The sequence below is a fragment of the Phyllostomus hastatus genome, unplaced genomic scaffold (assembly GCF_019186645.2).
Source record: "Phyllostomus hastatus isolate PE091 unplaced genomic scaffold, TTU_PhHast_1.1 phas_contig_147, whole genome shotgun sequence".
In the NCBI taxonomy this organism is placed as follows: Eukaryota; Metazoa; Chordata; class Mammalia; order Chiroptera; family Phyllostomidae; genus Phyllostomus; species Phyllostomus hastatus.
Genome location: NW_025333603.1, coordinates 1229408 through 1301496, shown reverse-complemented (window position 1 = coordinate 1301496; position 72089 = coordinate 1229408). Strand labels below are relative to the sequence as shown.

At 39.9% G+C, this 72089-nt stretch overlaps 1 protein-coding gene across 3 annotated transcripts; it reads right to left on the bottom strand.

The window, feature by feature from the left end:
* Positions 1–34897: 34897 nt before the first annotated feature.
* Positions 34898–71368, bottom strand: MYSM1 (Myb like, SWIRM and MPN domains 1). 3 transcript variants are annotated; one of them, XM_045857049.1, is made up of 21 exons: positions 71270–71347; positions 65710–65785; positions 63877–63947; positions 61903–61980; positions 61790–61813; positions 60091–60169; positions 56827–56925; positions 55402–56174; positions 51404–51534; positions 50169–50272; positions 48684–48761; positions 47743–47831; positions 47535–47552; positions 46126–46180; positions 45730–45780; positions 44975–45049; positions 44173–44361; positions 43091–43223; positions 41120–41225; positions 40884–40941; positions 34898–39883 (listed from the first exon to the last, which is right to left on the bottom strand). In XM_045857049.1, the coding sequence occupies exons 1-21, from the start codon at positions 71332–71334 to the stop codon at positions 39716–39718; spliced, it is 2520 nt and encodes an 839-aa protein (XP_045713005.1). In that variant the 5' UTR covers positions 71335–71347; the 3' UTR covers positions 34898–39715. The 3 variants fall into 3 exon arrangements, with proteins under 3 accessions (XP_045713005.1, XP_045713014.1, XP_045713024.1); XM_045857058.1 differs by having other exon boundaries at positions 44173–44286; XM_045857068.1 differs by lacking the exon at positions 47535–47552 and having other exon boundaries at positions 71270–71368.
* Between the last annotated feature and the right edge of the window lie 721 nt (positions 71369–72089).

Below are 72089 nucleotides of genomic sequence, written 5' to 3'. Positions count from 1 at the left end.
CTTTTGGACTGAAAATCCAGTTCTCTAATTCCCCAACTTTCCCAAATGCCATTCACCCTGGAAAACTTTCTCAAAGGATAATTAAGTGCCTTGGAACTCTGAGTTGTTCAGATGTGAGGATACACTTTCCAAGGTGCACAGAGCAGTAATTTGTCCTGTGGGTTTCCCAGTGCCCAGTAGTCTGTAGAGCAAGTTAATTAAAAGCCATATTGCAGTTATGGAAAATGACAAGGCAACAGCTTGATCAGATTTTCACTGTGGAGTTCTATTTTGTTTTGTTCCCTACATTCTGCCCAAAAGGTCTGTTTTTGTACTTAAGTCAAATTCCTCTTCTCTGAAATCTTGATGCCTGAATCCAAATGCTTAATCAAAATTGGATGTCTACTCGGCATTTCAAACTTAACATGTCCAAAATGAACTCCTGATTTCCAACCCCACCCCAGGCTATGTCTAGCAGCACATTGTTCCTAGTTCAGGAATCATCCATGACTTTACTCATTTTCTCGTGCCTCCTTTTCACTCCATCAGCAACCTGAGCTTCTCATCACCTCCAAAGCTACTACCTTTTCCCAAACAGCCATAATCTTTTTTTGCTGGACTATTTCAAACATTTCTGGTCTCTCTGTTTCCACCCACACCCACTGTGTGTGTGCATGAGTGTGTGTGTGTGTAGTGTAAGTTACTCTAACAGAGACCCAAATAAGCAGAGGCTTAAACAACCCAGGGTTTGTTTCTACGCATGTAGCAGCCTGGTGGAAGTGGTTCAGGACGGTAGAGCAGCCCAGCAGCCGCTAGTGTCAGGCCCCTTGCTTTTGCGGCCCCACCCTCAGAAGGCTCTTTCCTTTGCTCTCTTGACCCAGCAAGTGCTCACCACCATGTCTGTGTTCAGTCCATTTGGGAGGAAGAATTGAAGCGGGGGATGACACACCCTTCCCCTTTTTCTATAAACTGCATGGCCCACAAATTGTACCCACCATTTCATTTGAATGCATTAGTCAGAATTTAGTCAAACAGCCACACCTAGCTACCTGGGAGGCTGGGAAAGTAGGCTTTGTTCTGCACAGCTAAGTGTCCAGCAGAAGTTCAGGGCTCTGTTGCTATACAAAAAAGGATTGAGTGGATACTGGTGTTTCCGCACACACACCCTATGATCTGTTTCCCCTACAGCAGCCAGAGTGAGCACTGTAAAACAATGACCTGGGCATGTCACTCAGTAACTGATGTGATGGCACTCAATAAATATGTGTTAGGTGCCCCAGTTAATAAATCCCAAGTCACAAAAATCAGACCTGAAATCATCATCTGTTCTAGCTTGACAGGACCTAGGAGAGTATTCAGCACAATGGTTTTCAAATTATTTTAGACCAAAAAATAAACATACAGGGTGAGCAAAAGTAGGTTTATAGTTGTGAGTACATGAAATGGAGTTTATCCTTGTATTATTATTTATTAATTATTGTATTTTTTCCATACGAACAACTGTAAACCAACTTGTACCCCACCCTGGATTTAGAAAAATCTCATGAGGAAGCTTGTAGGTAAAATGCATAAAAAGTTGGCTAATCTGGTCAAAATCGGGGTGGTCTCAGGACTGGTTTGCTTTCTCTTCCTTACCTCAACCCAAACCCAGTACGAATCCACAAAACTCTTTTGACCACAGTTTGAAGACAACTGATTCCAGCAAAGCATCTTTATTTTCCATATGGGGAAATTGAGGCCCACAGAACAATAGAAACTCTTTCCTTTGTGCGTAGTGCTGAGGTATGTGCTTCACACATGAGCTAACTTTCTGGAAGTCACACTGCAAGTGAGTGACAGCTGAGACTGGAGGCCAAGCTTGCTGGTTTCCACTCCCAGCTCCCCAGCTGGAATGATGAGAGATCCCCGCCAGCAGAGGGAAGCCTGCCTTAGGACTGGCCACTCTCCCTGGAGCACTGGGCATGTGCAGGCCAGAGGCGATAACAGAGGACTGATTCTTGTAATACCTTCATGCCTTCTTTACAATTATATGTAGGCTATAACCATGTGTCAGCACCTCCAAACTTGCAGTGAGGTTTCCTTTTTGAGGGGAGAGCAGAAGAGAGGGGAACTGGGGAGGAACGCTTACCTTGCACTCAACTAGCTCTGAAAACTTGGGCATGTTTCTTATTTCCTTAGATAACAATATCAACTTTGAAGAGTTGCTGTGAAGATCAGAATGACATGGGGTCTGCAGGCAGCAGCAGAGAGTTGTAAGGACTGCTGTTGCTGTGTGGAGAGCACGCTGAGCCACAACCTTGTACCCTGAGGTGGGTACGAGACGAGAAAGAGAGCCAAGACTCCAGGGGCCTGGCAAGAACCAGAGGGGCAGGGCAAGCTGGCCATGCTGCAGGTGTTCCCAGGGCTCAGGCGAGGAAGAGAGGCCTCCTGCCTGGGGCGACAGCTGACGTATGTATCTTCCAGTGTTGGAAGGAAGACAACCTGGGGGTTAGAAGGAACTTAGGGGTAGCCTAGACATGGTGCAGGACAGGGCTTCTCCAACAAATGGACATTCATGTCAACTGGGGATCTTGCTAAAAGGCAGATGCTGGCCTGGAGGTCTGGGAAGAACCCTGACGTTACTCGTTTCTAACAAACCTCCAGATGATGCTGAGTTTGCTGGCCCTGGTAACACTTTAAGTAACAAGGGTGTGGGTAAAAGAGACCCCATTAGTGCAGCAGTCAGACCAGCCTGAATTCCTGCCTCTCCTTCATGATCCCCCATTGTGGACCTCAGGCAGGGCCTTGGGCTTTTTACCTTATAAATGGGCATAATATTACTAAATTTGCACCCAGACTTCCAACATCCAGCATTCACCCTCTTCTCCCTGTGTGGACACATGTGGCGTCCAGTGGGACACTTGCACAGTGGGACACCTGCACAGCTAGGGAGACGACCCCTCCCTTTTCTCTCTGCTCCTGGGCCACCTGCCCTGGCCCACTCAGTTCCTCCTACTGACTGTCCTGTTTTGTTTCATTTTCCTCAGTTCAGTTCTCTGAGGCACTGAGATAATACTCACCTTTCAGGTTTGTTGAGAAGATTAAGGGAGATATCTGATGTCCTTAGAAGCCATTAGACCAACCCCAGTTGTCCCATTGTCCTGCCCCTCTCCCAGCCTAGGGTGTGTCCTTTATTCTCTATCACAGGACCCCAGTGCCACTTCCCTAGGAGGGGGACCACAGGCTTGGGCAAGGCACTGGAGAGTAGCCAAAACAAACTAACAAACACCCAGAGAGAAGCCAGCCCTCCAGAAAAGCAGGATAAACCATCAGCCCACTCTGGCCAGGTAGCTCAGTTGGTTAGAGCGTCATCCTGATACACCAAGGCTCTAGGTTTGATTTCCAGTCAGGACATGTAGAAGAATCAACCAATGAATGCACAAATGGGTAGAAAAACAAACTGATGTTTCTCTCTCTCTCTCTCTCTTTTCCTTTCTCCCCCTCTCTGGCTCTGTAAAATCAATCAATTAAATATATATATATCTTTAAACCCTCAGCTTGCTTCCTGCCTGAGGCATGACAGTTCACATCACCCAAACTGCTGACCTGTGCAGGGTTTGCCAGCTGGGAAGCACACTGGCTGTCTCCTGTCTGCCCCCTCTGTGATGGGGGTATAATTCTTTCCCATTGGGAGGTCAGTAAACCAAGGCCATGGCTCAGAATCATACCACTGACAAGTAGCTACATTCAAACCTAGACCCTGGAGATTTTCCTCCAGTTTCAGAAATAAGCTTTTTGCCCTACAGGATGCAATATGTCCTGTGGGTGATTGGTTGATTTGCTTACAGGTTTTACTTGACACGGGAATGATACGGGAGGCTGGAGGTCAACCAAGGCTAGGGGAGGACATATCCTGGTTTGAATCTTACCACTGAGCTGCCTTGTGGCCTAAGTCATCTACAAAATGGAATAAAACCAGTACCCCCCTCACAGGGCTGTAATAAGCACTTAAACACATCTCGGCCATAATTATCAATAGTACAGTTGAACCCAGGCTCTACCACTTCCTCGATTTTCAGTCTTAAATAGGTGACCTAGCTATTATGGCTCTTGGCCTCCTCTTCTATAAAATGGGAATGATACCTATCTCTTTGCTTTGGTAAGGATTGAATGACCTGACGCAGACTTGCACAGTACTTGACGCAACGTAGTTGATCCTGGAAACACTTCTTTTGCTGACATCTGGTGTTTTCTTCCTGAGAAGAAGCCAAGTTAGTGTAGCCTCTGTGCGAGGTGCCTTTCTTCCTTTTTTCTTCCCTCTCTGCCTCTAGGGAGGTGGGTGGTTTCTCTCATGGCAAATTTGGTAGAATAACTGAGCAGACTCAGTTCAGCAATGCCATCTTCGTGGGAACAGGCCTGCCCACGGGGACACACACTCTGCTGTGATTCTCCCTCCCCAACCTGCCCTGGCCCCTAACATCCCCTTACCTGGCCAGGCATCTGCCTAAAGCTATGGTTCCCTGGTAGACCCATTTGGCCCTCTAACTAAGCTATGTTCTCTAACAGAGCATCTATCAGTCCTAAAGGTGATATTTAGCTGTGTCCTTGATTTTGGCTTACTTTTCAAATTGTTCAAAAGTGTTATTTACTGGGACTCTCCTTGGAAGGACCCAACAAAGAAAAATGTTTATTCAGTCAGTCTTTTACCTAGCTTATTGGAAACTACTAGGTCCAGGGAACTGAGCTTGAGATGAAGAAATAAATGAGGTAATACCTGCCTCTCAGAAGCTCCCTGTTCCCTGTGGGGAAGACAGGCAGGTCCACAGTGACAACAGAGTGTATGGAATGCTGCGGTAGAGACATTGACAGGATGTCAATGGAATACATAGGAGGGTGCCTAGCCCAGCCTGGAGAAACTGGAGAGACTGCCTGGAGGAGGTGATGTATAAACTGAATCCATAAGGTAAGTATTCATGTGTGTAAAATGTGTAATACAGCATCAGCTTTTAGTATCATTTATGTACTCAATGTCTATTTTCCCTGTGGGAATCTGAGCTCCATAAAGGCAGAAGCCTGTCTGCATGTTCATTGCTTCCAGCCAAGTGCCAGACCCATAGTAGGCATTCAGTAACTATTTGTTGAATAAATAAAAGAGAAAAATCAATGAAGAGACCTGGTAATGGGAGGGGCTGTGATATGTTCAGAGCCAGGAAAGAGCAGAGCATGAAGGGAGTGCCAGGTGGGCATCAGAGGGATGGGCAGCATCACCAACCCAGGGAGGGGACAGGAGACACAATTAAATCTCCAGAGGGAGTACAGTTGTCCTGAAGGGGCGGCTCAGGGCTGAGCCCCTTGACAGCAAGGCACCTTAGGTCTCCCACCCATTCTCAGCCAGCCTCCAGAGTGGGAGAGGGTTTTTTTTTTTTTAGATTTTATAAAGAGCCCTGGCTAGTGTAGCTCTGTGGATTGAGCATCCACTCATGGGCTGTGAACCAAAAGGTCACTGGTTCAATTCCCAGTCAGGGCACATGCCTAGGTTGTGGGCCACGTCCCCAGTGGGAAGCGCATGAGAGACAACCACACATTGATGTTTCCCTCCCTCTCTTTCTCCTTCCCTTCCCCTCTCACTAAAAATAAATAAATAAAATCTTTCAAAACAATAGAAAAGGGAATAACAAGAAAACCTAGGTAAACTATATAAATTTTTTTTAAAAGATTTTATAAAGAGAGGGACAGAAACATCAATGTGTGGAAGATACATCGACTGGTTCCCTCTCACATGCCCCTAACTGGGAACCTTACATGTGCACTGACTGGGAATCCAACCAGAGATCTTTCAGTTCATAGGCTGGCACTCAATCCACTGAGCCACACCAGCCAGGGCTCCAGAGGAGGAGAGCTTTGACCCTGATATGAGACTGAGGTGTATAAGAAATAGAATTTCTCTGGTTTTGTACATGGTTGACAGTTATCATTAAAAAATATAAAAACAACAAGTATGCCATTCCAAAAAACTTTATTTAAAAAAAACATAACTAAGTTTTTAACAACAGAATTAAACTGTGCTATTGAAAATTAAGTAATCTGGCCACGATGCCATTAAGGGAGCCACTACCCAGTGGGCAAGCGAATCAACACGGTGCAGTTTGGAAGCAATGCTTAAAAAAAGTCAAACCATTTCACATCTCTACCCAACAATTTGAGACTCCCTATAAACCAGTTACAAGTTGAATTTCTCTCAGAAGACAAATAAAGAAGCAAAAAAAAAAAAAGGTCTGGTAAATAAAAACACTACAAAGATGTAAGAAAGATGTCTGAATACTTCAGTATTCAAAGAAATTTAAATTGATTTAAATGCTCTATGAAAAGAAGCAGCACTTGACACAGTGGCCATTCTCACTTTCTTAAAAGGCTCTCTTGTCTTGGATCCCACACCCACCCTCTGTCTCCTGGTGCTCCTCCCACCTCTCCAGCTGCTCCATCTCTGGGTGCTTGTCCTCCAGTTCTCAGATTACTGTAGTCCCCCAGGGTCAATCCTCCCTTCTCTTCCATCTCCCGTATGCCCTCTCTAGCCTCCGGGTGGCTTTCAGTAACACCTGATAACTCCCAATCCATGTCTCCAGCACACATCTCCCTGAACTTCAGGTGCATTTATCCAACATCTTAATTGATAATATGCACTTGGTTTTCTAATAAACCTATCAAAACTAATGGGAACAGCAGTTATCAAGTTTCACCCATCTACATTCTTCCCAAGTCTTCCTCGCCTAGTAGATAGCACCCTTACTTTCTCAGTTGCTTAGGCCAAAAGTCATGCCTTTATATCTCTTTCTTTCACATGATCTTGGCCCATACCAACTCCTTGAACCCATCTCTTGTGATTCCTCCCCTTATCCACTCCATTCCAGGAGCCCTTTGCTATTCCTACAGCACACCAACTTGTCTGTACCTCAGGACATTTGCTCGTACTTACCCACCTTTGCTTAGAAGAGCATTCTGCCTGATCTCAACATGGCCCACTCCCTCACTTTATCGAGTTCCTACTAAAATGCTTCCTACTCAGAGAGTTCCTCTAAGAGGGCCTACTTGGCTCCTCTAAACAAAATAGAATTCTTCCCCCCATGCCACTCTATTCCTTCACCTGACTTTATTTCACTTAATAACACTTGCCACTGCTTCAAAGAATATGTCACATGTACTTGTTAACTAGTTTGTCTGTCACCTCTCCCAAGCTTCATGAAGGTGGGACTGTGTTGTCCACAACCAAATCCTCAGTGACTGGGACAATGCCTGGTGCATAGAAGATACTTCAGATGTTTTTCAGATGAATGCATGCACGGATAAATACAATGAATAAAAGGAGGCAGACCTGTTAGGAGCTGAAGAAAGAATCCAGGTCAACAACTTAAACTAAAGAAACAAAAACAACCTAAACAAACAACTAGAACAGGAACAGAATCACAGAAGTGGAGATCACATGGAGGGTTATCAGCGGGGAGAAGGAGAATGGAGGAGAAGGCACAGAGAATAAGAAGCGTAAAGGGTAGGTACAAAATAGTCAGGGGGAGGTTAAGAATAGTACAGTAAATGGAGAAGACAAAGAACTTATATGTATAACCCATGGGCATGAACTAAGGAGGGGAATGATGATGGGAGGGGGGTGCAGGGTGAAGCCGTATAAAGGGGAGAAAAATAATGGGACCAACTGTAATAGCATAATCTTAAACAAAAGAGAGTCAACCAGAGAAACAGACTATTATACATATTTATATGAACTTTATATTTTTATGTATTTATGCACATAAAAATATACACACATAAATTTTTTTTGAAGAAAGAATGAGGGGCTGAATCAGATCTTACAACAGGGATGGAGAAATGAGAGAAGATAACAGAACTTAGGACAACCCAGGAGAAATCGTTGAACCAAGGTGTCTTGTGTTTGCTTGTGCCATATTCCAAAACAAAAAGGTGTCTTGCAGGCAGTTGTCTCATTCATTCATTCAGTCCATCCACCTGTTTCACATATAAGGGGTTTGAGGGCCAAGGAGATGAGAGTATTTTCCTAGATGCAAACAGCGAACTGCTTGTTTTTTCATTACATCTTTGCTAAGGAATCCAATTTTCTTGATTCTGCCGTTTCCCAAAATAGTTGAGTAAGTCTGCAGAGGATTCAGCATGTGAGCGTTAGTAAAGAGGGCTCGGAGTCAGCCCAGTTCCTGGTCTGCGGCCTTCCTTTGCTACTCCCCAGAGACTCAGCCCCTGCTACTGGCACGGAGCTGAGGCCGAGCTTTCTCCTCCTGCCTTTGCTGTGGCTGTCTGAGCTCAGTTTCTCCCCCGGCAGCAAGTGGGCTAGTGAGGCTGTGGGTGTGTTATGATTTGTATCTAAATAATCATGGCCCAGAACTTTGGAAAAGCAAGAGGCTCAGTGAATTACTGTTATTAGGCCTTCTTCAGAAGGATGAGAAAAGAGATGCTATCTCCCTGGCAAAGTGTGGGCTGCCCTAGGTAGATTGTCAGAGGTGATGAGGTAAGCGTGATGTAGAAGAGATCCTTAACATGTGGACAGTCTAACATTTCTTTACCATGTAGTTTACAAAGTGTTATAAAATATGGTGTACATTGGAGCTTCATGGTAACAGTTTGAAGCCACTGTTTTTATTACTCCAAATTTATAAAAAAACAAACTGAAGATTGGAGAAATGAAATGACTTCCCCAAATGTCATACCTAATACTTGACAGAGCAGAATCAAACCTCTGTCTTCTGATTTCTAATCTTGGGCACTTTTCTCTAGGTTATCAGGTTCCAAGCATCAAAACTGGGCTCTCTACAAAGGAGTTACTTGTAGAGTTTATTAAAAATACAGATTTCTGGACTCTACCCCTTAAAGGTTCTGATTCAATGGATTTTAGAAGTCTCCCAAAATGCCTATCTTAATTAGCTTGGATTGCTATAACAAAGTGCCATAGCCTGGGTGGCTTGAACGACAAATATTTATTTCTAACAGTTCTGGAGGCTGAAAAGTCCAAGATCAAGGGGTGGCAGATTTGGTTCCTGGTGAGGGCTTGCTCCTTGGCTGGCAGACATGGCATTTCCTCTGTGCACACGCTTTGAGAGAGAAAAATCTTTGTCTTTCTCTTCTTATAAGGGCTCTAATTCCCTTGGCTCCCACCCTCACGACCTTGTCTAAACCTAATCACCTCCCAAAGGCCCCACCTTCCCATACCATCAAATTGGGGGTTGGAACTTTGACATAGAAATTTTTAGGGGACACAAATATTCCACTCATGACAACATGCTATAAAATCTCCTCTGCAGCCAGGATGATAACTAAGCTCCTACTACACATAGCAAACTATACTGGATATAAGAGCTATACATAGCAAAGGACAAAATAGCAAGGAACAAATTTGACATCGTTTCTACACTTATGAAAATTTTAGTCTTGTAGGTGAGATAAACATACTCAATAACCATCAAAATAAATAGATATTTAAAAATTGTACACAGAGGGAAGGAATAAAAAAGGTGATTAGAAAGCTGAGATACTGGCACTGGATTTAGATAACAGGAAAACTTCCCATGAAAAAAACATTTAAGATGAGAGCTGAAATGATGAGATGGGTTCGCTAGGCCAAGGGGCGGGGCGGGGTTGTTCAGGGAAGAGAGAAGAGCCTGTGCCCATGGCCTGAGACAGAAACAGTGCCGAGTGTTGTAGAAACTGAATGAAGGCCAGTGTTGCTGAAGGCTGATGAGTCGCAAAGCAACTGCAGTGGATAGAGGCCAGGTCCCCCAGGGCCTTGTGGACCATGGTAAGAGATTAAGACTTTTAGGTACCATGGGAAGCCACTGGGGGATTTCATGTAGGGAAATGCCAACCAAATTTGCATTATCAAAAGATATGGATGAAGAACAAGGTAGAAAAGAAGGATAAGGGGATTCAGGGAGGCTTGGTAGGTAGTTATAGCAAAAGTTGTAGTAGGTAAGAGAAGAGACAGTGATGGTTTAAACCCTGTGGTTAAAGTACAGGTGGCAGGAAGTGAATGGATTTAAGAAGTATTTTGATAGGAGAAGGAACATGGTTTGGGCAATAAGTGAGGTGGAATTACCAAGAATGGCCCTGGCCCTGCCTGGTGTGGCTCAGTGGGGTGAGCACCAGCCTGAGAAACACAAGGTTGAAGGTTCGATTCCTGGTCAGGGTATAAGCCTGTGTTGCGGGTTGAGTCCTCTGTTGGGGGTGTGCGAGAGGCAACCAACTGATGTTTCTCTCACACATTCAAGCGGATGTGTCAGGTCTTGGCTAGAGATAAAATGGGTGGAGCTGTCTGCCAACAAACAACACGCATGGCCATAGACGTGGAGGAGATTATTTGGAAAGGAAGTGTACAGTGAGAACAGGAGAGCCTTGAGGGACTAAGGAGGCCAGCTGGTGGCCCCACCCAGGTGGGCTGCCATTGCTTTTTGATCTACAGGAGGCTAAAGTAAAGCAAACTGTGACAGTGCTCGCCACCCTATAGTTAAGTGTCTGTTTGTCTGTAAGTCCTTCAGGGGTGAGGGACAGGATTACAACTTATTCATCCTGAAAACCCCAACACTTAGTACACTGGGCACTGACAACGAACCATGCACTCTGCCAAGAGCTTTATCTTCATTGTATTATTTAATGCTCCACAATGATATTGTCCTTATTTTATAGGAGGGAAACTTGAACTCAGCAAAGTTAAATTATTTGATGAAGCTCACATAGCTAGTAAACGGCAAGGTTCATTTGGAATCAAAGTCTATCACACTGACAAACCTGACCTTCAAAGTTTATTGGGAGAGAATTTTTGCCAATACCCTGTGATAAGTGTCTTTTGGTGTCACTTGTTATACAGAATATTTGCACTTAGGAGTGTCCATTTTATTAATCTTTATGTTGTGATTTATGCATTGTACCCTATTTAAGGAATCTTCCCCTTCTCTGATGTCATAAAGATATTTTCCTGTATTGCCAGTTGGTGAAAGACAAATACCATATGATCTCACTTATAAGAGGAAACTAAAGAGCAAAATAGAACCAGAGACATCGAATCATGGAACAGAGTGACAGCTGTAAGCGGGGAGGACGGAGATGGGGACTGTTTGAAAGAAGGTGAAGGGGTTAGTCAAAGAACATACATGAAGGACCCATGGATATGGACCACAGTGTGGGGATTGACTATGGAGGCAGGGATCAGAGGGCTGGGTAGCGGGGGCAAAGAGGGGAAATTGGGACAATTATAATAGCAAAAACAATAAAACTTTTAAAAAGTATTAAAGATTTTTATCTTTAGTGCATCTGGAATTTATTTTTGTAAATAAGGTAAAGCAAAGAACTAATTTTATTATTTTTTATATGTGTTCATAGTAAAGCTATCCCAGATGCATCTAACAAAGGTTCTTTTTAAAGAACTTCCTCCACAGGTTTATAATGCCATATTCGACTTTCAACAATTCTATAGTAAGAGCCTACTATCTGGCAGATACTGTTCAAATCACTGGGGAAAATGTTGAAACCCAGAAGGCTAATTAAATCTAGACACAACTGGGGAACTTGGAGGAATTTTAGCACACTGGAAAAGTTATAAGCATTTTGCAAAATATCTTAGATTCATTTTTTAAAAATCACTTATTTAAAAAATCATTTATTTATTTGTATATAAATAAATGAATGTACATTCTCAATTTGGGGGGCTCAGTTTAGGCGCCCCAATCCTAGGAAGCCTTTTAAGAGCTCTCCAAGCTGGATTAAGTTCTGTATTTTTGTTTGTTTGTTTTTCTTTTTGGTGGTCTTTTAGTGCCATATAAAGTTTTTACTGTTTACTGTAGAATCACATTATTTCATGGCCTGTTTACATACTTTCCCCAGAAAGAAAAAAAAATCTCGAGAGCAGCATCGCTGCCCTATTGATTTCAGGTCCTTGGACAGGGGCATTGGCTCCAGCACATATTTGTTAAATAAATGGATTAGTGTGTGATACTTGGTTTTATACCTGTTTCACTTCAGGTGTGTGAAGTACTTCACTAGGGAGAAGGCATCTTGCTATTTGCCCATTGCAAACATGGAATCCAGAAGATGATACAAAGAGAAACTTACATCTCTCCCCACCAAGCTCTTTTCTGAAGAATGCACTTTAGTGAAACTAGGAGAGAGGAGACATGAAATCCAGACGAGAGGACTCTACCCAGGAGAATGACCAGGAGAATCCCCAGATGACAGCTGAGCAGTCAGCCCACAGAGAACCTGTCTGCCTGGAGCAGGAGGACAGAGGCCCAGAGAGGTCTCCCTGTTGAAACAGAAAGAGAAGGTAATGAAATAAATGAAGTATCCAATATGAGAAAGTCTGAGAGCAATACTCCAAGGAGAGGTAGACAGAAGAGCCAATGAAGAGTTTGAAAAAAAAACAGTTATTACAGTATAAACCCTGATGTTCAGTTTAATTAAAACTGTGAGGAAGATTGGGGATGAGAGGGTGGTGTAATAACACTAAATACCTGAATAATAATGGAAAGACAACAGATGATGTCTAAATTTGACATAACAGAAAATAGTAAAATAAACGTACTGTTTAGAAATCTGGAGGTAACTTTCTGGTAAGACAGCTTAAATAAGGTTGCCTTTGCATGTGAAACCAAGGGATGGAGAAGGGCTTGCTGTGTTTCATTCTCTCTGTCTTTTTTTTTTAATTATGTGTATGTATAGTTTGATGAAAAAACTTTAAAAGTCAGTGAACCTAATTTATATGGAGAAGAGTTTTTGGTGAATCAACTTCCCATTAGTCACCGGGAAGCAGACGGACAGAAAACGTGGTCATTTGGAGCGCTGGTCCACCTTGAAGTGTTACTGCGGCCCAGGGAAGCCATTCTTCTGACTCCTTCCTCCTCATTCAGAAGAAGGGGTGTCAAGTGACCACTTGGGGCTAATGACAGTGTCCCCTGTGTGTGAGTGTCTCAGGCAGTCACGTGCGATCTCCACAACAGCTCTTCAAAGTAGGCGTCATTATCTCCATTGCACAGGTGAAGAGGCTGGTTCAGAGACATTGCCTTGCCCAAGGTCAATCAGCTAGTTACTGGTGGCGCAGGGACTTGAACTCAGATTTGCTAGCTCCAGAACACAAGCAAAGCTGAAGAGCAAATGATCTCTAAAGTCCCATCCGAACTTGTTTTCTGCACTGCCATCCATCCCATCACATCTGCCTGCAACCCCTTCTATGCCAACCTCCTCACTTCTAAGCCAAGCCAGCTCCAGCCCTGCCTCTGGGCCAGCTCTGCCTGACCCCCATCCTCCCTGGCTGACCCTGCACTCCTGGTCAACTCTTTGACGTATCCTTCCATTTACCTTCCTTTAAGATACAAACAGATGTATTTTTAAAACAAATGATATCATATGATACATACTGTCATATTCTGTTATTGCTCTCATATGTCTTGTCCCCCGCATCAGCTCAGGTGGTTGCAGATCATTTATTGTTCCCGCATGACCTACACTATTCCACAGCATAGATGACCCTACTCTGTTTAATCTCATTTATGTTTTTATAAGGTCATTTATCACCATTTATCATTCTGATCTCTATAGCAACTCTTTCTTTCAGCAGGGATATTATCCTGGCTTGTAAAGATGAAGAACAAAGTCTGAGGCAGTTACTTCTTTGTCATCAGACAAGAGAGCCTTGACAGGAAACAGCCACTGTCGAGAAGCATCACCCAAGACTCCAAAACGTCCCCCTGACTGGGCATTGCCCTTCGCCATTGTGACGGCCAGTGGCTACAAAGGCCATGCTACTCTGCCTCAACTTGGACAACCCCGCAGAGCCCTCTCATTTGGAAGCTCACTTTCCAGTCAGTCTTCCGCATGCGATCTCAGGCTCAGAGTGTGTCTCCAGGGAACTTGGACTAAGATGCTACTCTCTTTATCCTTGTTCATAGCAGTTGCCAATACCTGTATGTAGTTATTTACTTCTTCCTCTGTCCACAGGCACGTGCTCTGTGCAAACAGAGACTCTGTGTTGTTCCCTGTTGTATCCCCCACACCTAAAGTAGTGTCTGGTGCTATTTACCAATAAAGAGTTTCTAAATTAATTGACTAAATGAGTCCTCTGAGAATTGTGAAGGTGGCATAGAGAAGTGGATAAGATCATGCTCTTTAGTAGTAGATAGATTATTCTAGTTCAACACCGTTACCAGGGCAACTTTGGGCATGATTCTTAACCATAATTTCCTCATCTATGAAATGAGTCAAATAGGACCTACCTCACAGGGTTTTTGAGATAACCAGTGAGGTAATGCATATGAAACCCTTACAATACTACCTAAACCAAATTTATCTCTAAACTCTGTTAGATGATAATTATAATTCTAAACAGACCTCCCAAAAAAGGTAATTATAAAAATCACAATTCTAAATTATTTTTCTAGGCCAATGGGTTAAAATACTAGAGGAAAATATAATGAGGCAGTAATTACTTCTCCAACCTGCTGCAGGAATATGTTCCCGAATTACAATGTACATTTCATAAGCTGGTTCTGCAACATTCAGTGTCGGACACAAAAAGCCCATTTGACAAATTAGCACCTTGCACACACTGGGCAGAGAGCCCTTCATCTGAGCAACTGGAGCTCTCAGGGATATCATCATTGCTTCTGGTGGCATGCAGTGGCAGGTGTAATTTGGGAAACCTGGAAGGTTGGAGAACTGGTTTTAAAGAGGTGATGATACAGCAGTAAAACTATGGAAAGAAGGTTTGGTTTTGAGTCCTTGTCACTCCATCTGCTGGCCATGCCATCCTGAGCAGAGGACTCATTTATCCATCCACCCACCCAGTCAGCCTTCACTAAGTTCTTACTATGTGGTAGCCACTGTGCTGGAATAGAGCTGGCACTAGAGATGAACAGTTTCAGCTCTCGGAGCACACCTTCTACTGGGAAAGAGAGAAAATAACAATTTCATATTCAAGCTCAGTGCAGTGTGCTATGGGACTCAGTCCTGTGCTGAGACCAGGGTAGTCAGGTGCAAGTTGCTGGAGAAGCTGGTCTAGAAAAGGGGAACTAGAGCCAGGTGGGGTAGAAGTGAGACTGGCAAGACAGGAGGTTGAAAAAGCATCCAGGCTAACACGTTAGCCCAAGGGAGGTGACCAGGGCCACAGCTAACACAGGAGGAGTAGCTCGGAGAAGAGGGCTGAGAGGTACGGCATTGGGAGGCAAACGGATGGCACAGGAGGAACGTGGCTTGTCTTGCAAGTTTCTGGCTGGGTGACCAGGTAGGTGGTGGTGCCAGGAACAGGTTCTGGTTTGGATCAATGAGGAATGGGAGCTCATTAAGTTCCTTTTTGGTGTTGGTGTGTTTGGGGGCCATCCAGGTGAGACATTCTACAGCTACCTGAAACACGGTCTGGAGTACAGAAGAGCCCATGGGCCTGCAAATATCTTCTCATTTATAAAGAGGAAAAGTAATCTTTGCCAGGTAACTGAGGGGATTAAAGAGCACAATGGATGTGAAGGCACATTGTAAAGTAAAAAGTGCTTTGTCATTGTATGAGATTGGATGGTTACTCATAGCAACTCAACTTTAAGATTCCCAGCTTTGGCCCTGGCTGGTGTGGCTCAGTGTGCCAGCCTGCTAACCAAGCGTCACCAGTTTGATTCCCAGTCAAAGCACATGCCTGGGTTGGGGACCAGGTCCCCAGTAGGGGGTGCACAACAGGCAACCACACACTGATATTTCCCTCCCTTTCTTTCTCCCTCCTTTCCCCTCTGTCTAAAAATAAATAAAATCTTTATTTAAAAAAAAAGCTTTCCAGCTTTATATTTACTGAAAAGACATTTGCTATGTGCCTGCCATGCACTAGGCACTGGGGTGTGGGTGGACACCAAAATAGAGGGTCTGGCAGAAGCAAGGCCTGCTTGAATGTGGTTGGTAGGGTAATAATATTGTGCAATAATTTATAGTTTTAATTTGAACATTTCACCTAAAATGTCATATGGTGTGCTTGAGTGTGATATTGTTATATTACAGAATTTCATGCTTATGATTTTGTATAAACAATTTTATAATAGAAAAGGGGCGTTATTTGTGCTGGACTCTGTATTTTATGAATAAATTTAACTATAATATGAAGTAGATGAAAATCTGGTTATCATTGAGGTATAAGAGAATAAATATGCTTACCAGCTCCTGAAGAAACTTCCAGAAGGTTCTTATCTTACACTGAAACCTGAGAGGAGAGCTTCCCCTGCTCTGCCTCCCCCTCCCCGATAGGTATGTAGGATCCCACCCTTGTTTTCTGGAGCTTGTATTTCTCCTCACAGGAAATTCTCCTGTGACCACAAAAGATATACAGTCAATCCTCATAATTTATGGATTATGCATTTGTGAATTTGTCTATTTGCTAAAATGTCTTTTAACACCAAAAGCAATACCAGAGGTGTTTCTGTGGTCATTTGTGGACATGTGCAGAGCGGCAAGAAGTTTAAGACCCTCAGCCTCATGTTCTCAGTTGATCTTGACCAAGGCAATGCTCTGCCTTGTAGTTTCAGCTCATACAATACACAAGTGTTCTTTTCGTGCCATGTTTCTCACATTTTTGTGCTTTTTGTTAGGGATTTTGCTGTTTTAAATGGCCCCAAGTGTAGTGCCCAAGTGCTGTCTAACCTAAATGCAAGACGGTTTTGTTCCTTGCAAAGAAAATACATGTGTAAGACAAACTTAAATCAGGCATGAGTCACAGCACTGGGGGCTATGAGTTCACTGTTAATGAAGCAATTAAATGAGGTGTCTTCAAACAGAAACGCACTTACAATGATGTTTTGCACTGTTTGGTGGATGGAGAATTTTGTGACCAGAGGCTCATAGACTAACCCTGGATTTCCCCTAGAGCAGTGGTCCCATGTCCACTAATTCAGGGTTCATGGCCACTTCATGGATCATGACCACTGAGAAAAATGAGACTCAACTGTACTGCCCACTTTCTACAAGGTGGAAACCAACTCACTGTTCCTAACTTCTTTCCCTAGGGGAGAAATGACTACATGTGAATCAATATATAACTGGGTGGTGACATGTTGTCAGGTTCTCTGAAGGTCTGAGTGAGCCCAGACACATGGGTATTTCCAGCTTCCTTTATGTGGTGTGGGTTTTCCCTTCCCCAGGCCTTGCACGGAGTTGCTCCCTTGTCTACTCCCTACCAGTCAAGGTTTACAGGGGTGCATATGGGTATTGAGACTCCATGACATTGGGGAGACTGCCATCTCCCACATCCCCACTCTCCCCCCGATCTACCTCCCCCTGTCCTCCAAGTAAGTAAGTTAGAATGACAGGTTCTCAACTTGGGCTTGGGGATGTTCCTGTTTTTAGCTTTGTCAGGCCCTTTCTGCATTCAGCTTTCTCCTGCACATTCCCCTGTGGGCACTGGCTCATTTCATGGATCAGTAGCTCCTTTTGTCCCACTGCCCTCTAAAAGCCTGAACAGCAGGGTGGTCACTATCCTCCCTTATGGGAAATGTGTTATTAAGCCCCTCCCTGATGGGCATCAGTTTCACACTATGTGTTTTCCTATCATGGAGGCAAGCCTTGGCTTCCTCCTCTTTTGATTTCTTAACAAGCTTTAGTAATGGAACTAAATTGGGCCTCTGATTAAGCTTAGATTAGAGGGTTTCACCAAGAGTAGCCACTGGCCACATCTGGTCCAAGAGGAACTCATTCTCATTTCCTGGGTCTTCCATCCTTGGCCAGTGCTCTCTGTACCAAAGGTGTCAATAATCTCAACATTTAATAACAGTTACCATTGGGAACTGGGAGGTACTGCTTATGGTGACCTTAGAGAAGAGGCTCTCTACCAGGCAGGTCAGAAAAACTTGACTCTGTATACTACATTCCCTACCACCCAATTTATCAGTCAGAGCTGGTCCAGATTTCTCCCTCGTTACCTATATCAACAAGGTGGTGATGGGTTCATAGACAACTTTCCTTTGTCCATCTCCAGCAACTCATGGGAAGCTGCATTTAGGGATGACATCCTAGCAAACCTCACATATCTTTGTGTTGCTCTGAAGATTAAGATAGGAAGCCTGGGGCCCTGGCTGGTATGGCTCAGTGGATTGAGTGCCAGCCTGAGGTCGCATGAGAGGCAACCACAAGTTGATGTTTTTCTCTTTCTTTTTCTCTCCCATCCCCTCTGTAAAAATAAATAAATAAAATAAAATTAAAAAAAGACAGGAGGACAGGGAAAATTTCTGTAGTTTCAGAAAACAAATACTTAATAAAATTTAAGCCATTCATGACAAAAAAATAAATAAGATAAAAAAATCTTGTAAAACAGGAATTAAACTATCTTAACTTTGTAAAAATATCTACAAACAAATCTCTATAATAAGTATAATATCTTACAGTGAGACATTAAGACCATTTAAAAAAAAAACTAAGGTCATCTATTATTACTTCTTTATTCCCCAACATTTTATTGCAGGTCCTAGCCAGCATGGTAAAATAAGAAGAAAAAAAGTATAAGGATTAGAAAGAAAAATGTCACTGTTTGAAGATATGATTTTCTAAAACCCAAGAAAATCTGTAAAGTATTAGAATCAATAAAAGAATTTATCAAGGTTTATATGTATGAAATCCATATATGAAAGTCAACTGTGTTTTTATACACCAGCATCAAAGAGTTGATTATAATTTTTCAAAAGCTACAATTTACAAAATGTGAAAATTTAAGGGACTAACGAATAAATATATTCTTTGCACATTTTAAAAAGAAAATGTGTGTCAGATCCTTATGGATGAAAGTATAAAGTTTAGTTGCAAGGCATTGACAAAGTGGATGTGGAAGTTGGTATCAGTTCTCTTGAACATTCTCTCTAAATTTCTCTAATTCCACTCAAATGCCAAAAAAGGACTTGTTGTTTTGATGAAACTTACCAAACTGATTCTGGAATTTACATGGTTTATTAGAGGATCAAGTTTACCACAGATGATTTTGGAGATGAAAAGGGACTAGTGTTTGCTGCACCAGCTATCAGGACTTACAAACTCTAGAAACTAAGGTGGTAAAGAATTGTCACAGGGATAGACAATCAAATGGGACAGAATAGTGAGCCCCAACCAGAGACAGGCATACATGGGAAATTGATACATGACAGAGTGACATTATAAACCCACGGGAAAAATGATGAACTTATTCAATAATTGGGGTGAGATAATTCGATATACATGTGAAAAAGAACTATACATAGAAGTGACTTTTTGTTAAAAACGTAAGAGTACATTTTTATGGCCTTAATGTAGAAAACCAGCTTTTCCCACCTAGCACCACTTAAATTATTAAGTAAATAATAAAAATTTTTTTACTATTTCAAAATATAAAAGTTCTATATACAAAGAGGTCTAAAAAAATTAAGAGAGAAACTAGGGAGGGAGATAATTTTGCCAGGCCTAAGACTAACAACTATTTGTGCCAAATACAAAGAACTCAATAATCCACAAGAAAAGCCAAACAACCTGATATAAGAAGGGGCAAAATACATGAACAAGTAATTCCCAGAGAGGAATATGTGACTGCCCTTCACAAAGACAAAAAGATCCTCCAGCTCACCAGTCACCAAGGACACGACTACTGAAGTACCAGTGAAGTGCCGCTTCTCTCCCATCTGACCGATGAGCACATAAGAGTCTGACAGCACCTCCGACTGCACCTGGTTAGGTGTGGAGAAGCAGAACACTCTGATGCAAGGCTGATGGGAATGTCAATGAAGAGAAATTTGGTACTATCTATAAACCTGGAGTTGCGAATACCTTTTGACACTGAAGTTCCACTTCTAGGTATACATCCCAGAGAAACCCTCACGTGTGCTCCTAGAGCTATGTAAAAAGATATTAATAGAAGCACTGTTGATAACACCAAAAAAAAAAAGGTAAATAACCTACATGTCCATGCAGAAAGAATAATTAAGTTGTGTTACATTTATACAATGGGATGCTATTAAGATGGATGAACTAAATAAACACATATCACTATGGAAAAATCTATAAACCAATGTAGAAGAGTGTCACAGTTCAGATTCCTAGGAAAACAGATGCTACTTGACTGAGATTTGCATGCAGGAGGCTTTTGGGGAAGCGCTCTCCAGGCTACTGCTTGTGAGGGATGGGTATTGGCTGCAACCAGAAATCTGGGTACTTAGCCAGTCCCACAAGCATCCCCTGGAGCTGGCATGGCCCTGCTGAGCTGTCCTAGCTGTCCAAGGGCTCTGGGCATCTGCACTGTGTCCACCAGTCTCAGAGGCCAAACAACCTAATGCAAGAACCTAATAATATTATAGGTTTTAATTGATTCTTATTGATTCTAGTAATTTATATAAGAACCTTTATTTCTTGCCACTTCTGGTCTTAGTGCTTTGCCCGAAAGGCAAGCACCATGAGATCAGTCCCCTGTGGTTTCTTTGGCAATGTATTTCTACCCATAACATAGACCTAACTTCATGGTGAAGGCCAAGACAGTGAGATCACCCTCCCTGCTCCTAAGTTCCTCTGTTCTTATCTGGTTTGATGTGCTGCAATTAGGAATGACTTCTCCCTTGAGCTGAGGCTTGTTCTCTAGAGAGGGTGTGCCTTCTTCGGAGGAGGGCCTTCCCAAACGGAAGGGTGAATGGCGGCCTGCTGGCATGGACTGTAGGGATTGCCTCCTCCATCTCCGTTCCAGTTCCTTCCTCTCGTTAGCACAGTGGGAAAGCTAACAACGTCATTTCCCAGACTCTCAGAGCTCCACATGCTAATTAGGCTCTGCCTTGTAGATGTTTTTTCAGGAGACCTGGCAGGCAGAAGTGAGGAGAAAGTCATCTTCCTGCCACTTTTAGGACATTTCTTGCCGCCTGTGGGACTGGGAAGATGAGGGTTTTCTGAGTATCTGCCTTCTAGTGTCCATCCACTGGCTTCCTGATTCCTGGGTGGTTACTGCCACAGCAGTGGGCAGTGGTGGGATCTTAATTCCAGCAGGCTCTAGTGGTGGCCTCAGAGGTACCTCACCTGGTCAATAAGAGGCACCTGGTGGTCATGTTCCAGAACAGACGAGGGCGGGGGGTGAACAATATATTATTACCAAAAAGACCCCCCTTTTTTTTTCTCCACCCCCCCCCACTAGGTTTGCTATGCTCACCACCAGAGGAAAGACATCTCTCAATGCCAGAGATCTGTGAAAAGGAAAGGAATTATTTATTTAAAAGCTATACAGACTTAGAGTAGTGAGTTAATGACTTCATTAAAATACTCAAGTCCTTTAGGATACCCACAGACACACATAGTCCTTGCTTCTCTCTCTGCCCTAATCTGGTGTACTGTATCTAAGGAAAAGAAGTAGGAGTCCATGATTCAGGCTCCCGGCATCATCAACTGTGTCATGGCCATGATCTCCAGTTAATCCAAAGCCATGTGGCACCTTCTCATGGCCCACCAGCAAGAATCCTTTCACCCCTTTTCTTCAGGCAAAGTGTCTCCTGCTTCCTAAGCCACATGGTAAAAGGGAGCACCCCAAAGCTGCAGGGTCTCCACTCTGCCAAAGACACGTAGTTCTCCCTCTGCTGCCATAGCCAAGTGATCCTCTCCTTGTATGGCTGCCGAACCTGGGTTTAAATCCCCTCGCCAGTCTTCCTCTGCAGCCCCATTTCTGACTCCTCCTACAATCAGTTACAGCTGCCAGCATTCCCACATTTATCTAGCTTTACTGGGCTGCCATAGTAAGTCTGGGCAAGTGTGGCCCCATGGCACGGAGCCAATCATCTCCAAGCTCTCACGCAGGCACTGTAACTAGAGCTGCTTTGTAGTTACATCTTGGGTGGAAGTCACTCCCATTCCCCTGGCTCAAAGCAGGGCCACAGCTATTTAACATAGCTATGAAACCAGTTAAAGGTTATAGATACATTAAACGACCACACCGGAGGTTAGCTGCACAGTTGTTGCTGTACAAAACAGCTCTAAATGGCCCTGCTCCTTGTGTCCCATTCTCCCAGCTCAGACTTGTGGGGGTGAGGATGTCCTATATATTTTTTTCTCTAATATTTCCTGGACACTTTGAGTTCTGGACCCCATTACAAACCCCTATATGGGGCCCAGCTCTTGGCTGTACCCTGTTACAGTCACTCTAGACTAAAGCCCACACCGTCACCCTTTCCATTGGTTTTGTAAGCATCTCCTGTCCTGTGCTACATTCCCTCCTGCATAAAACACCTCCAGTGCTTCCTGTTTCCCACAGTGAAACTTTTCTGATAGGATGGCTTCATTAACAATACATACAACAATACTAATAATGGTAATAAGAATGGTAAAGGCAATCAGGATGGCAACTAATATTTACTGAATGCCTGCCTTGTTCCAGGCATTGTTCTAAGTATTTTGCATGCATTAACCCATTTACTCCTTCAATACAATCTTATGAGTTAAGGACTCTTAGTAACCCCATTTGACATATGGAGAAACTGAGATGCAGAAAGATTACCCAAGGTCACACACCTAGTAAGTGGTAGCAGAGGATTTAAACCCGGGAAATCCCATCATTAAAGCTGCAAGAATAACAGCAACCAGGAAGGTTGTGTGTTTTCCTTAGATGTCTTTTCTATTTCTCCCAACTGACCCTAGGATTCCTTGTTTCCTCACTGTCTTTAACATTCTAAAAGCACTTTATGTGTTACTAGCAGAGAACCAGTAATATTTGCTTATAGGAGATGCAACCCCATTGTTATGGCTCATATGCAGTCTCTCCTCTGAGTTTGTATTGCAAAACCAGCTCAGGAAGTTCCAGATAGGGCCTTCCCAAGATCGAGTCTAAATTTTGCAACAGGAAAATTTGCTTATTGACATTGGGAAGAAACCACCAAGTTTTTAAGTGCCCCAGAAATCTCCAGAAAGGGCCAGGTCTGGGTTTAACCTCAGGGTTGAGATCCATTTAAGGGTAAATTGGTAGCAGGCATCTCAGGTGAAACATTTCTTTCTTAGTCCGGTATCATTGCCTTGGGCCTCCAGGGGTGGAGAGGACACTGGCCATTTTAACTGCCGTTGATCACCAGCATACCTGGGTACAGCAGCACTTAGGTTCTGAATTCGTGGGGGTGGGGAGTAGAGGACTGGCAGCAGGTAACAGGAATCTAGTTAAGTTAGGAATCTAGTTAATAATGGTAATAAGAATGGCTTAGATTTCAGGTCCTGGTAGAAGGCCCAACAATATCTGGATTGAAAAGTACAGGGTGGGGCAAAAGTAGGTTTACAGGTGTTTGTATGGAAAATCATACAATAATTAATAAATAATACAAGAATAGTGTGTTTTGTGTACCCACAACTACAAACCGACTGTTGCCCACTGCTCTATTTTAGGTAAGTAGGTGCTAGAATTGGGATTTAAGGTGGGGCTGTATCTACTGGATGATTATTATAAGGACTGTGAGTCAGAGAGGAATCTGTGGCTGGGTTTACTGGATGTTTAACACTCCAGAGCTTCAGATGTCCTATATACTGCCCCGCCCCCACTAAGGTCAGACCTGGTTGCAGAACAGAGGGAAGAGGTGGATCTGGGGAGGAGGAGCAGCAGGGTCTCCAGTGGCTCCAGTTGTCAAGGTCAGGGGCACCAGGGGCATTGGGTCAGTCCTTGGTCACTCTGGAAAGTCAGTCTTTCCCCAAGTGCCCAAGTGCTCAAAGACAAATCCGTTCCCAAGGAACAGAACCACTTCAGCTCTGGCTGATCACCCCTGGGCCTGCTTCTGGTCTCCGAGTCCGTGTCTCTGCCCTGTCCCGCATCTCTCTGAGTCAGGCCAGACCACTGCCTGGTTCTCACATCTGTTTGCAGTTTCCAACTTCTTTCAAATCAACCTCTGAAATTCTACATTTTTACTTCCCTTTTTTTTTGAATCACAAAAATTATGTATGCTAATTGCAGTTTAAGAAATAAGGAAAAGCTGGGTGGGCTGTGGGTTAAAGACTGACTATGCAGGGTTAACCCCCATCCCTTCCTGGAACATCAGTAAAGCCAGCAAGGTGGTGGTGGCTGATTTGTACCGACTCACGTGACCACAGCAGATAAATAGGAGAGGCCTGACTTAGCAGACCTGGGGAAGTGCGGGAGGAGAACCCCCCTAACCCCCCCGCCACCCCCACCCTCACCCCCGCCCTGGCAGTCAGTGGGGGGAAGGCGAGAAGTAACCTGATTTGCCTTGTAGAACCCCTCCCACGCCTCCAGTCTCAGGAATTTACAGCACCTGGAACATCTGGATGGGAAATGAAGATGGGCAAAAAAAAGATGAGGATTGGTCAAAGTAAGTTTAACAATCAGTTACCCCTCAGTGCCTGCCATCCACCACCCCATGAGGCCACTGCCTGGTTGGTCTCTGGAGAGGGAAAAGCAGATTTTTTAGGATTTGGGGTGGTAGGGACAGGAGAATTCAATGAAAGTTTATACACTCAGTTTTAAGACCCCCCCACCACATCCTACCCCCTCCATGTTTTCTCCTATGCAGCTGCCAGGGGCTCTGGAAGCCAGGCTGAACACCTCTGGGCAGGGGACTGCAGGCGATCCGGACGGTGGGAGGGCTGCGGTTCCTCCAGGGATCAGTTCTGCTTTATCTGTGGTTGTTCTTTTTGTTTGGAGATGAAAGTCACAGGCCATAAAAATTCAACATTTTAAAGTAAGGTTTTTGGTGAATTCAGTGGTTCTTAATATATTCCCAATGTGGTACAACCACCATCATCATTACTATCTAATTCCAGAATATTTTCATCACTTCAAAAAAAAAACCCTGCTCCCATTAGCAGTCACTCGCCATTCCTTGCTCCCCCCAACTCCTAGCAACTGTTAATCTCCTTTCTGTCTCTATCATTTGCCTATTCTGGATATTTCACATAAATGGAATCACACATTATGAGGCCCTTTGTGACTGGCTTCTTCCCCTTATGTGGCTGAACACGGGGCCACGTACTGAACCTGAGAAATTCAGGGGAAGCCTACTTGGTGGTCTTACAAGCTCGGAGACCTGAAGCAAACACATAGGATGGTCTGCAATTAAAACAGGAACTAAAAGCAGTTCATGCGGGTAGTCGCGTCCTAGGCTGATATTTTTCTCTAACAAAGGTCAGCCTTTACATTAACTGAGCCTGTTGTTCTTCTTTGCAATTAAGATGACATACCTTTGAAATATCAAAGTAATTTCCTCCCCCCCCCCACCCCTCAATGCACAGCCACTGCAGCAGAGGCGAGACCACATAATCCCTCATTGGTGTTACTGTGTTAATTGTTAATGCTAACAATTGTACACCCACAAATGTAAGAGTTATGTGTCTATTTGTTTTGTTTTTTTAATCCAATCCCAGAGATATCCCCACTTTTCTTTCTCCTGCCTTCCTAATCTATCGCCAGTGAACTTCATGTAAACCCTTTATGTCTTCCCCTTCGATTCGGATGTTTAAAGTGGAGCGGTAAAACTGCCATTCCCCAGAGCATTTTCTCAATCTGTTGAGGTTTTATTTTCTGGCCATTGTCGTTGGTTTGGCTAAAACGAACTAAAAAACTCTTACATGTTTGAATGTTTCTCATGTTGGCACCCAGCATAACGTTCATCCAGGTTGCAGCCCGAATCAGCGCTCACTCCTTTTTCTGGGTGAGTATCATTCCATCCTGTGGACAGGCCACGCTTTGTTAGGCCGGTTTTCAGTTGGTGGCCAACTGCTTGTTTCTACTTTTTGGCTTTTATCTGTTTGTTGTTGATGCAAACTGCCCTTAAACAGAGACCTCTAGCTAATGAAAAGCCTGAACCCAACTGGTTTTGTGATAAAGCAATTAGAGAGACATGAACAGAGCAAGGACCTTGCCCCAGGTGCCTAGCGATGGGTGAAACTTGGGAAACAAGGACCCCGCCCCCTGGGTAACCTCTCTTCCCCTAGTTTCTCTCTGGTCCTGTGGTCTAGACCCCTGACCTTTCACATTGTTACAGAACAGAACAAGGGGGGCCTGGGACAATGTACTATTATTGAAAGAAGGCCCCAGGTCCATTATGTCCACCACCAGAGGAAAGACGTCTCTCAATGCCAGAGATTCGTGAAAAGGAAAGGAAATGTTTATTTAATGCTATACAAACTTAAAGTAGTGACCTAATGTCTTTATCAAAAATCCCAAAGTCCCTTAAAACACCCACAAACACAGTCACAGTCCTTCCTTCCTTCCCCCTTTGCCCAGTCCAGAGTACCATATCTCAGGAAAGGAAATAGAAGTCCATGGCTCAGGCAGTCCTCTGGTTCTTAGTTAGTCCTCCATCTCAACTGGGAGACCTCCCTGGGTTCCCGGCACCCTCGGCTGAGTCGCCAGGATCTCTGCTAAAACCAGGTGGTGGTTCCCCTTCTAAAGCTGTGGGGGTCCCCACTCTGTCCAGGCCTCGTGGTTCTCCCTCTCAGGGCTGTGGGAAGGGGAGAGTCCCCACTCTGCCAAAGCCGCGTGGTTCTCTTTTTCAATGGCCGCCAAGTCTGGGTTTTAAATCCCTGAGGCCAATCTTCCTCTGCAGCCTCATTTCCGGCTCCTCCCACATTCGGCTTCACACGCCAGAATTCATATCCTTCCAGCTTTACTGGGCTGCCATCATGAGTCTGGGCAGGTGTGGCCCCATGTCCTGGAGCCAATCTTCTCCGAGCTCCCACGCAGGTGATGTAGCTTGGGGACTCTGCCCCTAGTCACGTCTTGGTGGGGAGGTTACTTCCATTCCCCTGGCTCAGGGCATGGCCACAGCTATTTAACATATCTAAGTGACCAGCCAAAGGCTATAGATATGTTAAATGACCACACCAGAGCTTAGCTGCAAGGCTGTTGCTATGCAAAACAGCTCTCAATGGCCCTGCTCCATTTGTCCCTTCCCCCAACCCACACCCTGGGTTGGGGGATGGAGACATCTTAAAATCTCCTGGACACCTTAAGTTCTGGACCCCATTTCAAATGCCCATTTGGGGTCCCCCCTCTTGGCTGCACCCTGTAACAACATCACTGGTCACACAGTTCTGGCCCTCCCTTGACATTTCCTCCCCTGGCATGTTGCTATTCATGTGGGTTAGACCCCCTTAAAGGGAAAATGAACAAGGGGCTGCAGAACCGCCCTTAAGCATTAAGCCCCCAGGACATAGAGTTCTGACCAATATCATAGAGTTCTGATCTGGGTCTCAGTTGTTTCAGCTTCCAGTCCAGGAAAGCAGCAAAACTGGAGTGGCAGCACCACAACAGGACTCTGACACCAACACCCTGGCACTAAGGCTACCTCAGGACCACCCGCCTTGAATAATGGCCCTGTCCTGGCGCCAACCAATCGGTGAAGACCACAACCCTGAGAGGGCACACCTGGGAAGCTGATGAATATTCTAGTGAGATCCTCCCCTGGGGCCACCTCTGAAGTCTCCACCCTTAAGAGCCCTTAGGACAGAGAACCCAGCTGCCCTCTCTCCCAGGAGCACAGGAGCAGCTGGACCTCGGCCCTCTCCCCTCCCCCCCCCCCCCCACGGTGCATCAGCTTTACCTTTCTTGCTCCTAAGCTCCACCGGCCCTCCTTTTGCCTCAGTAACTTGTTTCCTGAGCTCATTTATTCTGCCGCTCACTTCTTTTACCTCCGTGATTTTCTAAAGAAACGTTCTCTTATAGTTTGCATCTTGGTTCTGAACTCATCCTTAGCCAGAACTCAAGTACCAACTGGGGCAGCTGAATTGAGGTCTGGTCTGACTCCATGGGTCTAACACCTGGTGCCATGTTCACTGCCACCAACAGTTTAGTGGAAACCCTTCATTTTAGGACTTGAAGAGGGTGGCTGTTGATTGCCCGGCCTCTGTTCCTGAGCATCCTGAAGATCCCCCTCTCTAAAATGACACAGGACACTCCTGCAGATCTGACCCCACTGACCCATTCTGGTGGTGGCCCCCGACTAGCAGCCATACACAGGGCACACCAGCCCCCAAAAATCTTCACTTTGCTTCATGGGCCACAGACTTGTCTTGCCCTGTGCCTCTGCTGCCCCATCCTTCTGCCTAGAGGTCTTTTCTCTGTTGGGGGCTAAAAAATAGGAATACTTTTCCTCCCACCTTCTAAATTCTTTTGGTTGGGCTGATCATCAAATCAACTGGAGAAAACAAAGTTTTTAATGCATGAACATGGGAAATTCACACAGGCACGAAAATTCCAAAGACACTGAGGCAACACTGCGTATATTAAGACATTTCTGGACAAAGAAGAAAAGTGGGAGAGTGGGGTGTTAGATTCCAGATGTCAGAATGGACGATTTTCAGGCAGCCGAAGAAGAGGGGAGCACACAGGGCGGGGAAACCCTTGCCGGTACCTCAGGAACAACAGGACACGGGAGGCACAGGGCTCACAAGCCCCTGCCTGCAGCCCTCTTGTTTACCCCGGTCAGTTCAGATTAGGCCAAGCAGTGTCCTAACATCTCCTTCCTGCAGCAGGTTTTTGGGAAGCTAAGTGGGGATGGTCGAAGGTTCTTTCTGAGTCCTGTTTCTTAACAAACACTTAATATCAGTTTCCCCAGAACAGCAGCTTCAGGAAGGCATCACTTTGGGCCCCTTCATCGCTCTCCCCTGACTGTCCAAATCCTGCTTTCTGTTTCCCAGAGGAATCTAGTGACCAGAATTCCAGCTCCTCCTGGGTGGCCCTGCCTCTCCAGAAGACACTGCCTACTAGCGGGAGCTGGGATTTGTGTGGTGGCTCAGGAGGAAGGGTGGTCGCACCTCTAAACCATGGAAACCAGCAGAATCCTTTTCTTTTTCTTCTACAGCAAAAAGAAAAAAGAAAAAAGAAAAGAAAAGCCTTCCAGCTCCACAAAGGTCTGCTTCCAGTTTTGTGTTCTGGTTTTTGTCTTCTGTCCCCTTAAGGGAGTGAGGGACACTCCCTCCTGGGTACAGAGAGGCAGGTATGTCGGAGAATGCTTATGCCCTCCATTTGGCCTTGGGCAGAGAAGCCGGCTGTGCTGACTCCCTGGGGGATAAATATAGTCCAGTTCAAGGGCATCTCTCAAAGCAGAGGAAGGCCTCGGCCAGGTCTCAAGATGATGCACCCATGGCCCCCATTTGCCTGACAGGAACAGCACTTGCCCAAAGAACCCAGAGCCCATCCCACTCTCTAACCTCACTGAGGCACCCTTGTTATCTTGAACCGGATGCTACCTCGTTGCCTGCTTTCCCATTCCAGGTGGTTTTCTCTGTGTGCAGGTGCCACGGGAAAGAACACAAGGTGATGATGGACCAGAATGTTGGAGGGACTTCTCCCCCAGCTCAGAGTGATTAACATGTCGGGATGGGGGTGGTAAAGCCCCAGATGTCTCATAACTATCCAAGTTATGGTGCGCTTTTTATTAGAAAGTGCAATTGTGCTTATTGTGTTGTAGTCTCACCTGCCTTTGTGTTTGGGGAAACTGCCAGAGAATGCATCTTCTGGAGCGAGCTGCGCTTGCCAATCGGTGGATTCGTGTCTCTGGAGCTCTCTTGCACTTGCGCTAATGAAGACATGCAGCTTCTCTGAGGCTCCGGGGGCCCCACCCAGACTCTGGGGCTCATTTTTCCTAATGAATGGAGCTGTCTCAGTTCTTTTCTCCACCATCTGGTAGGAAACAAAAAGTCTAACATCTCATTCTGATAGAACAGATTTTCCCCACCTCCCTCAAAAGATCTGCCTTCCATTCTTTCCATTTCATTCATTTGATCATGAATTCATTCATCAAACTGCCATTAAGTGCCTTTTCAATCTATGTTAGGTCTTATATTAGCCACTGGGGATATGAAGTTTAAAAAGGCAGGGTCCATCCTCAGAAGTTCATGGTCCAGAGAAGGCAGCAGAGGAGTAAATAGACAAGTCAAAGCCAGTGTGACTGGGGCAGTAAGAATGGGTGGCAGAGGGGTTCAGCCGAAAGGCTCAAGCCCAGTCTTGGAGCAGAGTGGAGAGGCAAGGTAGGCCCCTGGGTAGGAGTGATGTTTGAATTTTGAAGGTGGCGTAGACAGAAGACAGTGGTGGGAGCAGGCAATGTGTCTGTGCACAGGGAAAGGTGCATGTAGACCTGCAGGGGTGGGGCTGCATGTGTTTAGGTTCACCCAAGAGGGCGGCATGTGTGTGTGTGATAGAGTGGGGAGGAGAATCGGCAAGAGGTGAGACTAGAGAATGGAAGCTGGTCTCCCAAGCTTCCATGTTGGACTTGGTGCAGAAAGTGTGGTGAGCACTTGAAGAGTTTTAAGCAGCGAAGTGATATGCTTAGGTTTGTGCTTCATTAAAGCAATCTCTCTGGCTGCAGTGTAGAGGATGAGGAAAGGGCGGCACCTGTTAAAGGCAGAGAGATTAGTTACTTTTGAAAGTGTGAAGTGTTCCTATGAGTTCACTTCTCTTGGGCTTGGCCATAATGGAAAGACAGAGAACCATGTTGGAGCAAAATTTCTATCCATAAAGTCCATTTCTCCTATTGTCTAGGTAACAGACTAACAAGCCCATGGCTTCATCTTCTGTGTCGGGGTATAGTGTAGTGCAGAACCTGGAGCACAGGATTTCTTTGCCTAGAGAAGGCGGAGAACCCCCAGAGGTGTAATCGAGGAGCACCGGCCATGGGAAGACTTTGATTCTACAATTTGGCCTTGATGTGGCCAAGTCACTTCTATCTGGGTATCAGTTCTCACACCCCAAAGTGAGAATATTGAACTCGATTGTTCCTTAGGTCCTTCCCAGCTCTGAAACCAATAACACAATAGTTTGGTGAACTGATCTGAAAATCATACAGTCCTCAGTTTGAATTGTCTCTGCCATTTCTGGCTGCATGACCTTGAATAAAGTACTTAAACACTCTAAGGCTAAATTTAAAATGGGGATAATAAAACCTCTTGCAAGGTTTTTGGGGATTACATACTTAATATATGTAAGCATTTAGCACTGTACGTATCTATAAATGGATGGATGCTTTTCTTACAAAATAGCTTCAAAATGGAAAATGGCTAGCCTGGAGAGACCATGAAATAAGGAAACTCACCCTTCAATCACACAATGTCAAAGAACTAGACAACTGAATGTTTTACAGTGTTTACAAATTCAGCCTTTTGTGCAATCTTTTCTGATTTTGTTAAACCAGGTAGCATTATGGGCTGAGACTATTGTCCTCATACACTGTGATGGAGCGCCCCCTACTGGCTTTAGGTACTAACACTTCCATTGAGATGATTGAAGAACAAATGTAGCTTTGTGGATTTATAAGCAAACAGCAAGGATTTGGAGGTTTGTTAATCTTAGATAAAGCTAATAAAGCTAATCTTAGATAAAGCTAGTAAGGTGCCATTAATTACATCACTTGTAATAGTAATTCCTTAGTCAACTTTTTCATAAGTCATGCTCTGGGCATTTATTAGATCTTGCAGTTCTAAAAGACAAAATTACATTTTAAATGAAAACATAAATTAAACTGAACATTTGAATTGCACATAAAATCCCCAGATTAGTTCTTTACTCGGTGAAACTGAAAATAAATTGGGATCACTCAAAAGGAGGTGCAGTAGCAGGGCTGGAGGGTTTCTAGAGGTTACCTTGCCCCAGACTTGGCTGTGTGGAACCGGCAAGTTGCTTATTTCTATGGCCCTCAGTTTCCTCACATTAGAATATAGGACTCTAAGCATAGGTCCTTTCCAGCTCTGAGATTCTTTGATTTGATGGGGGGAAATTATCCTCTTGTTTTTTAATTTTAGGGCTCTGCCTCCAAAGAAACTTGGTATCAACTTTTCATTATAAGCTTGGGGTCTCACGCACAGAAGTTTAAAGCCCATTTGAAGATGAGTTTATAACATTTTACAAAACCAGCCCTAGCCAGCTCCAACAGGGAAGGCTAGTCACTAACAAAGGTTCATGTTCTCCTTCCATAGTGAAGAGTTTTGCAGAGAAGCAACTGCCCAATTAGGACTCCATTAAACAGCCCCTCTTTGCATATGGGTGGAATCATATGACTCGTTCTTGACAAAGGGCTATGAGCAAAAACGATGTGTGTATTACTTCTAAGTCAAGATAGTGAAATATCAAGTGTATAATCCTCCATTCTTTCTCCTTCACCTTGTCCTTGAAAGGGTGACACTCAGGCTACTTGGAGTCACAAGATGGCAGAGCCACGTGAGAGGAACCTGGGTATCTGCATTATCTATTGGAGACTGTCTGCCCAGGACATCCACCCAATCAGAACACCTGCAATGGACTTTGTGTGCGTGAGAACTTTCACTGTGGTAAGGCACTAAGAATTAGGGGTGGTTTGTTATAGCAGCTAACTTTAATTATGCTGACATACTAACTCCATAAGCTGGAATCCAATTTGAGGCATTGTGTAAAAGCAAACTGATCTCATAAAAGCAAATCATTTTTCCCCCTGGAAGGTGGGTGTGGGTGGGAGTAAGATTAGCCTACTCATTATGTCTTATGATTAAGAAAATAGTTGCTCTGGAAAAGGTCTTACCAAAATTTCCTTTAAACTATTAAATTCTGTTACATAAATGGAGTCTAATGTAGACAATCTCCTGGCTATTAAGGGGTATAAATGCCACAATTATTACTGAGCCATGTTTATCAGATATTTTGGAACAGAAAGCTCAGCAATCACTGGTGCCGATAGATAAAATAATCTAAGCATTTAACTTGCTTTCTGAAACTCTAATTCTACATTTTGAGGTGACCTTGTTAACGGGAGAAAGTGCAGGAGGAGTCACTGATTATATCCAGTAACAGATATTTGTTACCAATAAGAAATTGTTTTTGAGCCCTGGCCGGGTGGCTCAGTTAGTTAGAGCATTGTCCCATGCACTGAAAGGCTGCACGTTTGATCCCGTCAGGGCACACACCTAAGTTGCGGGTTTGATCCCTGGTCAGGGCCTGTCCAGGAGGCAACCAACCAATTTCTCTCTTGCATCGATGTTTCTCTCTCTGTAATCAATAAACATATCCTCAGTGAGAATTTAAAAAAAAAAGTTAAATTGATTTTGATTGCAGGAAAAACATGGAAGACAAAAGTTTTATTTGGCTATATCTGCTGATACTGACAATATTTTAAGCTAGCATTGTACGGGAAGATAACTGAGAGTCAGTGATGTAGAAACACATCAGCAACACTAAGAGAAACCCATTACAGTAAACACAGGATTGTGAGACAATGCTGGTCTGGAGCCACAGGCAGAGTATGATACTGGCTACAATCAGGAAATTATAGCAAATGCTTAGCAAGAACCCATAACAACTGTATAGAGAAATGAACGTCCAATGAAACAAATACCTTGTGGAATTAGAATTCTTAAGGTTTCATTGTACTTTGCCACCTAAATCATCATTTAGGAGCTTGAGTTCAAATTGGTTCTGTAAATGAGATGTACACGGCTGTATTACTATGAGGAAAATTAACTTACACTGAAAAATGTTCTGCAGATATTAACCAAATTAAAAGGGTACATAGATCTTGATGTAGCAACTAAGCTCCAAGTAATCTATTCAGAGAAATAGCAGCAGTGCACACAAACAGGTCCATTTTGCATAGAAAAATGGGAACCTAAAGGTCAATTAAAAACTGATCAATTATGCAAATATGTACTACAGAATGTGCTAGGTACCTCTTGCAAATACATGTTTATATGCTGCTATGAAGTCCTCAATGAAGACAGAAATTAAAGATATATACATATGTGTATATGTATACATATACACAGAGTCTGGAAAAAGTCCAGCCATTGTAAACACAATGAGAACAATTTGCATATCGATGTAATCTGGCAGCCAAGAGTGGACTGGAATGTGCATGCATGAACAAGGACTTCACTGTACTGGTCTGTGGGGGTGGTAGCTGCCATTGACCACGTGTGCTGTGTGGCTGTCACATTCAAAATGGCTGAGCGAGTAGAGCAATAAATCTGCATCAAAATTTGTTAAGCTTGAATGTTCCTGCATGGTAACCATTCAATGATTGAGAAGGCCGCAGCTATTGGCAACTGGTGATTGGCAGCTTCATCATGACAATGCACCTGCTCATGCATCACATATCTTGCAGTTTTTTTGGCAAAACACCAAACCACCCAGGGAACCCAGCCCCCCTATAGCCCAGATTTGGCGCCTGCAACTTCTGGCTTTTCCCAAAACTAGTCACCTTTGAAACGGAAGGTATTTCAGAACTTTGATAAGATTCAGGAAAATACAAGACAGCTGATGGTGACTGAGGTCCCAAGGTGCCTACTCTGAAGGGGATTGAAGTGTCATTGCCCTATGTACAATGTTTCTTGTACTTTCTTCAATAAGTGTATTTTTCATAGCACATGGCTGGATACTTTACAGATGGACCTTGTGTTTGTGAGTAATGACCCTTTATTTAAAGACTAATGAGTTAATTCTGAGGTGAGATTTTTCTCTTTGTACTTTCTGTATCTTTAGTTGAGTAAAGGTGAATTATCTTCATAATTAACATCTTCACATAGTCTATTTACCCTCTGGCCCCAAATTCGATTTCTCATTCCTCACCTCCATGGCCCCAGTGCTGGATCACTTCTTTCTGGAACACCTTCCCCCACACATCACCTACCCAAACCCTTCCTGGCTATTTAAGGATGATCTCTTCCAAGAAATCAGTATCAGTGCTCACATTTTAGAGAATCACTTCTCATTTGTCTAAACACCTATTATCCTTGAAGTCTTTTATAGGCACTTGTAATCACTTCCAGTTTGTGTCTTAGAGTCTTAGCTATCTATGTCAAGTTTTGTGTGTCTCCCACTTATTACGTAACAGGCTTCTCATGAGAAGAAACCAAGATTCATGTACCAGTGTGCCCCCTGCAACGCTCACGTAACAGATGCTCAAGCAAGGTATGCTGTAGTAAATGGGACATTTCTGCCATTCAATGTGTATGATGCTAATAAGTTAGAAAGAGACAAAATTATTTACTGCTTTATTTTCAAAACTTTATATAGAATCTTCAGAATGTTTCCCTTTAATTTTTACAAGATAAATCCCAAAGTTTAAAATCATATATTTTATAATATGTCACAGTTAAGTATAGGGAAGAGAGTTCAATCATTTTGAGAAAAAGCTTTCATAATTGTATGAACATTAATATCCACAATATTCCTTAATACAGATATAGACAACATGGTATCATTTAAATGTACAAAATAGCTTAAATCATATTTTGTTACAGAACATTCAAAAATTCAAATAAAAAGAAATCTACAAACACTGATAACATTTGGGGAAACCAGCAACAGGTTTATCAATAATCACAGTAAACTTATACAAAATATACAATTTACATGTCAATTCATAAATTTAAAGATATATTTAAGTAATCTACTTAAGTCATGCTAGAATCTAAATATTATTTTATAATAGGTTGAAAAAATATTGTTGTACCCCATGAAACAGGAATACAAACTATGAAATCATATTTAACATCCTTCTTAATTCCTAAGAGACTACTTTAGGAAACCTCAAAGATAGCAAATCAGGCATTTCCCCCTGAAATTACAGTCCTTATGAATGTATTCATAAATATATTCAAAGGAAGAAAATAAAAACAAGAAGATATCAAGAGTTAATTAATTGGGGCTGGGAGGAACCATACTTCTCCATCTTGTTCTAGAAAGGATTTAAAGTGACTTAAAGATTAGAAAAATATCAGAAACCACAAATTACAGTTCAAATGAGAGGGGGTGAAGGGGAGGGAGAGAGAGGGATGAGAGGGCGAGAAAGAGAGAATCGTTTGGAGAAACGGCATACATAAAACCATTTAGGAAAAGGTTTTTCTTTTCTTAAATTCCTAAGAAAAGGAATTAAATATGTTACATTATTCTTCACAGTGACTTTCTGGAAACACTGCAAAATCTGGTATTAATTTGTAAGAAAATTATTAAACTCCTGGTAAACTGGAGAGCAGATCAAATTTGTTTAATTTGTACATTAACCCTGATGGAAGGGATGATAAAAATGTATGTGCTTTTCTTCTTTGTGCTTGAGTGAAGTAAGTTTTCCTTACTGCTTTAGTGTGACTCCAGAGTTAGACTCTAGCCATTGGTAGAAGTGTAAATAAAAAATAAAAAATAAAAAATTTGAGTATCCTGACTTAATTCCTACTGAGAAATCTGTCAACTGGACATCTGCTGATGACCTGAGGACAGGGAGCTACATTTCAGGTGTTCAGGTGTCATACGGCTCTTACACAGGTGCAAGGCAAAGCATCAATCCCAGGGCATCCTGACTATCAGTTCCTTCAGGTCCTACAGCTCACCTTGTTAGGTGCAGCAAGACACACAGGAAGCTGCTCAGGTTGGCACACTGAAGCCAGTCTCTTCTGCTGCCCAGAGAGCTATAGAAGCTCTGGTCCCACTTCCAGTCTGCCCATCACAGACCTCACCCCACTCCTATGAGGAGGAAAATTACAGAGAGAAGGCTGGGGCAGCATTAATCAGCTTCTGGGAAATACTAATGGGTGTGTTCATCTCTGTTCTTCAGGTCCTACTTTCAACAAATGATAGAATGAATGACCTTAGGCTTACATTGTAAGAAGCAGAGCAAGTGGGGATGAAAAAAGGGCTTGAGGGAAATGGAGAAAAATTGCTAGGATATATTGATGAGTTTTGAAACTACAGACTAAGGATCGGAAAATGTCTACCTGAAAATTAAAACTACCTGCTGCTGCCTATCTCTTTTTTGAGGATGAACGGTCCCAGCAGTACTGCTGAGTTTCAGAACTATGTTCACGTCTGAAGACAAGGCTGCAGGAACTCTCGTGTCTTTGGCTGGAGCGACTAAGCTACACCACGGTTTATGAGACGGGTTTTGCAGGGGACGGACAGTGACTCACATTTTTTCTAAGGACAGCCTTCAGGGCCAATTCATCCAATTAGGCATCCTGTCTCAGGCCAATGAAAATGTTTTAATTTCCTTGAAATTCAGAAAAAAAAAAAACTCTTTTAGATTGAAGGACATATTTATAGATAATACTATATTGACTTTATACAAGTGCAATGATAATGTATTAATTTTTAATGGAAGAAGAGGTCCAAGAGGACAAGTGTCTAGAGCCCTGAACGTCATAATGAGGCTGCGAACACAGGGCCGAGGGCCCCGGGTAGAACAATGGAGAGGAAAGGAGAGCCTGATTTTGCTGATCCTGTTCCACTGATTTTCCCTTGTTTGAATGTTACCTCAGGATTAGATTTCCCCATCTCCCATACTGTAAACATCACGAGAGGTAGGTTTCCCTTTGAGATCCTGCCTCCTGAACTGACCACGCTGCCATTCCGTTTTAGACTTCCTCAGAGTTTCCCCTAGGACCTGCCTGCTTCAACTCCCCTCAGTAGCCCAGGGTTGGCAGTGACAGAAATGTGGGCGCCTGCAGTTTTGAAACTAGTTCAATATGCTAAGAGAAGGAAAGGAAGCAGAGAGAACTAAGGAGGAGGGGAGCAGATATCACAGCTTTTAATGTCCTACACTTACACGGGGGAAGGATTTATACTAAAACGTTAGCCCTGGTTTTCTAGATAGTAGGATTGAGATATTTTTATGCTTCTGTCTTTAAAAAAACATTTTATTTTAAAAATTGTGCTTTTAAAGCTTTAAATTGAGAATTACCATCTTTGAGCTCCTCAGAGTATGGCTTAGTAAATATAGTTAACCAATGGCATGCAGGGGAACCAGGTTTAAGAACAGAACTTCTAACAATTTCCACATTTCCACTATTTTCCATCACTCAAACTTATCAATATCATAGGGAAATTTCAATCACAAAAGCTAGTTAATAACATTTTCTAGGATCTGTTTCCAATGTATAATGAAGAAAATATGTCAAAAAGAAGAGTACAAAGAAATGAATTACTACCTTGTATAGAATCAGAGATTTTCTGCCCTTGGAAAGAAATACTACACACAAAATTTAGACCACTGAATTATAGACGAGGTCCAGACAGGTTATGTAGTTTTTTATCACTGTAACACAGCAAAGCTGGTAACAGAACTGGATAAGAACTCTCAGGTTTCCTGATTTTTGGTCCAGAGCTCTTATAACCCTGGTCCCACAAGTAACTGCTTTATAAGTTATGTTATGTTTTTTATCCTAAATGCATATAGAGAAATGGAAAATACTACCAGTTTTCTTTGAAAACATTTGCTAATTTGGGAACTGTACCATCTCAAAATACAAAGTCCCAGGTGAGTGGTCCAACAATTAGAATGAAGTGTAAGAATTCAGACCCAGAAGGATGCTAGAAAGATAACTGAGACCCCAGAGACAAAAGATTTAGGTCCGAAGAAGGTAAGCTTATCCCCCAAAGTCACAAGGTTGAGTCCATACCCAGGTCATTTAAAACTAGCTCACCGAGCCTTCTAATACTGCCGTATTCTTCCTTGGCTATGGATTAACCAAAAAAGGTAAAAACACAGAATACCCAGATTAGATACAATAAACCTGTTATTAATAAGAATGCTTGGAGAATGGGTATAAATTAATTCAGTGGTTAATAAACTACAATCTGTTAAGATAAATCAGGCAGCATAATTGTTTTGACAATGTACCTAAATGTAATAAATCATAAATCTGTGTTTTGTTGTTTGAAAATGATGAAATATCTTTCAGTGTCTCAGGCTCATCCATCTGAAGATAAATTCTAATTATTTACAATTCTGTAGAGCAGGGGTTAGAGGATAATGGCCAGCAATGTGTTTTGTGAGGCTTATGAGTTAAGAATGATTTTACATTTTTAAAGGGTTGTAAAAAAATATGAAACCCATCAGACAGAGACTGTGTGTGTCCTGCAAAGCCGAAGTTACTGACTGGCTGCCCCTTTACACAGTTTGCTGACTTCTGTTCCAGATTTAGAAAGTATATAAAACTGGGCTGCATATGTAGTATGTTGTGGAAGGCTTTGTTTTAAAATTAAATCTCTGATTTATTTAAGCTTTACTGCAATTTGCCTCTTTCTACTGATAGCAGGTAGTAGAAAAAACCTAGTTTGAGGGTGCTGATGACCTGTGCTGCAGTTAAGTGAGGTTTTATCATCTATACACTAATGTAAAGGGGCATACAATTAAAACTAATTATTTTATGCATCTGAAATCCATATAAAACGTTTCAGATAACTGAGAAAATCACATATCCTGTAGTATTGTTGCTCTAAAATAAAATGGAAGCAAGTATCTATGATTAAAAAATCAGCAATTTGATTCTCTCATTTGGGTCTCCTCTCTGTTTTTCAGGTTTTTCCCTTATGCCTCCCCTGCCTCACACAGCACGTTGTTAGATTTACTAAATCAGTAGTTCTCAGCCATGTTAATTGCCTCAGGGACCACCCATCCATTTCTCATTTGCAACAATAAACACATCTCATCAAAACACACGGAAAGGACGGGAGAGATAGAAAAAATGGAATGTCCAGTTGGGGGAGAAATAAAAACCAGAGGCAGATCTCACTCATCAACCCGAAGACAACAGTGAAGTGGGCGGTCCTTCAGTGCCCGCAGCGCCGCCCACTGGCCACCACGCGCAGGACTGGGTGCAGCGGCAGGCCACAGTGGCGCTGTGTGCAAACATGTCCCTTCTTTTTTGTCACGTGGTTTATGTGGCAAAGTTCAGATTTTGTGAATTAGAGAAAAAACATCAAAGCTGTGCTACTGCTAACTAAATTACAATAATTTCAAGGTTATACATGACAGTAGGATCTATTGTGTCAAGATTAAAATGTCATACTTTGAAATCATTACAGCAACAATTCCTTCGAACCCACAGCACAGTTCTCTTCAGCTACTCCATTCCCCTGCTTGCTTTTATAACTGGAAAGAAATAAATTTTCTATTTGAGTCAAGAATTCTTCAGCAATGAAGCGATTTGTCACTTTGCTTAGAGTTTTCCTCAGACACTCCAAAAGCTAGATGAAAAGAAAAGTTTTAAATTTTAACACATGAAAAGTACAAGAACGCTTATATTTTTCTAGTGCACAAATGAGAAACATTCTTTGTAAATATGGCTGAAGGTAAACTTGAGTGCAATAACTGTATAGCTGGAGTACAGGAAGCCACTGCTGGATGCTTAGGTTAGTTCCTTTATGATTTATGTAAGGAAACAAACCTGAGATTGCATAAGCATGTGATGCTTTCTATTTGGGACAAATTTGTGACTGTGCTCCTTTTTTCAAGTAATTACATTTATAAAGCAAAAGATTTTGTAGGATAAAAAAAATCTCTATATATATAAACACAGGACTCTACCATTTCAAAATTAGGATGCTAGGGTCTATTTATTTCCTGGGAAATGTGCACATTAATCTTCCAACCAAACAAAGATAAAGTGGCTATAATAGAAGGAAGTAAAATATTAAAAAGAAACTTGGTATGTTTATACTTTCTCTTTCCAAACTGCTACAGAGAGAGGGAGAGAGAGAAAGAAATGTTGCCAGCCTAGTGGTCTTAACTCATTACACTCATAAACAAAACTAGAATTGAAATAAAAGAATTCAGGAGTGTTATTTCCTACCAGAAAGTAAGGTGATCATTTAAATTTAATTGTTAGATTTATAATACCATTCTTAAAAATGATCAATTGTTAAAGCTAAATGGAAACACGGTGCTTTTGAGTTTAATAAAATGAGAAAAATGTTCTCCATTATGTACAATAATAATCTGCTAAGAAATTTATCAGCCAATACTGACAAATTTATTCTAAAATAGTATTATTTCTATAAGCAAGTGTAGGCAACAAAACAGATAACTAATTATCTCCTAGAAATTAATTTTAAAAAGAAAAAAGGCAATAAAAGAAATAAACAGAAAATGTATCCACAAAGCATCAGGCATCACGGGAAAACACATCGAGATGAATAGCCTTAGAATCCGTGAACAAAGGAACCAATTAAAATGAAGGCAGCTTACTTTTTGCAAACAAGTCAGGTCAGAATCCCGGCGAAAGATTTTACCCATAGGGACACTGCTGTTGGAGGGAACAGGAAAACAAACTGATGAAACAAATACTATAAACTAATCAGTTCTGCAATAAACTACTCCTGATGCCATACATCACAATTTTATATTTAACTTGGGTTTTCTCTAAAACAATTTAATGAGAAACTCTAGAGATGTGCAACCACATCTCAAACCACAGCACATACCTACGGGAAAGCTTGTATTTTTCTATTATCCATCTTGTCTTTTCAAACACTAATCCCCACTGAGGTTCTTCTAACATCTGTTGTACTTCAAATTTGTAAGGTAAACCTATAAAAGCATAGAGAAGCATACTGTCATCGACTATTTCTTAAATCTCTAATCTCCTTTTAATTACTTAAAATTCCCTTCCCTCTTTCCACAACCACTACTTAGCAAACCAGCTGAACAGCACTTTAACATAGTGGGAGTTAATTAAATATTTATAGCCTGACTCAACTTGGTTCACCAAGCATATTAATGCCAAGCAATTAATAATAACAATAATAAACAAACGTGAAAGTGTCATTTGTGTGACAATTCTATGTAAGAGGCTATGGGAAGTAAAATGATCACATAATTTACTATCCAAACTAAGAGACTTTTTGAGTAAATGGGGGCACTATTAATAATTGAGGCAAAACAACAGGCTTAAACTGAGACTGACCCAATCAAACCAAGACATATTCCATTCTAGTGATTTTTTTAAAACATGGGTTATTAAGGTTTACAACGATGTTATAAGGTAGGCAGCATTATTCCTATTTAACAGATGAGAAAACTGAGGCTGAAACAGGTTAAATGGTCACATGTGGCTTGTAGCTACTGTATTGAACAGCATCAGAGTTCACGCCCATAATCTAGCAGATTGAGATTAAGAAATTATATTTAAATTGGGAACAAGTGAATTGTGGTTCCTTCTTCTGTAACTTTTCTGTAAAATTATACTTGCTAAAGAATGATGTATATATGTACTATGGGCATTCTGAACTCAAGTTAATGCCAGTAGTATTCATTCAACAAAAATCTACAGAGTGGAGATCATTTCCTAGGTGGAAGGCAACTAATTAAGTACTTCTAGAGATACACTGACAAAGAAGACAGCCCCTGCTCTTCGGGGTGCACAGTTTAGTGAGATATGCCAAACAGATAAATGCCCATTTACCAAGACAAATTACCAGGACAAAGTGGCCATGAAGACAGGAAGTAAGTACAGCAGATACACAAAGAACAGAGCAACTAATAGTAAATGACAAGGAGGTAGTGCTGGAAAATCTTTATCAAAGAGAGGGCAGCTGAGTGACATCATTAGGAATAAAGAGAAATTAACTCAATGAACGTTCACTTGGCACCTACTTTATGCTAGGCTTGTGTTAGAATCTGAGGATAGAAAAATGAATATAATGTAATAACATCTATCGTCAAGGAGCTCATGAGCTAATGGGGAAGAGTACAATGTGCAGTGAGTAACAGTATGCAGAGAGCACGGTAAACTAGAGCAGTGGTAGAAAGGCTAAAGAAGAGAGAACAAACATCCTAAAGATGACAACTGTTTCTTCCAATCACCTCCCTTCTATCCACTCTTCCGTTCTCTAGGCTGCTACACTAATTCCCGGCCAGAGTTGACTGGACCACAAGTAGACATAAATCCCAAAGGAGCCAAGTCATACGATGAGCTAAACCAACAAAATTCTTTGTGGAATAGAATGGAAGCTAAGAGACAAAAAAACACGCACTGTGAAGCCTAAACTAAGAGGCCATGGAGAGCCTGATAGTTGGGTAGTCATTTTCTTTTTCTCTTTTCACTTGTATGCCCTCTCAGAGAAGCCAGCCTGCATTGATATTGCTTACTGCAGTGTCTTCAGTACCTCACACACACACTGCCTGGCCACAACCCCTCTCCACACTCTCACTTTGTCCAGTGGCTGTAGTAACACAGCAGGGACTTGAACCTTGAAGGATATCATAAAAGGGAATAGGGCGGGGTGTGGGGAGGAGGGGAGGGTGGGTTGCACTATGTGGCATGCAAATAGTGACTGCCCAGTCAAGGCACAAACTCTTCCATAGAATAGTTCTGTAAAGCTGTGAATTCTTTGATTTGTAAGATTCCAAGACATGATGACAGAAATGGGGTGACGTTTTTGTTGGAAACTTACGGTAAGAGCCATCTGGGCTAATTTCATCACTTATAACCAGGCAGGTAATCTGGGAATAAGGTAAAGGATTGTTTCGATTATAGGGACTAATAATCATTCCAATGAACTTTGCACCACCTCTGGAGAAGTAACTCTACAATGAAAAGTACAGTATAATTAGTTTCAACAACATAAATTTAAAAGTCAATGTTTATCCATACCAACATTTTAAACAGCTAATGGAGAAAGAAGGAACAAAAAGGTGTTAAAGTTTCACATACAAATAGCAACTAAATGAAATGTCTTATATATTCATTCCACACTCTAAATTATTCAGGCCAAAATGTGTTCAACCCAAACTTAAAAATAAATCTGTATTTGCTATGAATATATTTACTAATTATACTCATAATCCATCAACTACAATCTTTCTCAATATGTTAATAATTTATAAACAGCTGCCTACAGTAAAAACAGTCACATATCAAACATAAAATTGCAGAATAAAACAAAACTATTTCTCACAGATGCAAAATATATCTTATATTTCTGATTATTTCAATTATTCCCACTCCTTGTCCTAATTGTTCCCATCAATTTTTAAAGGCTCTGGGAACAATTATCATTGTTACTTTGATGGCTTATCTGCATGAAACAGGAAGCTGATTTCCAAATTTTTAAATAAACATGTATTACTCTTATAATCAGAAAAAATGCAAGTTATTTAAAAACTCCAGATGTAAAGATTATAAAAAATACAACACTTCGGCCCTGGATGGCATAGCTCGTGGATTGAGCACGGGCTGCGAACCAAAGGGTCGCTGGTTCGATTCCCAGTCAGGGCACATGCCTGGGTTGCAGGCCAGGTCCCCAGTGGGAGCCACGTGAGAGGCAAGCACACATGGATGTTTCTCTCCCTCTCTTTCTCCCTCCCTTCCCTTCTCACTAAAAATAAATAAATAAGAATCTTAAAAAAAAGAAATAAAAGAAATACAATACTTCAATAGAAATGTTCAAAGTACTTTTATGTAATAGAAAGTAATGAGAGGGAGAGAATGTGCAATCATTTACAGCATACATATGTGTAAGACCTAGAAACACACCTGGTATTTGGCTTGAGTATCAATATCTCGTAGGGAAGGATTAGGATCGAAGGCAGGATGAGAATGATACCATCCAATGACACTGTAGCCTCTCACAGCCAAGGTCTCCGAGGCCTGTGTTTGGGAGACAGGGTCCATCTCACACTGCAGGCCTGTACTCAGACTGTTACATGGCTCTGCTGCACAGACCTATAAAAGATCGATCCTTGTATGATTACACTGAAATTCTGTTAATCCTATTATACTCTGATGTTTTAGCTCTTTCATATAAACATACAGAAACGTTTTAAAGCCTAGCCTTTTACTTGATTATATCACAGGGAGCTTTTAACTTGCAAATGAATCATACTCCAAAAGTGTGTGGATCCACTTTGTACTTAAACAAGGTCATAACAATTGTTAATTTTCCAGGTCAGCCCATGTAATACTTGTATAAACATACTCTTTCAATGGCCTCTATTACTTATGATAATAATTTCAACAGAATGATGCAAACCAAGTTTCAACTATAAGGTTAGCACATGCTTCTTGGCCTCATAGGAGCTGTAGCTTTTCACTGGTGAAGGCAGTGAGGAACAAAGGCCCAGCAGTGTTTCCCCTTTCTCAATGGCAAAAGGACACAGGTGTTCAATATATGGAATGTTAAGTCACTTTTGGGAATATGTAACTTTCCATATTTGCATGTTCTCATTGATATCATAGGTGAAGCCTATATTTTAATTATACCCACTGCTAACTATAAAAACATTTGGTCTGGAAGCAGGACAAAATACTTTTAAAATCTTTAAAATTGAGAACTTACTTCAACTATCTTATCAACTTCTGAGTATCTTCCTCCTAACAGACCAATCACTTCTGCCATAGACACATGAGCATGCTGAAAGAAATACAAGATAGACTTAGCCCCAATAAACCACCTGACAAAAAAATCAGAATAAAACTCACTTATCAAGTATGGTAATTATGCTTTTTTAATATAAAGTAGCATGTGAGAGGAACTAGATGCTAGGCTCAGGGCATAGTCTTAAGATTTCAGACCTATATTCCCTGCTGGCTGAGAAGCTTTCAACCCAGCATTCAAACAATGATGCCACTTCTTCACTTACAAAACAAAGGTACCATCTGCTCTCCCTATTCAGGAAAGATATAAAGATACAAAGTAAAAAAATCACTCTAGAACCTCTTATAGGAAAAGACCATAAAAAAACCACACAACTATGGAGTTCTCAGTAGTTCAGTGCAAACCAGGAAACTCCGAATAATGAGTTGTGTTTTGTTATCTAGAAGGCAGCAGACAAAGGATACTAGGAAATAAAAGTAGGGTTAATGATGACAAACAGTCTGCAAAAACTCACATTAATTTATTTGCTCTAAAATATGGAAACATGCAATTGTTTGGCTTTTCTCCAAAAGAAAAGACTTATTTTTAGATTCCTTGTAAAAGAGGATAGTTAAGATCCAAAATACAGGTCTTCCATACTCTCTCTTATTCCTGCAATAAAAATACACAAGAATAGAAATCAGAATAACTAAGTAAACACAATAGATTATCCTTACCAAATCCATTATTAAAAGTGCTTCTGAAGCCACTTTCACCTGAAATGGCTCCTGAAATATAAAAAAAACAAAAAAACAAAAAAAATGGGGGAGCATAAAAATAGAGATTTTGTTCTCCCTAACTGGAATGTCCGCCCCCTTTCTCCATTACCTATCATACCTAAATCACCACCAACCAAAGCTCAGTGAGAATCAAACTTCAAAAAAATACTGTTTAAAACCCTAGCCTAGAGCAATTCCCTCTCCTTTTCCATCTGTACCACTCATCTGACCCCTAATACACCCTGCCTTGCCCATTATTTCACATATAAATGCCTTGCACATACTGAAAAAGAAGTATTTTATGTCTGACAGGAGGGCATTATTTATGGTCATTCAGTGATGCATGAGTAGTACCTGCTTTTCTTCACTGAAAAAATTACAAGGTATCAGTTGGAAGGGATCAAATGAGCTGAAAAAGAAGAAAATATTTATTTCTAATATAATCTCAATAAGATTAGGAAAATAACATTTATTCACAAATTTGAAAATGTGTATCAAAAATCTAAACCTAATGTCTGTAAGAAAAATATTAAATGAGGAGAAATTCTTAAAACTGTCAATACAGCTGCTGGAAAGCAGCACTGCTCTTTTGGACTTGATATTTTAGAAATGGAGGAGGGGCGGAAAGACAGGACCTTGGGAAGAAAGTAATTCTGTTGTCTAAACTTCTTTTAATGCCCAAAAAGAGAACATTAAAAATGGTCACATATGTGTCCTATGCTGAAATCAGATTTCAAAAAGTTCAATGAAGATGTAACCAATTCCCTGACATAAGACCTGAAAGAAATGTCAAGAAAGATGGAAGGTTCTCGAAAATATTTCTGTCAGTACAATAATATGGTCAGCATAGAGTAGGGACTCAATAAATATTTGTTGAATGAATAAATGACAAACAGTTCTGCTAAAGAAATTATGGAAAGAAATACAAAGTTCTATAATAAAGTCATTATTTTAAAATGAAAAAGGGGAACAGGGCCACTTAAATAAAAGAGGGGAACAGGGCCACTTAAGCAAGTGCTTGGATATCAAAAGCACATGTAAATAAATCTATGAGAAATGTTAGAAAGGCATTGACTAGTAAAGAATTGAGGTTTGAGGGATATAGTAAGAATAAAAAGTTTTTTTAGGCTATGTTCAGAGAAAACAAACAAACAAGAAATATATTTATATTAACACAACTGAAAAAGAGCAGAATAATTTAGTTACTGCTCTACCTGAGACTGTTAGCTCCAGGAGAACACACACCTTGTTTGCTGACTACTATATTCCAAGGGCCTAGAACAGTGCCTGACATATTGTAGGCATTCAAAAAAAAATTTGTTGAATAAAGGAGAAAGATTTTTCAAATTAGAAAGTGCTTCATCAACATGAATAAAAAGAAACTAAAGGCCAGGATAGATGAGCAAATAGCAAGAAAGCATATGCATCCGAGAGCACTGAAGCACCGTGACCTGAAACCACTGTCAATGTCGTCTGAGGAGCTGCAGAGAATGGGAAAATTGGAGGCCTTGGCATAGGCAACTGTTGGGCTTGTTTCCAAACACAATATAAGCAGATTTTAGAAACAGAAGCATCAGATGTTACATATAGAATAATTCTAGATAAGATTTTAAAACGGCTGATTAGTAAGCCTTTAGCAAGTGAAGAGGTGATTACTACTACTAATAATGGGTTCATGTAAGTATGAGCTACCTGTTCATAAAGGCTGAGTTATATTAAATGACCATCCATCATAAACGAGGCCCCCGTGCAACACAGCTTACCTCCTATATTCACTGAACCTGAAAAATTTAAAACTTGTGCTCAAGGTACTCCAAATTCATAATCAGTGAAATAAACAAAATTCAAAAATTTTACCTGTATTTTTAAACTTAATGTAAACATTATAATGCAAGCTATTTCAAATATTTTTCTAATATTTTCTAATTATTTATAAGTTAAAGAATCACATTTATATAATGTTAATTATACCTTTTTGTTGGTCTTTGCACTTTTGAAGATTTAATAGGTTTGCATTTTTCCTCTTCTCTTCTTCTTGCTAACTCCTCAGCAGAGAGATGCTAAAATATAAAACGCCACCTGATCAAAAGTCCATCAATCAACCACTAATAAGTAGAATTAATAAAAATACTCCTTTAAAGTCACACTTAAGGGCATGTGAGAACAAGACGAAGGTGACAATAAGTCTCCACCTGCAGACACTGCCGGTGACTAGGACTTGGCAATAGGCGCTCGCTCTGCTCAACTCTATGTGTATAACCCCTCTCTGGGTTTTACTTGCTTGTGACTCTATTGGCTTATTGGGGAGGGCTCCCCTAATAAACCTGGCATTGTGTAAAGACACAAATACGCATGTGTGGCTCCTTTTGGGGATGCTCCCTTGCTCATGACACCATTCTACTATACTAGTCATTCTCAAACAAATTATACATGTAGAATGCATGTAGGTATATGAGTTACACACACATTCACTGTCAATTTTCTTTTTAGGACCACAGTTTTTATTTGTGGAAATGATACTTCAATATTTGTATTATGTCTAATGCTTGGGACAATATCTTAGTTGGCATTATTAGAATGTCATTCAACAATGTTTACTGAAATGAACTGGGCATACCAACTTTCTGGCACCTGTGAAAATATTCTTCAGGGAGAGAACAGAATGTAGAAACAGATAATCAAAGTTCTGAAAATGAGCCAACTAGGGGTTCTGAAAACTTCTAGCTAACTGAATCACCATGTCTTCTACTTTGTGGTTTATCAATGACTTCTGGACAAAACAATTAATATGGAAATAAGAGAGATACATGTATACATGTTCAAAAAGTGTAATATTTGTGACATTAAGTTATCCAAATATGTACTGACAAAACAACTTTCACTAATCAGCCATTTAAGAAGGTCAAAGTTACCTCAAACGTTTGTCCTTCTAAGTCTTTTGCATCACACCAATTTCCCCATGGGTCTCGGACCCTACGTCTCCTTGTGCGCTATGATGATATTAAAATAAAGCAAAAGGTAATGAGATTAACTTGGAGAAATCACAACATATTAATATACAAAATCAAAATGATAATTTTCTAAAAAACAACTTCTCCATTTAAATAATATTAATCCCTGATCAGCAGTGCCTGACTGAATTTTATTTCATTAATTTATGTTCAATAGCTAGCACTCTGCTCAGAAAAAAATCAGTGATTATTTTCAGTATTCTACTTGGATATCTTTAATTTTCATTTCTTTTCACCATGTAGGAGATAAAACACTCAGACAAAAAATATTTTTTAAGACCAAAAAGAGCCACCAAGAAAATGATTTCCTGTTCATTAACTTGTGGTAGAAAACTTGAAAGAACACACAGCAAAAGGTTTGACAACTAGAAGCAACATAGTTACTTCTCAGCCTCAGGAGGGAAAAGATGCTTAGTTAACACAAACAGTAAAAAATTACAAACTTGGGTAACGGCATTACTAATATCCAGTTTTGCAAACCTGAGTTCTAAGCCCTTAAATGGACTAGCTGTCAGAGGCCACTGTCTGACTAGCACCATCTCCACCAACTGTATTTGCAAACACCCTTTCTTAGAGCATGTCTAGTAAGAAGTACAAATAGGCTGTTCCAGAATAGCCGCGGGGATGTACAGTACAGTACAGGAAAGAGGGCAGCTGGAGAACTTACACCCATGACACGTGCACATGAACAAGGGTGGGGGAACTGCCTAAGGGAGTAGGGGTGCTGGGTGGAGGGAGAAAAGGGGGGAAAGTCAGGACAACTGTAAGAGCATAATCAATAAAATATAATTTAAAAAAAAGCCTATCTAGGTAGAAATGGCTTACAGCCCACATACTCTGAGGAAGATACCCATTCTGTCATCTATACTTTATCCCACCTATTACCAATATAACCTATTTTATTGGTTCACAGCATGACTCTGCCTTTTAGGAGACTTGTTGGATCACTTTTATAAAATAAGATTCATAAAATTTTAAAAAATAAAGGCTAAAATATTTTGGATAGCTATTTTAAAAAGCTGAACCTTATCTTAAAAATTTTAAACAAAAATAGCTGAAAGAGAAAAAAAGAGCCTAACTGTATAGTTAAAAAAATGTTAGGTTTCGAAATCGAAACCAAGCAGCCTCGGGCCATTTTAACAAAACAGTATGCTTCTCTGTAAAGATTGCTGGTGAATTTTGAGGATTTTTTTTGGTTTGTTTGCCTCATAAACCTATATGAAATTGAACAGAAACCAGAAAAGTGAATGTCAAGGTAAATACAAGAAACAGTATGTTCATCCACTAAATGGCCATTTATTGAACAGCTGAAGAGAAGATATACCTTACTGAGCAGGGTACGGAGCAATGTGGAGAAATCACTGAGGGTAAGAGGTGACTGCTTACCATGGACTGCAGGCGCTGGGCAAGCTGGTATGCTTCCACTGTATCTTTTCTGTCTCTGATTCGCACTTTATCAACTGGATGTGGCCTGTTATACACAGCCTGTTCTGTTGGAATTCAGAAAAAACAAAACAATCTATTCTTTTACGAATCCATGTGTTAGACAGGAAGACACATCTACGCTGACTATACATTGTGAGCCATTTCTAAGTTTCTTCATACCAGAGCTTCTATGGTTCTATCCTGTTCCAGTTACACACTTTATATGCCATGTAGTTCTCACATAAAAATAATTCTATTATTTATTATAAAGAAATCTCAATAAAATGTGATACTTAGGAAATGGATAATTTAATTTTTTATTTACTCCACTTTGCTAACTTTGGAAGTCTAACACAGAAAATATGATTTTATTTTTCGTTTGGTGGTTGACAAAGTTACGACACCTTAGTTTTCCAGAAAAGCCAGTCCCAATACAATGCTTTGGGCAAACAAAGACACTAAAACAAAGACCTCAAAGCAGACTATAAATTTTATCTACCTCTACATAAAATAAAATCATCTCTGACAGGAAGTTTTCTGGCTAGTTGTCTTTTCAGACACAGACTACAGAATACTCTTCTCAAACCATGGGTTGCAAGGTTCTAATTACCTTATCACTTTGCAACTATGGCATTATCTTTCTTCAAAAGGTTTGTGTCATCTAATAAAAGGGTAGAATACATTAAAAAACATACATATTCATCACCTTTTATATTTGAGAAAAACTACGGTGAAAAAACTTTCTTCCATGAAAAATATTTTGGCATTTTTATTACATTTAAACGTAGAGGCTCATAAATTATTTCCTTTATTTAAGCACTGCTAGACAGTATTTCTACTACGAATACAATATTTGCAAATTAAATGGGCTATTATTAGAGTTTTCATAAAAGTTTTATTTTTACTTGACAAAGAACTGCATTCTTAAATTATTTCTACTTCTTAAGACTGCATATATTTCCTCTAAAATTATACCACCAATTTTCACTATAGGTAGGTCAAAGGGAAATATAGTTTAATCAACAAAATGTTTTACAGCAAAAGCTTAATACATTTATTCCAAAATGCTATAGAATCTCTCTGAATCTCTCTCTATATATACCTAAGTCTACCTGAATTCTAACCATCAAGAAATTCATGGGTGCCGTAAGGATAAAAATGTCAAGTAAAAGATGCTGTTGGGTTTTTATTTTTACCACATCCAAAATTGATTGCTCCTATCAATTCGAGGTATGTATGAATCCGTCCAATACAATTAACATCCCCACAGTTCTTCAGGCCAGGACGTACTGAGGTCTTATTTAAGTATTTCGGTTTGCATGTCTCCCTAATTAAGAGACGGAAGTAAAATTATTTTGGATAAATAAAAACATGAAAAAAAGATTTCTGGGAAAAACTTTTAATATTTGAAATATCTTAAAAATTCACCCCCTAGCAATATGTAAATGTGTAGTAAATACAATACTAATACATAATACCCAAGTGTACATTTTTCCTGAAATAAAATATCTATAAATGATACAATAACTTACAAGAATAGTACAATTTTACAAGTATTATTTCTTCTCCAATATTAAATTCAATAAATTCCAGTTATCCCAGGACTTTTAAGTTAGAAGCTTATTTATCTACAGATCCAAATTCAACCCTCAATCTTTGAATTAAAAAAAAAAGGCAGTTTAATAACATTTTGAAAGCATTTAGTATTAGACCTTTTGAATTTTTAATGTCACTTAGGTTCATCTACTTTTACTTTGTTGGATACTATCTTTTCATTGTAAATTACCTTATAAATACTTAGAAGTTTTATATTAGTTTTTAATCATTATGCCAATAGATATCTCAGTAGAAAATAGAACTAGATATTATAGGGGATTCCAAAGGAATTAAGAAATGCCCAAAAGTTATAAAATAAGATGTTTATATAATACAACACATATTTACTGAATATTATTTAATGTACCCTGTTAGATGGCACAATATAATTTAAAAATAGAAAACTTAATTACTAAGTGCTTATGCCAGATGCTGTACCAAGAGTTACACATCCTTAATCCTCACAACAATCCTACAAGATAGATTTTACTATTCTCATTTTAGGGATAAGAAACAAAAAGGTCAGAGAAATTAAAGCACTTAAGGAAGTGATAGCCCTGGTTGGTGTGGCTCAGCAGATTGCTGGCCTGCAAACCAAAGGGTCACAAGTTCTATTCCCAGTCAGGGCACACGCGTGGGTTGCAGGCCAGGTCCCCAGGAGGGGGTGCAGGAGAGGCAACCACACATTGATGTTTCTCTCCCTCTCTTTCTCCCTCTCTTGCCCTCCCTCTAAAAATAAACAAACAAAAACCTTTAAAAAAAGTGATAGGATTACAAACCAAGTATTCAGATAAATCATATAACATAGGTATTTCTTATTCAATCTTTATTTTATCTTACAAATATTTATTTTGCATCCTCTGTATCAGGCATCATTCTAGGCACTAAGGATACAGAGATGAATAGTATAAAGTTCCTGACCTTACATTCTAATGGGGGAGACAGTCGAAAAATTAATGAATAATATCTATTGTATTGTCAGGTAGCAATAAATGCTAGGAAGAAAAGAGGATAAGTAGATACAGTGAGACAAATAAGCAGACTATTTTAAATAGAGGGCTTAGGGAAGGCTTCTCTAAGCAGAAACCAAATTTGAAATTATAAATTCTATAGAACTTCAGGAAAAGTAAAAAGTAGCTTGTGATGTGGGAGGGTTTCAAAAGTTCCAATGAAAAGTTGAGATTTCTAATGTTTTGAAAGAAAACAAAACAAACTTCGCAAGTGAAGGCAAGAAAGTAGAAATGAGGATGGTATAAATGGCTACCAAAAAGCTGCAGGAATCTAAAAACTGAATTGCAGTCATCAATGATTATCCAAATCAAAAGGTTTTAAGCAGAACCTAGTAATCTAAGTACAGTGTTGAACAAATAGTAAGGCCTCTCAAAATATCTGTTCATGACATAATGATGACTCATTCATTCAATCTTTTCTCCCTAAAAAATTGAGTGCCATCTGCATCCAAGCATTGTTCTAAGCATTAGGGATTTAACAATAAATAGACAAAAAAAAAAAAAAATTCTTGCATGGAGCCTGCATTATCATTGGGGAATCAAGAGAAAGACAATACACAAATAAAAATGTAATATTTTCAGTGGTATTAAGTTTTATTAAGATAAATTAAAAGTAGGGTAAAAGAATGAGAGAAAGGAGATATGTGAGCTATTTTAGATAGGGTAGTCAGAGAAGGCCTCTAATTTCCCTTGATCAGAGGAAGCAAGATTCACCAAGATCTGGAGGGGAAAGCATCCAAGGCAGAATGAAAAGTCTAGGACAAGGCCCCGACATGGAAGTGTGAAAATAATGAATCAAGATTATACAGACTCTGGAAATCACTTTCACCTAAAGGGACCTGCAACAAGTTCCTTTTGCTCTCTGAAACTCACTTTTCTCTCCTGCAAAATGAGGGCAGGCTGTCAAGAGAACTGGAGATGATTTAAATTCAATGCACAGCATTTGGTAGGCATTCAATAATGGCATTGGTTACTATTTTTATTAAATTCCCCTAAAGAGGGAGTTGATTGCAAGTGCTTTTATGAAAAGGTTCTTTTAGCTACAAATTTAGTAGGCCTCTTTATATTTTTAAAACATTAACTTTTCTTCTATTTTTTTCAATACAACTTCAGTTCCTAATTACTCTCTTCTATTTCTGAAGAGAACACTAGAGTTCCTGTTCAAAACATTTCTACTTTTTCACCCATTGAAACAGCAACACTTAAGTGGTTTCATGAACTAAGGCAAATCATGTTAGGAAACTACTGCTATATAATTTATATTATCTATCTAAATTATTCTGCCTCACAGAATCCAAAATCAAAGTAACAGATGAAATTTGATTACAGTAACAGCACATACTCACGGATGATTATATAGTCCTTCAATTTTGGCCATTCATCCTTTTATTTTCAAAATCAAAATTAGATACCAGTAGAGATTCAATTTATCTGTTTCAATAGTGTGAATTAGGTAATGTGGAATAACAGAGTGATTTATCGAGTCATTACTTGCACTGAAGTCTGTCAGTGGCTGGTTATATAATCAAAGGCAGGTCCCTAAACCACTCTTGGATCAAATAGAGAAAACACCACCTGCCTATTTTACATGATTATTGTGAGGAATCAGATATAGAAAAACTTTCTGTAAACTGCAAAGCACTATGCTAATGTCAGTCGTTCTTTGTAAGTATTCTTTACTCTGACCCCCCTTACCCAGAACTTGTACTTTTAGCAATCTCAACTGTCTGCAAGAACAAGAACAAAAATCTTTCTTTTAGAGTACTGCTATTCTTAAAAGCCAAATCACTTAATATTGTGTGGGCAAAATGAAGGTTATTGAATTACCAAACCTTGTTTTTCTTTGGTAATCTTCCTAGGTTACAGCAGAAGCCCTCTGTGAAGATGGCCTTATACAACGCTGAAGCAGTAACAATTATGAATGTTAAATGATGCCTGAAACTTTTATGAAAAATTCAAAGGTGGAAGGTTTTTTGGTTTGTTCCTTGTCCCTCACTAAACAATTTAAGTAAAAGGTACTGACGATTTAGAGGGTGAACTTCACATATCAGAAAATTCCTGTTTCCCGATGAAGCTGGACGAAGGAATGAACAGATTATACTGTAGGTTCAAAAGTGACAGCATTTAAGGAAGCTATTTAGGAGAATGGTTTTTGCAATTTAGCCACATTTAATGACACTATCCTTCTGTCAGTTTTCTTTCTTTGTACTCAAAGTATGGCATAAACTAGAAAACATGTTGTCCCTCTTTTCCAGAACAGCAGTGCTTTCTGTATCTTCCTAACTCTGTCCTAAGAAAAGTACTCTTTAAGGCAATCATCTATCCCTCTCCTTTCCAGGCCCAAACACTCATGCACAAATGAACACTAACGAATAAAGAGATGGATTGTTACAGATGACAATGTTTACCAAAGCTTTCCACAAAAGTTTCACTATGAGAAATTTTAAGTCTTGCCTATCGAAATATATTATGTTAAAGCTCTCTGGATCATTAGCATTGTATAATACTAAATTCTGCATGAGCCTAGTTTAAATATTCTAGAGTACCACTGGTTTTAAAACAGCATCTGTAATATAATTTTTCCTTACCACTGATCCAAAATGTAATTCCTAATTTTCAAATAGCGTTCTGGTGTTTTAGCTTGGCGCCCCTCAAAAAACTCAGGAATTGCTTGTTTCTCTTCTTCTTGAATAATATTTCTATCTATTTCTACTTCTTGTTCTGGTGGCTTAAGCTCTTCTTCCTCATGGTGCTCCTCCTCTATTTGGCAGTAGGACTGAAAAAGCATTTCATTGTCACTCAAATCTTTCTGAACTTCACAAGGCTCTGGAGAAGGCAACAGCCTGGTATCATCTACTATTCCATTTCCATCATGCTTATCACAACTTTTTATCAGTTTATTAGATTTCTGATCATTTAATTCAACTGTTTTTTTGTCACTGGTGCTCTGTTTTTCAGTGCAAAATGTAATTCCTGAGCTTGGAAGTGTTTCCACCTCACCATGCTTTAAATTCTGAAGATATTCTTTCGAAGATTTAGAAATGGAATCTTCCTGACTGGCAGAGGTGATAAATTCTCCTCGGCAAGTTTCATGACTTTTACTATTAGGGATGTCTACTAAGAGATCACTGCTAGGATTCTCCTGGGGCGCTTGAGAAGTCATCTCATCTGCCTCATCTGTGATGTCTACTTCTTCGTCATCAGATAACTTTTCGATTTTTACAGCATTCAGGTTGGGATCAGCACGTCCCCTTAAACCTGATGGTGCCCACACTGGTGTGCTTTCATCTTCACTTTGAATCTGAAGATCACTGCTGTTCTTCTGATTTGGTGTTTTCTTCTCTGGACCATCCAATTTTACCTTATTAAAAATGAAGATAAAACCCCATACATAATATTAAAATTTTAATATTTAATCATTGGCAGAAAAAGTAAGATAAATGCATTATTAAACTGAGTAAATGTCTTTGGTATATTGTACCTTTATGGTAATTTTCTTTAAAGTACTTACCACTACATTTTAAAAGGGCAGTTACTATTTTGTTCCTCTATTTCACCATATGAAATTAGGTAGAATACCCTGGCTGGCATAGCTCAGTGGATTGAGCGCGGGCTGCGAACCAAAGCATTGCAGGTTCGATTTCCAGTCAGGACACATTCCTGGGTTGCAGGCCAGGTCCCCAGTGGAGGCCACATGAGAAGCAACCATACATTGATGTTACTCTCTCTCTCTCCCTCCCTTCCCCTCTCTTAAAAAAATAAATAAATAAAATCTTAAAAAAAAAAAGAAATTAAGTAGAATAACATAATACCTATTTCACAGGAACACTCACAACACTGAAGATATGCTTTGAGATTTTTGAAGATAAATATCTGTAAAGTACTTTACGGGTATAAAATACTTCCAACATAAAAACTTTAACATTAAGACTTTAATGCCTGAATTAAAAACTACTTTGTCTTACTAATTTTATTTAAAATATTATTATTAAGGATAGTTATATTCTGCTTACCTTATTTTTAAAGTACTGTCTGGCATAGCTCTTCACTTGTAAAACAGTACGACTTCCAATCAGCTTTGCAATTTTGGTCCACCTTCGGCCAAATTTAGCCTGTATCAAAATGGAAAAGAAATTGCTTCTGTTGAACTTACTTGTTAGTATTCTAAGGAACTGCCACATTAAAAAAATAAAAGCAGACTAAAAGAATAACTCATGTTTATTTTCTAAAGCACACAATGAAGCCTCATATGTGGCTAAGACTCTTAAAAATCAAAGCCCATATTCTTCTTTTGGAATCTGGACTTACGGACACTGACCAAAATGGTTTTGAAATTAGTTTTCTTTCATAGCTAAATAAAGATACATCACTTTTTGTATTCCTAACCATATGTATTCATATTATGATGTTCCAAATCTTAAGATAATTTAAAAAGATATTTGAAAGGGAGGCAGGTTGCACTTTCCATTTATACAATCAACTGAGTTTGTTCTGACACTAATTTAAAAATACCTTTTTACCCAGATTCCATTTGTTACAATATCCATTATGTGTACCACAGCAGATGCTTTAACTACACAGATATCGCAGCGAACTGACAGAAGAGTGAATCACACTGCCCTGGTCAGTGTGGCTCAGTTAGCTGGAGCATCATTCCATAAACCCAAAGGTCGTGTGTTCTATTCCCCACTGGGTCAGGGCACCTGCCTAGGTTACAGGCCCGGTCCCCTGTCTGGGCATGTCTGAGAGACATCTGATTGATTTTTTCCCTCCTCTCTCTAAAATCAATAAGCATGTCCTCGGGTGAGGGTAAATAGAAAGAGTGAATCACAAATGAAGTGACCTGAAACCAACACTCCCCACACACCTCTACTGTTGAAGGCTGTCCACCTGTCAACACTGAAGCTGTGATGAGAAAAAACTAAGAACCTAAGGGAGCTCTGGTGTGTTGTGAAATACAGAAAGGAATAAATATAATTTTAGAGTGAAAAGGGATTTTTAGGTATCCAGTTTATCAGTTGATACATACATAAACCCCCTTTACAACATCTCTAATATAAGATATGCTCTATTTCCCAAAGTTGCTCAACAATTCTAATTTTTTAGAATTCTTACAGCTATGAAAAACAAACAAACAAACACTGCTACAACTCAGGGAAATTGATCTCAGAGCAAATTTACAGGCCAGGCAGTTACAACTTGTTGTAGCAAGTCATCTTTAAAGCTCTGATCCAAACGATAAACCTTCATTTATACAATTACTTCTGGTATTCCTTAGAAAATGTGATATATGGAAAATTTCTTAAAACTGAAAGTCCTTCTGGGAAAGTTATTAGCAAGTATAAATTATTTATGTCTATCTTAACTAACACCTAGTAGAGATCAACTTACTGAAGAATCAGTTATCTTTATTTTGGGAAAAAATCAAATAGGCAACTTGACAGTATGGAACACTTTTGGAGACAGGAAAGATCCTAATGAAGTATGACGAGTAGGAACTATAAAGGCTTGGGCACCATGAAACTTAGGAAGGGGACAATAACAAGAGGAACAAAGAAAACATTCATCAATTTTAAAACAGAGCAAAGGGAAAGCCCTATGCCCAAGAAAGGGAAGAAAAACTCTTCCTTCATTATTTGGTACCACATAATTACTCTCTCTCAAACCTGAGAAAATCAGTCTATAAGCAAATTACATCAAAAGGTCAAAAAGGGTGAAATACAACCAACAGTTCCATGTATGTTTGTGGGAAAACATTCTAAGTTTAAAATATTTGTTTATATATATAAATAGATATCTATACATGTATATAAATAAATACCTGTTTGCTTATACAGGGATAAATATCTCTGGAAGGATACACAAAAAACAGATGAAAATGGTTGCCTCAGGCATACAGAACTAAAGGTTGAGAAACAAGTCAGACTTAACACCATATGACTTTAGGTTCCTTTTGAATTTTGAACCATGCAGATGTAGCTCCTATAACTACTGCCAATGTCAACAATAACAACCAAAAAATTCACAACCTACTTGCATTGGTGTGTATAGATATAGTCTTCAGTAAGGGGCAAAACACCAAAGTTGTCAGCAATCTTAAGTAAATGGCTGGTTAGTTCAAGTTGTATTAGGTAAATGATAATCATGCAACAGACTGAAATACCAATATAAGAACATAACAGCACAGGAGGAAAATCTCAGGAAGACATAAAAGTTTCAAGATAGTTTTGGTATTTATATAATAACATCACGGCCCTGGCTGGTATGACTCAGTGGACTGAGTGCCGGCTTGTGCACCAGAGTTACCCATTTGATTCCCAGTTTAGGGCACATGCCTGGGTTTCTGGTCAGGTCCCTGGCTGGGGGTGCACGAGAGGCAACCACATATCAATGTTTCTTTCTTTCTCTCTTTCTTCCTCCCTTCCCCTCTCTAAAAATAAATTTTTTTAAATCTTAAAAAAAAAAAATCACGGAAAATATAAATGCCATGGTAATGACTAAATATAAAAATACACATTTTATTTCCTATCATCTGTAGAAACATTATTAATATTTCAATTAGCATTTATGGATCCTACATAATTATATAAATATTCTATATATGTAATATATAAATTCAAAATTAATTTAGCATAACATTAGGTAATATGTATCTTAAAAGAAATGATATAACCTATTACCAGTAGTTAAAAAGAATTCTGAATATTTTATTAAGTTTCTTTATGTTAAAGATTATTTTCATAATTAGAAATTGGGGTACATATTTTTCCATTATGTAACTGCCATTTGTAGACATTTATATAGACCTCAGTGAAACATTCACGTAAAAGAAATGTTCTGTCTTCAATTACAGTCACTAAAACATTTAGATTGTATGCACAATGCCAAATATCTGAATACAAATGCACTCAACCAGGACAGTTCCAAATACACATTTGTTTTTTCAAAAGAAAATATCAGATAACTAAATAATTTTGTCTTTTAGTCCAGGTAGTTGGTGTCATGTAAACAGAGACAGCTCAATTTGTGGGTCTTATTAGTATAAAAACTATCCAAAATATTAATCCAAATCTATTTTAATATTTTAGTAACTTAAATGAGTTAAATTCTCTTGTACGACACTACAAATATCATCATTCTAACTACAGAAGAACTATAGATATGATCACTATAATCAAAAAGAAATTTCTGGTCTCTACAAATTAATTTAACCTTATAATTCTATCAGTATTTGCTTCTAGAATTTTTTACTATAAATCAAAAATCATTTTATTTACCAGCCCTTGTTCAAACAGCTGTTTTTCTTCTATTGTCCACTTTACTGAGAAACTGGCTGGTTTTGTAGGAGATTGTACCCTGAGGGGATAAAAGAGAATTGCAAAAAAAAAAAAAATTCTGAAATGGAACATTCCATATTCATGCACCTAAAGATTACAGATAGCCACAAACCAAATTTAACACTTAGTCTAACAATCAGAATAAAGAAAGAAAGAAAGAAAGAAAGAAGAAGAAGGCTGCAGTCTCTACATGAGGGGGAGGATTTACCCTGCCTCATACACTTCTTTAGCTCAGGACGATTAAGAGCCCCAAAAGACATAATCCTTGGGTCTGAGGGAAGAAAACACTAAAAGACATCAAAGGAAGTTGGTGTGAAAACAAATAAATAGGGTTCCTTTTATTGGACACTAAGCAGCAGACGTTAACATAATTCCAAATCCTAAAAGGCATGCAAAAGTTTAAATTGGCTCCATAAACATTATCTCTTTGATTCTTTCATGTAAGTCCATGTGAACATCAAGCCAGAAAAGTAAAAAAAAAAACAAAAAACCATGGCATCACGTTTATTGTTTTGGAAATTGCAGCATCTGAAGAAATCAAGAGTCATGAGGCTCACTAATTTAATTCAAAGGAAACCATTAATCTTTTCATTAACTTCACTTTTTGTTGTTTATTCACCAAAATGTAAAAGCCAAAGTCTGTTCAGTGCTCAAACTCTTTGACAGCTGCAAATCTGTAACCCTTACCCTTTAAGGGACCATAAATATTCAAGTTTATAAACACTAAATAAAAGTTAATACTGGGATGGCCAAAATGTCCATTATGTCTTTTCCATACAATGGAAGTGCCCAATTGTCTTTACCTTCATTTGAAACAATTTTGTTAAATTGTCTTGTGGCAGCTTTCATATCAGCATGCATTTAAAACAAAACAAAAAAATCATCAAAATTGGTGGATTTTTTGTGCAGCCATTTAAATTTTGAAGTGGAAGAAAACAGGCAACATTTTCAGTATGTTATGTTTTAGCATTTCAAGGAAGATAAAAATACAACTGAAACATAAAAAACGATTTGTGCAGTGTATGGAGAAAGTATCAAAGTGGTTTGCAAGTATCTTGGTACTATTGACATCTTGACCAAATAATTCTTTGCTGTGGGGCTATCTTATGCATTGGAAGATGTTTAGCAGCACCCCTGGCCTCTACCTACTACAAGCCAATAACAGGAGATAGCTGACATACTCAAAATATCCAAATCAATCAAATTATTGGTAAAAATGAAAAATGTGTCTTTTATTTTATAGCAAAAATGTAACAGACTTTTAGGCCAATCTGTTAGTTTCTTTAATTTTTTGAAAGCTACAAATTCAAATAAATTTTAGTTTGGCGTGATTGAAAATTAACTGCCAGGGCAATAGAAATCAAATTAATTCCTTATATATTACATAGCAGATTTTAAAAGTTTCCCCGCAAATCCCTAGGACACTATCTTTTCCATAATTTGATGGAACCAAAAGAAAATTCTGGCAAATAACATTATAAAATTACCTTGGGGCATTTCAATATGTCTACAAGGAATTTTGATTTTTTATTTTTGTATAACTCAAGATCAAGAGGGCTTTTTCACAGGCCAACTATAATTTTTAATTTCCCCACAACTTATAATAAAAAGATTTTAAAGTATAAAATGTAGTACATACATGGTTTTTGCTGTTTTCTGCGGACTGCACCACATGAAAAAAGAAATAAGAAGTATGTGAAGTTTTTAAAAATATTATTTAGACTTTTAAAAGTATGATATATTGACTTTTACCTCTTTGTGTATTTTTTATCATCTTCCTTTTGATCAAACCAGAATTTTTCTGGAGGTGATTTTTTAGATAAATAATACCTGTGTAATTATTAAGGAAACTTTTAAAACAATAATAAAGTCAAAACTTTTATGTGACATATAAAGTAGGCACTCATATATTCATGAAAGTCACACTTGAATCCTAGCTAAACCAACTCCTCTCAAAGCTCTTTTCAGGTCTGTACAGATTTTGATAAAATTATTTATACCTCATAGGGTTGTTACATGGATTAAATATTATATGTAAAATCTTAAAACATGGTGCCTGCATAAAGTGTGTGCTACATAGAGGCTAGTTTCTCTTACCTTCCCTTTTACAAGTGGCTAAGAGAAGAAACATCCTCAATGTTCTACTTAGTTCTTTTTTCCTAAAACACAGGGTGAATGTAATATATGAATTTAATTGGTTGTCCAGGGTAATTTAGGACAACTAATTGTTTTCATATTTCTCAAGGTAAGAGAAGAATTCAGGGTTACTCTCTACCTTAATAAAAATAACAAACAGGTCAAATCTACCAGAAAGCCTTCTCCAACTTCTTAACACTGGCCTCTGCAATACTTTTAATCAGAAATATTCTTCACTAACAATTATTAACTGTATATCGTGTTATGTCAGGCACTACACGAGGTTCTAGGTACTGAAGACGAAGCAACAAGAAAATATTATCTGTGTCCTCTAAGAGCGGACATTGCTTTTACTCTCATTATGTTTTTCCCAAATTTGGAAGTGAACCAGTGACTACTTAAGTATTCACTAATCTAGAATTATCTTATTCAATACATTAGCCCACAGCCGCATGTATAACTACTTAATATTTAAAATGTGGCTAGCACCAACTGAGATGTACTGTAAGTATAAAATACACACTGAATTTCAAAGAGTATGAAACAAAGAATGTAAAAGATCTCAATTATGTTTTTATGTTGATTAAATGTTTAAATAACATTTTCAATATACTGGGTTAAATAAAGTATATCATTAAAATTAATTTCATCTGTTTTAAACGAGGCTATTAAATATTTAAATATGCTACTCACACTATTTTTCCATTAAAAGCAATGATACAGGCTATAATGTGTGAGGAGGGCTGGAGGGTAAGAAAGCCTAAAGAGGGTTAACCTATGATGATTAAAGGTACAGAGACACTCTGAAATCAACATAGCAATAATTGGGAATAAAAGGAATAGAAAAATTGTGGCTTAAAAGGAGGTAGAAATCCATGAAATATAGATGAAAGAATTAAAACTAAAATGCTACTCACTAGACTATTATTAATAATCTTTATAAATCAAAAAATCAGAAATAATTTTGTTTAAATCCTCTCAGTCTACATATAAGAAAACTGAGTCCCGAAAGAGTTAAGATGCCAACAACATACACACGTGAAAGAAATGTGGACAAGAAGCTAGTGGCTGAACCATGGATAAGAAGCCACAACTGCTCGGAGGAAAAACATCTTTATCCTCTTGTATTTGTTCTGTGTTTTTTCCTTAGATTCCTCTCACATAACACCTGTTAAGTTGGTAGAGTAAAAAGTGAGAAATTTTACATATTCTAGTTCTGTGTCCTTGAACAAATCAGCATCTCTGAATTTCAATTTATATAACTGAAAATGGAGAACTGGACTACATGACCTTGGACTAAAGATCTAGCTAACTTAAAACATTCTTTAATTTCAAATCAATATTCAGACAGTATAAAGAGTTGGCTGACAACAGAAACTAAAAAATATTAAGTCATATTTCAGACTTAGCAATGAAACAGAACCAGAATAATAAAATGCAGCTTTTTGCATAGGTAGGTAACATATTATATAGCAGTATGGGGCCAAAAATAATCCATCTAGTAATTATCAGTGGTCTCATTTGTAAGTTTTGCATTTAGAGGCTTTTAACCCTGAAATCTTTTCTTTCCTCATAATCATTAAAGGATACTCTTCTTCCAACAACATCTTCTCAATGACAGCTCTGTTCTCTTCACTGATGGTGTTATCCAGAGTCCAAGGCTATTACAAAAGAGAATATATTTTTCTTTTTATTTACTACTTCTTAAAATTATGTTCTATATTTTGCTAAATGAAAATACATGATATGATTACCAATAGGAACAGCTATCATTTCCAGAGCATGACGACGTACCTTTGATTGCCACTATAGCTCTACGAGACAGGCACTATTACACCCACAGCACTGCCAGCATTTCAAGTGGGAGAGCAGAAACTTGACACACAAGTCTGTTAGATCCCAAGGCTCAAGCTCCTATCTATGATAAAGTAGTAATGGCTATCATGTATGAAACACTGATAGTGATCACCCTTTTCCTAGATACTTCACCTATTTCTGAAACTCACAATTCTTTTTTCCTTCCTTGAATGATGGATCATACTCATTTTCAACTCCCAAAACTTAAAAATTTTCAGTTCAGGTCTGTTCTCCAAGGCTCTATCTAGACTGTTACTTCCAACTGCCCCCTCAAAATTTCCACTTAGGTATCTAGTAGGCTTCTTGAATTTAACATTTAAAATATGACTCACCATCCATACCTTCCTTCACCTGCTTCTTCCCCAGCCTTCCCAGTTTTGTAAATGGCACTATGTGTCACCAAGTTATTTTAGCTAGAAACCCAAGATTCATCCTGGATTCCTTCCTTTTCTCTCAGTCCCATATCCAATCTACCAAGCAGCTCTACATTCAAAATAGATTTTGTTCTAAAAAATTTATTTATTATTTATTAGAGAGGGGAAGGTAGAGACAAAGACAGGGAGAGAAACATCGATAGGTTGCCTCTCGTAAGCACCCCAACCAGGGATGGAACCACAACCAAGACATGTGCCCTGACTGGGAATTCAACCTGTGACCTTCTGGTTTGTGAGACGATGCCCAACCAGTTAAGGCACACAGGTCAGGGCTCAAAATGTAATTTAATTAAATTTGTCCATTTCTATCTCTTCTGCCACAACCTCAGGCCAAGCTACCACCAAATCTTGCTTAGATTACTCAAATGTTTCCTAACTGGTACCTTGACTCCACTCTTGCTTCCTGCAAATATGATGGGATGGAGCTCTCATCTGCCTCTTCAACCTTGTCATAGCTGTCATCCCCCCTTATCAGATTTTAGACACTGGCTTCCAACCAGAGTCTTTGTGCTGCTATTCCTTCTGCCTAAAATGCTTTTCCTCAACTCTTCACTTATCTACTCCTCTCTTTCCATTACTTTTCAACTTAAATGTCACCTCCTCAGTTTCCTTCACTGACAGCTTTATCTAAAGTACGTTCCTCATCCTGTTACTCCCAGTCAGCATCTAATGTCCTTTATGATTTATATAGTCTGTCTACTTGTTTATCAGCTGACTCTCCTTTAGACCACAAGCTCCTTGAGAACAAAACCATGTCTTGATTATAGCGTAACCCCCAAATCTACTTTAGTATCTGACACATACTAAGTACTCAATAAGTAACTGCTAAATGAGGACATGATCCCTGCAATGTTCCCCACAGTTCAGATGATAAAACTGAGGTTCCCAAATCTGGTAAGTGATAGAGCAAGGATCTGAATCTAAATCCAGCAGGATCCAGAGTTGTTTTTCAACAGGACATTTTTCAAAATCAAAAGGAATAAGTTTTTGCTTTTTTTACAGTAAGAAAAATGTTTTAATACAATTACCTCTGTGAGTGCTGAGAACTAGCACCAAATTGGAAAAAAAAAAAAAGGTACTCTGGATAATAAGTAATAGTTTAATATACTTGGTATTTTCATAAAATACTTACAATTAGACTATTCTCAGTTCTCCATGATGAATCGAGATAGTGATCTTGTAAAACAGATGCTGTATTCTCATTGCTTCTATAATAATTAAGAAAACAGGTATAAAAGTGATATTATACCAGTTAATATACACAATATTATACCAGTTAATATATACAATCTACACAGCAGTGACTGGCAGGTTGAGATTTAACCAAATATTTAGTTCCCTCCTCCCCTTAACAAACAGATTTAACGTTGCAGAAATGCCTGCTCTACCTCTTTGGTCTGTAACTATATAGTAGCTATATATTTTAATTGCTAAACATCAACTGTGTTCACTTCTTTTGTTTCCTAAGAATAAACAACTTCGTGAGGAAAAAAATACCCCAAAGCAGCAACCACACATGCTCTATGGCCATGAATCAACACTTCAGATTTCTTTTAAGGAATATCCATGTGTATGTAGACATTTAACTTAACAATTAATTCTTTTAGCTCTATCTAAAGCATAAAAGCTACCATTAATAAATAGCACCACCCTTACAATGGAAAAGAAAACAAACAAACCCAAGAGTAGAAGAACCAAAATATAACGTACTTGAGGAAGGGTGGTACAATGAAGATACAAGAAAGTGTGATGTTTTAATAACAACTCATAATTTAACAAATTAATTTGGGGCTTATTGGGGCTCTTTTCTATGTCCATAGGGAATTAAACTATGCTAATTCACTCCTTTCATTAAACTAGTAAGAACTCCCTAAAGTCACATGTTCACTTCATATGCAAAAAGGCTGAATAGCTAAATACTTAAGTTTTGAGAGGCCCAATCTATGATATAATTTAGTATTTGCTTTTGTATGTCCTGAAGTTATATCATTTCCTAGTTAAATTATTGACTTTTCCCAGACCTAGTGTAGTGCTAAGAATTTGTACCTACTAAACTGAAAAAAATCTATCTACCCATTTATATTTTTGAATCTTCACTTAGTCCCACAGTGGTTATAATGAATTGTGGGGCTAACAGACTATCTACAATAAAATAAAAGCAATAATGTCTCTCAACTATTGATGGCAAAAAGGTTTAACTCAAGTGTCCACTCTGATTTGGCAGGATCTACCAAATCATGTGAAATGTGAAATAAAGTGTTCTGAGACTTGTATCAGTAGAAAGAAACCTTTACTTAACTACCTAGGTCTGCCCAGAGTGCAGGAGGTGAGACTGGTATCACTTCAAGCTTCCTTTAGAAATCTTCTTACATAGTATCCCTCAATAGGGATTAGCCACATCCACAACTCTGGTGTATATATATCTGGACACCTACCTGAATCTCCACAGGTACCACATATCAACATGTGTAAAACTGAGTTCACCTTTCCTCTCAAATATGCTACTCTCCCATCGTTACCTATCTCAGTCTTTGGCATCTCCATTCCTCTGGAGCAGGGGTATCAAACTCATTTTCACCGGGGGCCACACCAGCCTCATGGCTGGTTGCCTTCAAAGGGACGAATGTAATTTCAACTCCTTAACAGTTAAGGAGAAGTTACATTCATACAGTCCTAAAATTATTTCAGCCCTTTGAAGGCAACCACAAGGCTGATGTGGCCCCAGGTGAAAATGAGTTTGACAGCAGTGCCCTAGAGGGCCAAGCTGGAAACCTGTGCCTGCCTTTATTTTCTCACAATGTATTAATACATTCAATTTGTTGCCAATTCTTTTGCGTTTCCCTTTTCCAAATCCAGTTCTTCTTACACTACATCCACACTGACCTTTGAGGTCCTGCAGTGTAAGGCCTTATAATTTTCCCTGGTTAACTGCAAAGGATACAGTTGACAAGTCATCCACCTTCTACCTTTATCTTTTCCACTTATCTCCATCTGACGTATAGAGGTTTATTGTCTACCTCATCTAATAAGAATGTTAGTTGTATGACAGCAAGGACTTAGTTTTGGTAACTGATCTACCCAGAGCTTTGCATATAAAAGGTGCTCAACAAGTATTTCTTGAATGAATGAATGAATGAATGAATGAATGAATGAATGAATGAGGTAGGCGAGGTATGGGTCACACAGGTCTCTAGAAGTTAAGGAATGCAGAAAACTTTATCACAAAGCCAATTGGGGTTTGAAGAAAATAACGTGATCTGATCTGGATGTAAGAAAGAATGCTCTAACTTCAGGGAAGAGTAGAAGAAGCCAAAGAGACAAGGAGCAGCTAAGAGGGAGTGATGGCATAAATGCCAGAAAAAGATGACAGTTACTCAGATGTAGGGAACAAGCAGTGTAAGTAGGAAGAAGTAAAGGCATTTAAGAGGATACTTAGAATCAACAGACCCTTCGTAACTAAATGAAGGAATGGAAGGAGTGGAAGGAGAGAAGTAAGGAAAAGGGTGCATGCGGGTCTGTTCCTTGGGTGCCATTTATTGGACTAGGGAACCCAGAGAGGCAGGTTTGGTGGGAGAAGTTTATAAGGTGAGATTGAGGTCCATGTGGAACATCCAAGGGCAAACAGATTCAGAAAGCTGGATGAATGGATCTGAAGCTCAGGAGAGATTTGGGTTGGCAGCAGATTTGGGAAACATCAACATGTACGTATTAGGTTAACTTATGAAACTACAAAAGTGGTCAAATATTGACAAAATTTCCTATTGTCCAACCCAACAGATAGAAATTTAAGTCTTGAGTTACAATATCACCAGAGACTATGTATTACTGAATAGTAGTCTTATGACAAAACGCCTGGGAACATTATGATTTAAAGGACAAGTGAAAATGTGAAGGATGAGAAGAAATGGGGACAGAGAAGTAGAGGGGAAATCAAAAAGTTTCAATGCCATCTTCCAGCTCTGGTACTGAGACTTAGTAAGTACAAATGCTCCTTGACTTATGATGGAGTTTTACTGATGCTGCAGTGGAGCCAGTTTCCCTGAGGTGGTCAAACCATTTAAAAGGAAGTTTAGTGTAACCTGCAAGACACAATTGTTCCAGTAGCAGTTCATTTAAAATTAGCATAATACTAAAAGCAGATAAAATAATTAACTCAGTGTACTCTCGGATTTTAGGTTATATGATAAACTTTTAATTCATGTTCTAATACTATTGAGTCTAGTAAATCTTCCATGTTAAAAGGATTTTCGTCCTTTTCTAAACAGACACTGGTATGTCCTGATAAAGTCAACAGAGCTGAAAATCTCCTAAGTCAAAAAAAATGCACTGAATACACCTAACAAACACCACAGCTTAGCCTTAAATGTGCTCAGAACACAATATCCAAAATCACTAACAAGACAGTTCACTGTGGAGCATCTGTTGTTTACCCTTGTGATCCAGTGCCTGACTAGGATCTGTGGCTTGCCACCAATGCCCAGAATCTTAAGAGAGTATCATACCTGCATATCACTAGCCTGGGAAAAGGTCAGAATTCAAAATTCAAGGTATGATTTCTACTGAATGTGTATTGTTTATGCACCACTGTAAAGCTGAAAATCATGTCGGGGGTACTATTCCCCAGAAGATAATGTTACTGATACTCCTCGGAGTTGGTAAGGCAATGACTCTGACCAGCAAGAACCTGTTATCTTCCCTGCATAAAACTAAGATGCTAATAGCTGCCATTGGTACCTAAGGCTCACACAGAGCAAAAAGAGAAAGGAAAGAAAAAGAGAAAAGGGAGAAAAATTACATACAATCAGAAAAATAATGAAGAACCTACGGAAAAGAGTTAGAGCCAATGTTCTCAGATGATCTTTAGTGTTGCATGCAAAAGTGCTTAGTCAAGATTAACTTGACCTACACAAATGGGAACAATGATTGTTATTTAGGCTCTCTACTCATTTTGTATAGCTTTGGACTGCTTTGCTTAAGGATTTTTGGGAAAAATGACCATATATGAATTTAATTACTCCATTCGCTTTTTTTTCACTGGTTTTTAGAGGGACAGGGAGACTGAAAAACATTGATGTGAGAGAGAAGCACCTGGATGCCTCCCCTGACCCTTACCCAAGATGGGAATTGGGGATCAAACCTGCAACCCAAGCACTGTATTTTGCTATGTGTAACATGCACATTTTTGCCCAAATTTTTGAGGGGAAAAATAAGGATGTGCATTATACATGGGTAGTACTAATTCCATATCTGTATGTGTTTTTAATTATTTTATTTATGCTTATGCATTAAAAGTATAACTCCAGAAAGCAATAACAATAACTACATGGAAAATAATACCCTGGAATACAATCATCGTTTTATATAAATAAAAAATTGAATTTAAAATTAAAACAAAAGATTTTTTTCCCTGAAAGTTTGGGCCAAAAACGTGGGTGCACATTATACATGGCAAAATACAGTATGTCCCTCAACCAGGAATCGAACCTGCAACCGTTAGCTACAGGATGAGGCTCCAACCAGCTGAGCCATACTGAGGTCGAGGACAATTACTCCACCCATTTTTACAATGCTTTAGAGTTCATGAGTGCTTTAAGCCATCTTTGTCCCCCATGGAGAGGGTTAGTATTCTTTTTCACCATTTCCAGAGGCCCTAATGTTAGGTTGGACCATAGGAAATTGCCGCTTTATAGGGCAAAAATGGTCTAAGGTTGGAAATTTCACATGGTTCAACCTACTCAAGTTCTACTGAAGTTTTTCCAGTTACAAGTAACATTACTGGCTGAGATGGAACCAAAGTCTTTTGATTCCTCATCAGTCTAGGTCTCGTCCATGACTAAAAGAAGATTCTGGAACCACATTTTAAAAATGGTACCTATCAATTTCTTACTGGGAAGGCAAGGAGTCAAAGAGCTAAATCTCTCAAGCTGGAAGGTGCTGTTTAAAAACCACATTGGCCAGTTACGGTTGACTCCGCACCTGAGAGTAACGGGATGATAAAGAACACATTTACAGAACGCTTTCCACATACAAAAATGCATCCCTAATTATTTCACCTGTTCTTCACAATAACCGTATGAGGTACATATCATGATTGTCAGTTTACACATGAGCTGTCAGAGGCTGAGACAAGTTAAAGGTCTGACCCAAGGTCACACTGCTAGTAACCCGCAGGGCCAGCCAATGCAGAAGCCAGAGCTGTCCAACCAAAGTCCTACCCTGATCATTCAAGTCAAGCTGCCTCTCAGGAAGTTTTTCACAACTATCCCTTTGTGGAGGAGGAAACCTTTGGCCAATAGGAATGAAACGACAAGCCCAAAGTCTCAAGGCTTGCAATGGAATAAGATGCCCCGGTCCCGTCCAGGGGCCTCCTTGGTGGTAGTTACTACGAGGGGTGGATTTTGAAGTGGAGGTAATGGAAGGAAGCTATTTGTTGGGGAGAGTGTAGTTGCTAGGCTAAGTCGGGGCCCTCACGACATCCCGATGAAAGGGCGTTCCGACCTTAGCCTTGGGTACCCCGCTGCTGGGCTCAGGAATAGCGGGCTGGCGGGATGGGCGCGGCCCCTCTCCCGCAGCCAGGATCCCGTGAGCCACCGGAGGTTCTTCCGCTTCCCTGTCCGTTGACACGCCCGCGGCCCTCCTAGGTTACTCCCCGCGCACACGTCCTCCTCCGCGCCACGGTCTCGGTGCCTCACCCGGGCTGTGCCGCCGCAGCCACCACGTCCCCTTCGATATCCACATCCGCCTCCTCAGCCGCCATGATGGGACGTGACCCTTTGCGTTCTCCCGAGAGTTCCCGCGAGAGGTGGAAAGCCAGGGGGCGGGAGTGTGCATCAAGGGCGGAGTTGAAGCCTAGTCCGGTTCTTCCGGTTCTCGAGCTTCCAGACCGGAGGTGTCTGCAGGCCCTGTGGCCGAGTCCTTTGACTTTTGTTGCAGTCTAAAGACGTTGGGAAGTTGTCCAGGCTTGAGCTTTGAAGAGATTGTGCTCGTGGATAAATACTTTGGCCCTTCAAGCCTGTCATTTGTAAAATGAAAATATTAGTAAATAGCTTTCTGGAGTGTGCTCTCAACTGTGAAGGTGGCTACAGTTAGGGGCCCTAACCTGCTGGATTTTTTCCTTTCCTTTTTTTCCCCTTGCCTTTCCTTTTTTTCCTCCTTCCTCCGAACAACTATTTTTAAATTCAAAAAATATTTAAGAATGCAACTTAAGATTCCATATTTTATTTTCTAGAGATCTTACAATTAGTTAAAAAGTCACTCTCATGACCGTTATCTTCACAATAACCCAGTGAGGTAGGCTGGACTGGTGTCATCAGTTATATTTCTTCGATGGGAAAGTGAGACTCCGAAAGCTGAAATGACTGTCTAAGGATACACAGCAAGTCCAAAAAAAAAAAAATCTTAAACCAGAATCCAGGTGTTTTTGACACTATGGAGTGCTCACCTTCTACAAAATATGTGTTAGGAACTGTGAAAAATAAACACCATTTCTCTCAAAGAATTTATGTCCTCCCA

Coding starts and splice junctions, on each gene's coding strand:
- MYSM1 (XM_045857049.1), bottom strand. CDS start 71,334: ATGGCGGCTGAGGAGGCGGATGTGGATATCGAAGGGGACGTGGTGGCT. Junction 43,224..44,172: donor ATACTCAAGCCAAATACCAG/GTGTGTTTCTAG, acceptor TTTTCATTGTAG/AGTTACTTCTCCAGAGGTGG. Junction 40,942..41,119: donor AAATACAAGCTTTCCCGTAG/GTATGTGCTGTG, acceptor TCCCTCCAACAG/CAGTGTCCCTATGGGTAAAA.